This window comes from Equus asinus, chromosome 20, assembly GCF_041296235.1.
Source record: "Equus asinus isolate D_3611 breed Donkey chromosome 20, EquAss-T2T_v2, whole genome shotgun sequence".
Taxonomy (NCBI): domain Eukaryota; kingdom Metazoa; phylum Chordata; class Mammalia; order Perissodactyla; family Equidae; genus Equus; species Equus asinus.
Genome location: NC_091809.1, coordinates 41,388,386 through 41,460,474, shown reverse-complemented (window position 1 = coordinate 41,460,474; position 72,089 = coordinate 41,388,386). Strand labels below are relative to the sequence as shown.

The window sequence follows — 72,089 nt, the reverse complement described above, 5'->3', positions numbered from 1 at the left end:
TAGTGGGAAGAGTTTTGAGTGGTACTTTTGTTTGTCCCTTATGACTAGAGTAAGAGATGGACAGAAGTAAAAATCGACACTGATTTCTGAGCACTTGTTAATGAATTGGTGAAACGGTCAGGGACTAGAAGGGACAGGATTGCAAGATTTATGATAAGGAAGTCTGGGTAAGAAGTATGTGAATGGAATTCTGTGAATGAACACAGACTGTGAAGATATTTGTGTCCCATGTGTATGTCCACCAAAGGTGTCTTCTGAAGAGGAAGTTCCAAATAATCAGGTGGCTAAAAGAACATGCTATACGGATATCAGTTAGCCTCTTTCCTCAGTTACTCCAGTGCTTGTTTGATTGGCCCATGAGCAAAGTGACATGGTGACAGAGATGGCGTGTATGCATGCACTCAATATAGACCTCCCTTTCTAAGACTGACCTGACTATTGCTGTTGCTGAGTACTTAATTTGTGAACGAAAGAGACCAACACTGAGTCCTAATAGCAGAGACAGCCATCTCCTAGGGGCCAGCCAGTCACCTGGTGGAAGGTGGATTACACTTGACCTTTACTATTACAGAGATGAAAGAGATTTGTCTTCTCTGGAGTAGACACATATTTGGCATATGGATTTGCTTTTCCTGCCCATAATGCTTCTGCCAGTGCCACCATCATGGGCTTACAGAATATCTTATTTATCATCATCCCACAATATCATGTCTGATCAAGAAACTCATTTTACAGCATGGAAGTATAATGATAGACTCATGCTCATGTAATTAACTGGTCTTACCACATATCCCATCACCTAGAAAATGGTTGGTCTAATTGGAAAGTGTGTGGTTTATTGAAAGCTTACTTACAGCACTTCTTGGTAGACAACAACCTGAAATGTTGAGATTCTGTCTTAGAAAATGAAATATAATCTTTGAACTAACCATTGTGTGATATTGTCTCCCCCAAAGCCAGGATACATGGGGCTGGTAATCAAGGGGTCGGAGTGGTACTGGTCATCTCACTTTACATCTAATAATACATGCACAAAATTCTTGTTTCTCATCTTGGAAACTCTGAGCTCTGCTTGTTAGGAGTTCTTAGACCCCAAGGAGGGAATATTTCCAACAGGAACACAATACTGGTTCCACTGAATCGGAAGATGAAAATGCCACCTGGCCATTTTGGACTCATTATGCTCTTGAGCAAATGGGTAAAATAAAGGTGGACTACTGGCTGGAGTGATTGGTCCCAATTACCAAGGGCAAGTTGGGTTGCTAGTATGCAATGGAGGCAAAGGAATATGTCTGGAACCCAGAGGATTCTCAGGATGCCTTTAGCTTCTTTCATGTCCAATAGTAAACATTACTTGAAAACTATAGTAAAAATTCCTACCTTAAATCCGTATTTTTATAGTTACATCACTATATCCCCCAATTTATTGTCCTTTACCTTTTCATTATTACATTTATGTATGAGACTACTTTGTGAAGCAGTGTCCAACAATCCCAGTAAACTTTCTTCACCAGGCTATTTCACCTATTCCAATGCAAACTGGCTCCGGTCTTCTGCTATTATTTTGTGTGTGTGAGGAGGATTGGCCCTGAGCTAACATCTGTTGCCAGTTTTCCTCTTCTTTACCTAAGGAAGATTGTTGCTGAGCTAACATCTGTGCCAATCTTCCTCTATTTTGTATGTGGTATGCCACCACAGCATGGCTTGACGAGTGGTGTATAGGTCCAGGCCCAGGATCTGAATCCATGAACACTGGGCCACTGAAGCAGAGCATGCAAACTCAACCACTATGCCACTGGACCAAACCCTTCTGCTGTGTTTTTGTGCCAACAGACCCTGGGCTTCCTGGCTCTTAGATTCATAATCCTCTCCTTTGCCTCACACCATTTTAATCAGCATTGGTGATGAAGCAATTCTTCCTTTTAATAATTATCAGGTTTTAGAAACTCATCAAAGCTAATATACATTGAGTGAATCCACTGTGGTCCTTTTACAGTTTGAAGAGTTGCTGGAGCATCAGGATCACCTAATCTCTTACAGGGATACATTAAAATTTTAGTAGATATTTCATCTGTCTTTGCCCTTTTCAATATTTAATTAACTAGGCTCTAGGCAGTCCTCTCTTGATGGCTGTATAATTTCATTTCTAATATTATTTGTGAAGCTAATTTCTTCCCGAAGGGGGAACTCTTCCAGGCTGTTTATTGGAAATGCAGTCCTATATTACTTTTTGAATTTTTAAATATATATCAACACTAATAACTTTGGCCATATTTTCTGCAATACAAAGGAGGGAATGTGACCATTAAAAGAATACTCCATTCGGTTTTTCTTAGAACACCTCCCTCAGGTTCCATTTTCAAATTCATACTTTTAAGAATTAAAAAATTCCTTAGGGCATTTAATTACATTAATAATTAAAAACAACTGGGTTCTTAAGATGAAGGAATTTTCAAGGATTTGTATCTATCTTTATGGAGGGATCTCAATTCAAGAAAGTATTCTTTATGAATCTATTCTTAAAATAAACTCAGAAGTTTTTTCACTTGAATTGTAAAATAAAAGGAAAAGTTATTAAATATATCTCCTGCTTCAGGCAACATCTGAATTTTTCTATCCTTCTAATATATGTTTTATTTGTGTGAAAATTATTAATTTATTTGTTTATTGAAAATTAACACATGGTTCCAAAACTTTAAAAGCTCCAACATGTAGAAAAAAGAAAAATATCTGTATTAAGATTCTGCAGAGAAATAGAACCAATAGTATTTATTTATTGATTCATTATGAAGAATTGGCTCATATGATTATGGAGGCTGCAAAGTCCCTTGGTCTGTCATCTGCAGGCTGGAGATCCAGGAAAACGAGTGGTCTAGTCCAAGTCTGAAGCCCTGAGAATCTGGGCAGTGGATGGTCTAAATCCCAGTTCAAGGACAGAAGAAGACTGATGTTCCAGCTCAAATAAGCAGTCAGGAAGGTGACAAATTCTTCCTCACTCTGCTTTTTGCTCTATTAGACCCACAATGAATTGATGATACCCAACCACATTGGGGAGGGCAATATACTTTACTGAGTCCGCCGATTCAAATGCTAATCTTATCTGGTAACCCTCTCACAGACACACCCAGAAATAATGTTGAATGGGCACCCTGTGACCCAGTCAACTTCACACGTAAAATTAACTATGACAATACCCACAATCTCACTCTTCAACATACAATTGCTTAACTATGTTGTACAATGTATTTTCTTCCAGTGTTGTCTAGTGTATTTTCTTCTTAAAATGACTTTTTAAGTGTTCATGATCATGGTTAAGCTTTTTTTCTTGAAAGTACTGCTACTAGAGATAAAAATGTATATTTCAATATTAAAGGTCTTTTTCATCATTTTATCTCCACTACTTAATTCAATGCTATAGCTATAGCAGAATAAACATTCTTGAGTTTAATAAATGGGCAAAATAAATTTCCAGGATCATCCAGAGTATAGTCTTGCCTAATTCAGTTGTATCACTTGCTGCATAAACAAGATGAGACGTGTTTTCCCAAACAAGTAAAATGACATACTGCATTTTTTATATATTCTTCTAAAACCAGGTGATGACTCTGAATTCTATTTTACATCAGGAGGACATATAACATATATTTCTGCACATGAAGAAACTATATAATTACTAATAGAGAGAGAATAACATTTTATTTGTGGGTCATATATAGTATTCTCTTATTTAACGTATTGTTTCAAGCTCCTATCTTTTACATTGATTGTATGGTTATATGATGGCCATTTTTTATTTTTACAAGATCTATACTTGGAATGGCTAAAGAAACCTAAAACAGGTTAAGAGTAAAAAATTATTAATTACTTAAAATTTTATAACTGGAAAAAGCTTATATGTTGTCATTTTCAACATCACCATCTTAACAAAGGGAGAGGAGGCTTATTTGCTGCCAAATGCTGAAAAAGAGAAAGCATGATAATGAATGGATCCCTAGCTAACTTTAAACAACATCCTTAGTGTTGGCCAGTAATCCTAGAAAATAAGGATTTTTTTTTAATAAAGGATTTTTAAAGTTCACAGAAAAAACATGCACCTCTGAAATGTACACCACACGTACACACACACAAACACAGCTACTTTTTAGTACATTTCAAGAATGAAGCAAATAGTCAAATATGGTTGTACCGCCCTGTTATGAATTTGTCACGTTCACTTTATTAAGCGGAGTTCAGGGTGCCAGATGGTGAGCTGTGGTTCAACAACAGGCCACAAGAAGAACTGAAATAGAGAAATTTATTGCTCACAGATCCTGGAGGAAGTACCTGGCATGCCTTGAGGGGACACATGGGAGGTCAAGGCAGAGTACAGACAGAGAGAGGCAGGACCTGGGATACATGCCTTCATTAAGGTCCATTGGTGGAGTGTTTTGGGATTCCAGATTGGTCAATTCAAACAAAAAGACTGAGGGTTTTTTAAGTTACATGGAGGCCTTATATAAGGGGTGCATAAGAGGAAGGTGCTGTGAAGTGGGGGAAACATGAGTACTAAGGCTGTTGGGGAAGTCATATCAGGAATTCACATTTGATTCTGCAGGTTGCTATCTAGAGCACGTGTTTGAAGGACTAGTGTCAGTTTAAGGCCCCTGCAGACTGCTTGGCCAAATAAAATGGAAGTCATGGCAGGAATACTATGGAGTAGCTTACCTAAATTCTTGACACACTCAAAATGACGGAAAAAAAGACACACAGATCAATGGAATAGAATTGAAAGCCCAGAAATAAAACCACACATGTATGGCCAGCTAATCTTTGACAAATGAGCCAAGAATATACAATGGAGAAAGGAAAGTCTCTTTAAAAAATGGTGTTGGGAAAACTGGACAGCCATGTGTAAAAGAATGAAAGTGGACTGTTATCTTATACCATAAGCAAAAGTTAACTCAAAATGGGTTGAAGAATTGAATGTAAGACCTGAAACCATAAAACTCCTAGAAGAAAATATAGGCAGTGCCCTCTTTGACATCAATCTTTGCAGCATCTATTTGAATACCATGTCTAGTCATGGAAGGGAAACAAAGGAAAAAATAAACAAATAGGACTACATCAGACTAAAGAGCTTCTGCCAGGCAAAGGAAACCATGGACAAAACGAAAAGACAACCCACCAACTGGGAGAAAATATTGGCAAATCGTGTGTCTGACAAGCAGTTAATTTCCAAAATATATAAAGAACTCATACAATTCAACAACAAAAAAATGAACAACTTGATCAAAAAATGGGCAGAGGGTATGAACATTTTTCCAGAAAAGATACACAGATGGGCAGCAGGCACATGAAAAGAAGTTCAATGTCACTAGTTATTAGAGAAATGCAAATCAAAACTACAATGAGATATCACCTCACACTCATCAGAATGGCTGTAATTAACAAGCCAAGAAATAACAAATGTTGGAGAGGATATGGAGAAAAGGGAACCTTCATACAACCACTATGGAAAGCAGTATGAAGATTTCTCAGAAAATTAAAAATATAAATACCATGCAATCTAGTTATCTCACTACTGGGTATTTATCCGAACAACATGAAATCAACAATTCAAAGTCATAGCATTATTCACAATAGCCAAGATGTAGAAGCAACCCTAGTGCCCATCAGCAGAAGAACGAACAAAGAAGATGTGGTACATATACATACAGTGGAATAATAATTGGCCATAAAAAAGACAAAACTGTGCCATTTGTGACAACACGGATGGACTTTGAGGGTATTATGCTAAGAGAAATAAGTGAAATAAGCCAGACAGAGAAAGATGAACACCATATGATTTCACTTACATATGGAAGATAAACAAACACATGGACAAAGAGAACACATTAGTGGCTAGCAGAGTGGAATGGGGTGGGGAGACAGTGAAACAGATAAAGGAGCACCTTTGTATGATAATAGGTAGAAACCAGCATATTAATGGTGAACACAATGCAGTCTATACAAAAACTGAAATATGATAACATACATCTGAAATTTACACAATGTTATAAGCCAATATGATCTCAATAAAAATAAATAAATAAATAATTTGGTATATTTCGTTGCAGTCCTCGAGAGCTTGTGATGCAATTGGGATGTATGTTTATAGTTGTTTCTACTGAATAATTTATTACAACTGAAGGAGAAAGAAGGAATATGTGAGAATTAGCTGGTAAGTGGAAGGATCAATGAACTCATTACATAAAACAGTGGTTCCATGGTTGGGATAGCCTTCATCCATAGTTGGAAGGATATAACTTATCTAGCAAGTGTATATTGTTCAAAATTTCTACACGCTATTTTGAAATGCTCCCCCTTTCCATCCCCCATATTGAAAAACAGTAGTTTAAAACATCTAGTCATAGTTGAGTACAGGAAAAGTAAAAAGTAAAGGATTTTCCAGGTGTCCCATAATTTGTGACAAGTAGTTCCCATTTTCCAAGTAACTCAATTAATTAGAATCAATGTAGAAACAAACGTTATGATCTGCTATTATGACGATGTTGAACAGAATAATAATAACAATCAATTTCAAAGTAAAACCTTATATTTACATTATTTTTCAGAGTTTATGAAGTCTTTTTATATTTTCAGTTTCAAGACTGGTTCAGCCTGGGGCCACCCCTACTTGAGTACCCAAATCATGTTTAAGTTATTTATTTAGGAATTTTTTTTCTGTATTAATGATACCAGAATGGGGCTTTTGAGTAACATGAGAATTCATTAAAAAATTAAAACAGCAGAAAGTGACAGCTATATTCATCTTTACCTAATAAGGATTTAAATAAAAACAATAATAACTAATTAAAATATGTATTTCCCAAATATTTTGCTGCTTTTCATCAGTCCTTCATATTCCAGGACTTACAAATTCTTCTAATTGCAAATGATGAAAGATAGAGTTTAGGATTTAGTATTGGCTTTAAAAAAAACCTACTGTGTCCTGTTCTTTATTTTTACTTTCTTGGATCATTAACTCCACCAATGTAGCTTTGTTAAGCACAACAATGGGACTGAAAGATGTCCACATCCTAATTCCCAGAATCTGTGAATATGTTACTTTACTTGGCAAAAGGGACTTTGCAGATGTAATTCAGAATATTGACCCAAGTTGATGATATTATCCTAGATTATTTGGACAGGCCCAATCCAACCAAATGAGTGTTCCTTAAAAGGGAAGAACTTTTTCCAGTTGAGTCAGAGAGGAGATGAAAGGAGAAGGAGGAGAGATTTGAAACACAGAGAGACTTGCCCACTGTTGTTAGCTTTCAAGGCGGAGGAAGGGTGGCCAAGAGCCAAGGACAGCAGCACCTTCTAGAAACTGGAACCGGCCTTTGGCTGATAGCCAGCAATAAAATAGGACCTTGGTCATACAACTTCAAGGAAGTGAACTCTGTCAACAACCCTAATGAGCAGGAAGTGGATTTTCCCCTAGAGTCTCTAAAAAGGAAAGCAGCCTGATGATTTTAGCCTGCTAAGACCTGTGTTGGGTTTCTGACCTAAAGATCTATAAAATAATAAGTTTATATTGTTTTAAGATGCTAAATTTGCTATGGTAGAATAGGGAACTTGTAACTTTCCACCTTAATTAGTGTCTGATGATGAGTACAGAGCGGAAAATTACATGACCGATTCATCCCTGCTGATATTCTTCTATCTTATTTTGACCTTTAAACATTTGTCCACTGCATTATCTTATGATGGACTATGCCTTTATATAATATTCTGAATCTATTCTTAAGATAGCGCTTTGTCTACCTGCTCTCCCACAATAGATTCCATGCCTGTTCTTAAGGTCTCCATCTTTGTCCATGTAACTAGAAGGTCATTGACCACATTAACAATACATTTTTTTAATCTCAGAGATGCCTATTGTCTTCTCTCTGTTCCTACGCTCTCTTTTTAGAGTGCTTTTCTTTACAGCACCTGCTCAGTAGCTGTTTACCTTTTTTGTTTTATTTGCTTTATTGCTCAGAGGGCAATTTACCTCCTTGCCAAACTTTTCCTCTTACAAATAAGTGAATCAGAAGAGGAATCTCACTCCAGTCGGACAAATCAGAGCCTCCTTCCAGGAATTTGGATTTTGAACTCAGATAATTTTAAATATATATCTATATAAATTTCATATATATCAGTATATTTAAATATTGAATATATATCTATGATTGAATATATATATATGTATATATATATACATATATAGTGACTGATTGAAGCAGCCATTATCTTCCATGTGCACTGAGAAGTGGAGAGAAATAACCTGCAGAGAAAGAAACACGAATCAGGTATCTATTAGTTTGCTGTGGCTGTTATAACAAATTACCACAAACTTGATGGTTTAAAATGACACTAATGTATTCTATTACAGTTCTGGAGGCCAGAAATCCAAAATCAGTTCCACTGGGCCTAACCCTAGGTGTCAACCAGGCTGTGCCAGAGGCTCTAGGGGAGAAAGAATCCATTTTCTTGCCTTTTCAAGCTTTTAGAGGTGCATTCCTTGGCTTATGGCCCCTTCTTCTATTTTCAAAGCTAGCAGCACAGCATCTTCAATCCTTCTCTGCTTCCATCATCACATTATCTTCCTTTGTATGGTAAAATCTCCCTCTACCTCTCTCAAATAATGACACTTGGGTTTACAATTAGGACTCACTTGGATAATCCAAGATAATCTCCCTATCCCAAGATCTTTAACTTAATCACACCTGCAAAATCCCTTTCACATATTATGTTACTTACATTCATAGGTTTCAGGGATTAGGACCTGGATGTCTTTGGGGGTCATAATTCAGCCTAACACAAGATATATGGATAAAAAGAGTAATACAGAGACTGTATGACCCTAGAGAGAGCTGGAGAGAGATGAGATTCAGAAGGAAGACAGTGCATGCCTTGATTCCTTAAGAATTTCTCGTTCTTGATTCTAGTTCCTCTGAAGATCTTGTTGTTTCTTATTTTCTGGCATTCCATGTAGCACTCTTGATTATTATTATAATAAGTACTCATTTTACATAAGCTAGCTTGATTAGTTTTCTGCTTTTATTTTCCTCCAACCAAATAAATCCTAGGATACTTATTCTTCTGTATGTGATGGTCACATTGGCCAGTTGCCACAGATGATCAGTCTAGACTCATGGTCAGTTATGGCCTCTGAATAATTGGTTTCCCTTTCAAACCAATTGCCTCTCACAGTCTATTCTGAGTGCATCCCAGTCTGCCCTGATCTGCAGGTCTTCCAGAATGTTAGGGCAGGCATGGAACACTTCTGGTTTCAGAAAAAGTAGATAACTTCCAGGTTAACTTCTGTTTCCCCTCTTAAGTTTTTTCCCATTCTATACTTCATGATAAAGTGAGGTGCTAAAATAGACTAGAGTTCACCTATTCTAAATTTCTGCCACTCACCAGTGGTGTAGTTTGGGGTAAGATGCTTAACTTCTGTGAATCTCCATTTTCTCATCTGTAAAATGGAGATATCATCAGCTAATCAAGCTTGTCAAGAGGATTAAGTGAGATATATATGTAAATATTTAAGTACATTGTACAAACTCTGAGTATGTTACTCCTCTTCCCTGTTTTTCTTCTTCTTCTCCTCCTCTTCCTTCCTCTTCTTCTTTTTCTTCCTCTCCTCCTTTTACTTCTTCCTCTCCTCCTCCTCCTCCTTATTCTTCTTATCCACAATATTTAGCTGTCAGGAATGAAGCCAGTCATCTTGCAACAACTAAAAAGACCCAGTAAGATGTGTTCACTCTTAATTACATGTGGTTGCATTTCTTAGATTATCTTGGTTAAGCCTACAAAAACAAAAAGAAAAAAAGAAAGCACAAACTATATTCCCCATTTTACCAATGAGAAAACTAGCATTCAGATAGGCTAAGTGTAACCTGATAAGAAAGAAAGTGATAGAGCCAGGATTAAAATTCAAGTTTTCTGGCTTTAGTATTTTTCATTTATCTATGATATTTTTTTTGTGTGAGACAGTCTAGTAATAGAGTTCAGAACATGTCGTTTTCTCTATGGCTGAATTGTCTCCTCTGGACCTTGACTAGAAAGGTCTGAAGTGGCATGAAGCCTTTCATATCTTCCTACATATCTTTGATTTTTGATCTTCAAGCGTGCCTTTCTCCACATTGAATCCAAGAGTGGAAACTAATCATTCTTAGAAACAAACTTTCAAGTTCTCTTGTGCAATAAGGACACAATTTTGTTGACTGCCTCTCTCAAAACTTCCTTTACCTTTTCATTCCTGAGACTATAAATGAAGGGGTTCAGAAGAGGGGTCACCATTATGGTGAGTACAGCCGTTACTTTGTCAAAATCCAGGGAATGACTCTGACTGGGCCTCACGTACATGAAGATGTTGCTCCATAGGCAATGGAGACAACAGTGATGTGAGAAGCACAGGTGGAAAAGGCCTTCTGACGTCCTTGGGCTGAAGGGATGCTCAAGATGGTAGCAACGATGTAGGTGTAGGATACGGTAGTGAACGCCAGTGAGCTCAGGAGGATGAAGGAAGACAAGAAGAAGCTTATCATCTCAATGAAATGAGTGTCTATGCAGGCTACGTGAAGCAGAGGGGCGAGGTCACAGAAGAAGTGACTAATTTCCTTATAACAGAAAGGCAATCTGGACACCACAATAACTGGGCAGATCACTGAGAGGAAGGCCCCCACCCAGCAGCCCAGAACCAGCAGGAGACAGACCCTGCTGTTCATGATGATGGTGTAGTGGAGTGGGTTACAGATGGCCATGTAGCGGTCAAAGGACATCACTGCCAAGAGGATAAACTCTACTGTCCCCAGGAAAAAAAAGAAGGATATTTGGGTGATGCAGCCAGGCAAAGATATGGTCTTCTTCTCCTCTAGGAGACAGGCTAACAGTTTTGGGGTAACTGAGGTAGTGTATAAAATGTCCAAAAATGACAAATTGCTGAGGAAGAAGTACATGGGGGTTTGGAGGCGATTATCAGCCCATATTAGGGAAATGATGACAATATTTCCTGTTAGAGTAAGCATGTAAGTAAACAAGAGGACCACAAAGAGGGAAATCTGAAGCTTCTGGAGAACGGGGAAGGCAGTCAGGGTAAATTCAGTCACTGTGGTCTGATTTTGCATATTCATTGCATGCAATGTCTAGTGGGCAGCACGTGTCTGAAAAAATAGAGATGAAAATCAGCCTATAAGTTTTCAACTGTCAATATCAGTGATAAAAACAAGTAGGAAAAGCTTTGAATGAAGAGTCAAGAGTGATTTGTTTTCACCCTGTCTCTGACCCTAATAAATGTAGGACCTTGCATAAATTACATGACTTCATCTAATCTCAGTATTCTTAGACTGTATTTAAAATTTTTGGTTGACTGAAATTATCTTCATGGTTCCATGGAACTGTAATCTTTGTGATTTTATTCTCTTTTACCCCATGCTCCTTCCTTTCTCTCTTTCACTCTTCCTGATCTACTATTTTCCCAGCTAAGTTCTGTGCCTAAGAAGAGAGACACACTTAACTGAGAATCCAATCAATCAATTTGGAAAATAGAGAAACGGAATGATAATGAAAGTTGAGTTATTTTCTCAAAATTATTTCAAATATTCAAGTATCATCTAAATCATAGAGCAAAATTATGAAAAGTGGACACTAACACGAAAGGGGAACAGTATTTGTTTCTACTCACTTTTGTTATTGGTATTATGTGTCGAGTATCAATGTAACATTTAGTTGGACACATTATTTTAAGGTAACAATGATTGCTCTTTCCATAAGTTTGCATGATTTTTTGGGGTTTATTTTCTATAATGATATAATTTTTTTGTTATCTACACTGCTATAGAGAAGTGCGTTGGTGATATATGGTTCAAAATTTGCATAAACTATTTTATATACTTTGAAAAAAGCTTTTGGGAAAATGATTGACGTGTTTCCTTTTTGTTCCTTGCAATGTTATGTCTATGGCAGAATCTGGAAGAATAGCAAACCTTTCTTCTCCCATTACTCAACTGATTCCTATAGACTCTCAAATGGATCTCTTACACCTATATTCTTTCAGCCATTTGAAGGTCAAGTCATTAATAGTAATGAAAAAGTCAGAAGCAGATAGGTGGTGTTTGAAATCCTTAGCTTAATCTTGGAATACTACTCAAGTTAGTTGAAAATCTATTGCACGTCTATAAAATTCAGTGGAAGCACTGTCCTTCGGTGTATTTTTTTTGGTGGTTAATCCTTCATTTTTAAGTTAAAATGATGAAATTATGAACCCTGAGCTAGGCTTGGAGCCCACCCAGTTCCTCCTTAAAGGAGGTCATTTTCTTCAGGCTCTCCCTCTGGATAAGTAACTTCTAGCAGCTGTTTTTTGCCTTGAAGACTTTTTTTTCCCGATGAGATTTCCATCTGAAAAGTTGGCTGTGACTTTTTACGCCCCTGCAGTTGCCTTTTCATTTTCAGTCAACACTAATGTATCCCACAAATCAATTTATCCTTATTATTTTAATAACAAAGATTGTGTCTTCATCTTCTCTGTTCTAGATAAGGAAATATTTGTTTCTTAGAATTATTGACATTTCTAGGTTGTTGGTAAGTAAACTTATTTACAAATGCACAATGGTCCCCCATCTAAGAGTAATTTTCAAATGTAATTGGAGCTGAATAACCTGACTTGCTGCTGAGTTTAGTAGAGGAGCTCTCTTTACTTTTTCTTAAATCCCTGGCCCCAGTTTTTACAACTATAAAAGAAGAGTATTGATCATCTACATATTCCTTTCCAGTCTAAATATTTCTTTTGTTTTCCATGAAGGAAGTCACCTTATCTATTTAACTCACCATTCTGTGAGCACAAACAGTGCTCGTTTATTTACCATAAGTAAATCAGAATTGAGGGAACTCCTCCCTTAAACATGAGATTCCAGCTGCCCATGACTAAGCAATGGTAGTTTGCATATTCATATGTCAAATACAGACTTTTATCATAACCTGTACCTTCCTGAGGTGTGTCATCTTTTCTCTAGTTGTTAGTTTGGGATACACGTTGTTCTGGATAACTGATTGCTGCAATATTAATGCGGGGCATGAGGAAAGAATCCAAACACCAATGTGTCTAATAAATCAGATCTTTCAGGGTTTAGAGGTGGGAAGGGTCACAAGAAGGGGAAAGCCCAGGATTAAAAAACAGCAATTTACAATAGCAAGATGATTTATTACTTTTCTTCTAATAATCTTCCAAATTGTTACGTCAGTTTGTTTAATCTTCTTTCAAGTTATCAAAGGTCTCCAAAGGGTCTCATCTATTGAAATAAGGTGTTGGTACCAGTAGGAATTCTTTTCACCGTAAATAATTTAATACTCACTCCCCCTACCACTCATCCTGAACCCAGATAATAAACTTCCAAAATGATTACTACTGTACGAAAAAAGCATAGCCACATCTGGGTGGACACATATTAATGTTAACAAGGTCTAATATAAAAATAGAATAGAGCACACTCTGTAGAAAAATAGAAATGCTTTAAAATTCCCTTTCATTGCTCTCTCTCCACTTTCATCACTGACAATGCTGATAGGTATCTTAAGGCAGAATAATGTGGATTCTCACGCAGCTGCCTATCATCTATTCCATTGTTCTTTCCATTTATCTTGTTAATTGTTTCACAATCTGCATAACATCCTCCATTTTCCTTCTTGCCTACACAGTGTTTGATGGCCCTGATAGGAGCTTGATTCCCCTCTAGTATTGTAAAAGTTAGACAATTTGGGGTCTTCAAAAGCATTATGCCATTTTTTAACAACAAAAACCTGAGATGGTTAAAGACAAATAGATTGCTGTTTGCCATGGTTGTCACAGGGTTATGTAACTATGGAAAAAATGGCATTGCGAGCTTTCTATTCTGCTATGCTTGGGTCAAATATGCTTCTCTGAGAAGAACTAAAGAAGTAGCATTGCTTTCCTTTGGAGAGGCTCTTAACTTCATGATGATAAAAAACACCTGGATCTGTGTTAGCATCTTCCAGATGATCCCTGGGCCCTCAGGAGCCCATCATGTCTAGGAGGAAAGGTTCTGGACCATGACAATCTGTGTATAATAATTTAATTGTAATCTTTTCAAATTAAGGCTTTCGTTTTTTTGGTGGGTATTTTTCCTCATTACCATTTCTGTGGATCATTAAAAAGTTGCACATTTCAAGATTCCAGATTTAGTCAGAAAAATGTAGAATAGTAGAAAAAGTATAGTGAGTTTTGGAATCAGGGAACCTGTGTTGTATTTCTTGTTTGGCCACTTGTGGCTTCAAGATCTTTAATGATACTCTTAAGGATCCTGAGTCTTATCTTCTTCATCTGTAAAATGAGGATAGTCATAATGCCAGATTCAAGGTCTTACAATAGGGCCTACCACAGTGATGTATATCTACTTGGTGTTCTGTAAACGTTTGTTGAGAATGCAACCACGGGCCCATTTAGAGCCAGTTTGAACAGACTCCATCTCTATCAACAAAGTGATTAAGGATTATCTTTCAGAAAAACTGCAAAGTCACAAAGCTAGAGCATGTGTAAAAGAAGAAATCATGACCTGAAATGGACTTAGACCTAAAGATCCTTCTCTCCACAGAACCCAAGGACCAGCACACAACTAGAACTTGAAAGTTGGAACCTTATCAGAAGGGAGGGGTCCCTGATTCAGGAAGATCTGGTGTTAAAATTCCTTCCCCACCTCATCAAAAATGTTTAGAACCCCATCATAAATGTTTAGAACCCCATCATAAATGTTTAGAACCCCATCATAAATGTCTAGAACCCCATCATAAATGTTTAGAACCCTGTCATAAATGTATAAACCTTACCATAGATGCTTAAAGCCCACCAATCAAAGCCCGCCCCACCATTATTTTCACATGCCAATCTGTTCTTTACCTCTTAAATTTTGCCCCACATCCTGAATTGGGGAAACAGCTCTGAGGGCACATGCCCCCTGTCTCTTTGCAGATCAGTCTCACAGAATAAAAGCTAATTTCTCCCCCAAAAGGCTGATGCCATAATTAATTGGCTTGTTTATGCACATTGGGCAAGAGAACCCAAGTTTTATATGGTAACAACAACACAGGGTTGAGGAAGGATGAACAGAAAATACCTAAGATGTGGCAGAGAGTAGGGGTTAGCAATAATTAGAGATTTTTGCTGCTATCAGTAAAATGTGTAAAAGTTAAATTGTAATTAAAGAACATTAAAAACTTTCATTTACATACTTATAGGAAAGCTATTACACAACATCTGCCATCGCTAAAACTTTTGCAGAGCAGTAATCCCATATTAATCATAAAATATACAAGAAAACAAACTTAGCAAGACATACTGTTTAACATATAAATGTGGATAATTGCATAATAGGGTATACTTACATCATACTGGTTGTGGAACAGTTGACATTTTCTTCATTCAAATATGTCGAGAATCTTGACATTGGGTATGTTTTTCCTACTGCATTCCATCTATTCTTTAAATTCTTTTGTTGCTTCAATTTTGAATGCCCCATAAATCTCTGTCAGTCTTGGTTTGAGACTCTTCCCATGTGGTAGTTAACCCCTTTGTCAAAAACACACCAAAGGTTATTGAATTTTTGCTTAAGTACTCTCTCCTTCTTCCTTTGAATGGAAAATTGTCTTTTTATAACCTACGATAACATTTTTCAGTTCTTTTTCTTATGCCCACGGAAAAAGTCTAAGTCTTGACTTAAACTAAGAACAAGTTCAAGTATTACATTATTATTTAATCTTTTTACACACTAGTGTGTCTCAATCTCAGAATATTCCTCTGAGTTTTAAGTCATATGTATTCTGGATCACATATTTGCCAAGGGGGGGCAGAATGGTTAGGTTTGGTGATGAATCAGGAAGTCAAACGCAGGTGAATTAAGAGCAGGTCCTTTGCCTTCCAATCTCGATCTTGGCAAAAATGACTGAAAGCTTCCCAAAACTCAGATTTTTTTTTTCAGTTGTAGGAATGTACTTTCCTGTCTATTCAATGAATTTCTATTTCTTCTGTAGATCCACCTAGAAACCTCGAATGTCAGATTAGAAGGGAATTTAAAGGGCCTATGAGTCAGGCTTGTTCTAAAATATTCTGCAATGTCTCCACCAAATTGCTGTCCAGTAACGTTAAGCAAACAATTTCTTGAGGTATCTCATTCTTCTTTAATGGCCCTGATTGTTAGAGAAATTTATATTTGCATTCACTGAAATATCTCTCTACACTTGCATCTTATTGGTAAGTCACTCCTGTTCATTTGTCAGGCATATTATGACTTGATTTGAGATATATCCAACTTATTCACTTTCTACAGAAAATAATGTTATCTGTATTAAAGTGATTGCCATTGGACGAGCTGTGACATTTAGTGATTTTTTTGTTCACCTTTAGAGATTTGGTTTGGAATGGCTCTTGGGACCATGGCATGAAAAAAGGTTAATTATTATTATTGCAATCACAGAATGTCAGAATTGAAATAACTAGTCACAGTTATAAAGTTAAGGTCTCCTGGGAGATTCTTTTGGGTATTTATCTTATTTAGTTAAAGAAAAACTTAGAGAACTTTAAAGCCTCAGGGAACTAGAAAGTTGGAAAAAGTAAAAAATATTTTTTCTGAAATGTTCACAATGTATTGAAATAAGCTTTAGACTGCTTTTTCAGAGATTATTTACATAGAAATATGTCTATGTACTTTTTTTTTTTTGAGGAAGATTAGCCCTGAGCTAACTGCTGACAATCCTCCTCTTTTTGCTGAGGAAGACTGGCCCTGAGTTAACATCCACGTCCATCTTCCTCTACTTTATATGTGAGATGCCTACTACAGCATGGCTTGCCAAGTGGTGCCATGTCTGCACCCAGGACAGAACCGATGAACCCTGGGCCCCCAAAGCAGAATGTGCGCACTTAACAGCTGTGCCACTGGCCTGGCCCCTATGTACATATTTAAAAATCCATTTTATTGAGATACGATTTACACACAATAGACAATTTTAAGTGTATAATTTGTTGAATTTTGACAAGTATATACAGTCATGCAGCCACCAACATCATTACAACAATGGTTCAGAATATGTATGTTATCTTAAAAAGTTTCCTTGTGCCCTTTTGCAGTAAATGCTCTCCCTTCCCCACCTCAACCCCTGACAACCACTGATGTGGTTTTTTTCAGTGCCATTTTGAATTTTCTGGAATTTTATATAAATGCAATCTTATAGCATGTAGTCTTTTGTGTTTGTTTTCTTTCACTTAATCTGACACTTTGAGATTAATCCAAGTGTTTCAGGTATCAGTAGTTTCTTCCTGCGTATCACTGAGGATTATCTATCATACGGATTGCATAGATATATCACAGTATGTTTATCTGTTCACCAGATGTTGGACACCAGAGTTGTTTTCACTTTGGGGCTATTATGAATAAAGCTGTGAACACTTGAGTTCATGTTTTTATGTTAATATTTATTTTCATTTCTCTTGGATACATTCCTAGGAGTGAAATGACTATGTATTATTGTAAGTATATGTTTGTATAAGAAAGTGTCAAGGTGTTCTCCAAAGTCATTGTATCATTTTCATCCATTTGTGCTAGCAATGTATGAGAGTCCCATAGTTCCTCTTCCTTGCTAATACTTGGCAAGGTGATGGCAGTCTTTTAAAATTTGAGCCATTCTAGTGCATGGATAGTGGAATTGTCTAATTTATTTTCTTTAAATTTTTTTAGCTGTATTGGGGTATAAGTGACAAATAAAATGTATATAGTTGAAGTGCACAGTGTAGTGAATTGACACATACATTTTGTGAAAAGGTTATTAGACTAAGGTTAATTAACACATCCTTCCCTTCGCATAGTTATTTTGTGTGTGTGTGAGAATGTTTAAGTTCTAGTTTTTTAGCAAATTTCAAGCACACAGTACAATATTATTTACTATAGTCACCAGGCTATACATTAGATACCTAGAGCTTATTCATCTCATAACTGAGGGTTTGTATCCTTTGACAAACACCTCCCCATCTTCTCCATTCCCCAGTCCATGATGAACGCCATTCTACCCTCTATTTCCATAAGTTTGACCTTTTTTTTTGGATTTCACATATAAGTGAGATCACACAGTATTTTTCTTTTTCTTTCAGGCTAATTTCACTTAGCTAATGTCTTCTAGATTCATCCATGTTCTTTAAATGGTAGGATTTCCTTATTTTTTAAGGCAGAATAATATTCCTTGGTATATATACTACATCTTCTTTATTCATTCATCCATCAATGGACACAGGTTGTTTCCATATCTTGGCTACTATGAATAACAATGCAATGAACATGGGAATGCAGATATCTCTTTGAGAACCTGATTTTGTTTCTTTTGGATATATACCCAGAAGTGAAACTGCTGGATCTCATGCTAGTTCTATTTTTATGTTTTTGAGGAGTCTCCATAGTGTTTTTCATAGTGCCTGAACCAGTTTACATTCCGATTAATAATGGTGAAATTTTCTCTTTTTTTTATATCCTTGCCTGCACTTGTTATCTGTTGTCTTTTTGATAATAGCCATCCTAACAGGTGTGAGGTGATATCTCACTGTGGTTTTGATTTGCATTTCCCTGATGATTAGTGATGTTAAACATCTTTCACGTACTTATTGGCCATTTGTAGTCTTCTTTGTAGAAATGTCTATTCAAGTACTTTGTGCATTTTTCAGTCTGGTTATACTTCCTTTTTTTTGCTATTGAGTTGTATAAGTTCCTTATATATTTTGGATATAACCCCTTATCAAATATATGATTTGCAAATATTTTCTCTCATTCCGTAGGTTGCCTTTTTGTTTTGTTGTTTCCTTTGCTGTGCAGACACTTTTTAGTTTGATGTAGTCTCATTTGTTTAATTTTGCTTTTATTGCCTGTGCTTTTGGTGTCATATTCAAAAAATTAGTGCCAAGACCATAGTCAAGGAGCTTTTCCCCTGTTTTCTTCTAGGAATTTTATGGTTTCTAGTTCTACTTTTCACTCTTTAATCCATTTTCAGTTAATTTTTGTGAGTGGTGTAACATTGGAGTCCAGTTTCATTCTTTTGCATGTGGATATCCAGTTTTCCAATTATCATTCATTGAAGAGACAATCCTTTCCATATTGTGTGTTCTTGGCATCCTTGTAAAGGATTAGTTGACTTCTTTTGTGTAGGTTTATACCTGGGCTTGAATTCTGTTTCACTGGTCTATGTCTGTTCTTATGCTGGTACTATACTACTTTGATTACTATAGCTTCGTAAGATAGCTTGAAATCAGGAAATGTGATGCCTTCAGCTTTGTTCTTCTTTCTCAGGATTGCTTTGGCTATTTGGGGTTTTTCATGGTTCCATATGAATGTTAGGATTGTTTTTCTATTTTTGTGAAAAATGCCAATTGAATTTTGATAAGGATTGCATCAAATCTGTAGATTGCTTTGGTTAGTATGAACATGTTAACAATACAAATTCTTCTAAGTCATGAACATGAGGTATCTATTATTTGTGTGTTCCTCAATTTTTTAAACCAATATCTTATAGTTTTCAGTGTATGAGTCTTTCACCTCGTTGGTTAAATTTATTCCTAAGTATTTTATTCTTTTTGGCTTTATTGTAAATGAGATTGTTTTGTTTTTTAAATTTCTCTTTACAATAGTTTATTGGTAGTGTTTAGAAATGCAACTGATTTATGTATATTGATTTTTTATTATGCAACTTTACTGAGTTAGTTTATTACTTCTCACAGTTTTTTGGTGGAGTCTGTAGGAGTTTTTATATGTAAGATCATGTCATCTGCAAACAAAGACAATTTTACTTCTTCCTTTCTGATTTGGATGCCTTTTATTTCTTCTTCTTGTCTAATTGCTCTGGCTAAGACTTCCAGTATTACATTGAATAGAAATGGCAGAATTGGACACCCTTGTCTTATTCCTGATTGTAGAGGAAATGTCCTCAGTGTTTCGCCATTGAGCATGATGTTAGCTGTGAGCTTGTCATATATAGCCTGTATTATGCTGAGTTACATTCCTTCTATACTTAATTTATTGAGAGTTTTTATCATGAAAGGATATTCATGAAAGGATATTGAATGCTTTTAATTACTTTTTCTGCATCCACTGAGATGATCATATGATTTCTATTCTTCATCAGTTAATGTGGTATATCGCATTTATTGATTTGTGTGTGTTGAGCCATCCTTACATCCCAGGATAAATCCAATTTGTTCATGATGTATGATTCTTTTAATGTGCTGTTGAATTCTATTTGCTAGTATTTTGTTGAGGATTTTTGCATCATTAAGGATATTGGCCCATAATTTTCTTTTCTTGTAGTGTCTGGCATTGGTACCAGGGTAATGCTGGCCTTGTAAAATGATTTGGGAGGATTCTCTCCTCTTCAATTTTTTGGAAGAGTTTGAGAAGTATCAGTATTAATAATTCTTTATATGTTTGGTAGAATTCACCAGTAAAGCCATCAGGTCTTGGGCTTTGCTTTGTTGAGAGGTTTTTGATTACTAATTCAATATCCTCAGTTGTGTTTGGTCTGTTCAGATTTTCTATTTCTTCATGATTAAGTCTTGGCAGGTTGTATGTTTCTAGAAATTTATCCATCTTTTTTAGGTTGTTTTTTGTTTTTAGGTTAGTTTTGTTTTTTGGTGTATAATTGTTCACAGTAGTGTGTTATGATCCTTTGTATTTCTGTAGTATCTGTTGCAATGTCTCCTCTTTAATTTCTGATTTTATTTATTTGAATTTTCTCTATTTTTTTCCTAGTTAGTCTAGATAAAGTTTGTCAATTTTATCTTTTCAAAAAACCAACTCTAGCTTTGTTGATATTTTCTATTGTTTTTCTAGTCTCTATATCATATTTTTATTCTCTGAGTTTTGTTGTCTACTTCCTTTGGCTTCCTTTGGCCTTATTTTGCTCCTCTTTTTCTAGCTCCTTGAGGCGTATAGTCAGGTTATTTATTTAAGATCCTTCTTTTTTTGAAGTGGAGGTATTTATCACTTTCACTTCCCTCGTAGAATTGCTTTTGCTGCCTCCTGCAAATTTTGGTATGCTGTGTTTCCAATTTCATTTGTTATGAAGATATTTTTTGATTTTCTTTTTGATTTCATCTTTCCTCCATTGTTGTTCAAGAATGTGTTGTTTAATTTCCACATATTTGAGAATTTTCAAGTTTTTCTCTTGTTACTGATTTCCAGTTTCATCACTTTGTGGTTGGCCTAATATATGCTCTACCCTGGAGACTGTTCTATGTGTGCAAGTCCCATATTCTCTTACTGATTTTCTGTCTAAATGATCTATCCGTTGTTGAAAGTGTGGTATTGAAACCCCCTACTATTATTGTATTGTTGTCTACTTCTCCCTTCAGATCTGTTGGTATTTTCTTAATATATTTAGGTGCTCTGATATTGGACGTGCATATGTTTACAATTGTTATATCCTCTTGATGAATTGGCCCCTTTATCATAATATGATGATCTTCCTTGTCACTTGTTATAGTTTAAAGTTTATTTTGCCTGATATAAGTGTAACTACCCCTGCTCTCTTTTGTTTTGCATTTGCATGGAATATCTTTTTCCCATCCCTTCACTTTGAGTTATGTGTGTCATTAAACCTGAACTGACTCTGTTACAGTCAGCATACAGTTGAGTAAGTTTTTATTTTTCTATTTATTCAGCCACTCTGTACCTTTTGATTGGAGACTTTAATCCATGTACATTTAAGGCAACTATTGACCAGTAAGGATTTACTAATGCCATCTTATTAATTGTTTTGGCTGTTTTATAGTTCCCTTGTTCCTTTCTTCCTTTTTTGTTGTCTTTGTGAATCAATGATTTTACATAGTAATGTTTTGATTCCCTTCTCTTTACCGTTTGAACATCTACTGTAGGTTATTGCTTTGTGGTTACCACAAGGCTTGCATAAAACATCTTTCAGTTAGAACAACCTATTTTAAGCTGATAACAGTTCAACTTTGCTCACATACAAAAACTCTATTCTTTTACTCTCCCTGTCACATTTTATGCCTCTGATGTCATAGTGTATATTCATTTTTATTGTGTATCTATTAAAAAGTTATTGTAGCTATTATTAGTTGTAATATTTTTTAACCTTTATACTCAAGTTAAGTGATTAACAAACCACCATATTTTAGTATTAAAATATTCTGATTTGACCATATTCTTAACTTTACTAATACATTTTCTACTCTCATATGCTTTCGTGTAACTAATTAGCATCCTTTCATTTCAGCTTGAAGAGCTCCTTTCAATATTTCTTACAAGGCAGATCTAGTGCTGAGAACTCCCCCAGCCTTTATTTGTCTGGGAAAGTCTTTATCTCTTCTTCATTTCTGAAGGACTGTTTTGCTGATTAAAGTGATCTTGGTTGGCAGTTTTTTCATTCAGTACTTTGAATATATCCTCCCACTTTTTATTGGCCTGTAAGGTTTCTACTGAGAAACCTCCTGGTAGCCTTCTGGTATTCCTTGGACATGAGAACTTTTTTTCCTTGCTGCTTTTAAAATTCTCTCTTTGTCTTTGATTTTAGACAGTTTTATTATAATGTGTCTTGGAGAAAATATTTTGGGGTTGAATCTTTTTGGGGAACTATGAGCGTCATGAAGTTGGATGTCCAAATCTTTTCTCTGATTTGGGCAGTTCTCAGCCATATGTCTTGAAATAAGGTCTCTTCACCTTTCTCCTACTCTCCTCTTCTGGGATTCTAATAATGTGTAGGTTATTTCTTTTAAGGGTATCCTATAATTCACATAGGACTTCTTCACTCTTTTTCATCGTTTTTTATTTGTTCTCTTCTGACTGGATAATTTCAAATGACTTGTCTTTGACTTCACACATTCTTTCTTTTGCTTGATCAATTCTTCTGTTGATGCTCTCCATTGCATTTTCCATTTCATTCATTGTGTTCTTCAGCTCCAGAATTTCTGTTTAGTTCTTTTTTATAATTTCTATTTCTCCATTAAACTTCTCATTTCGTTTGTGGTGTTTTCCTGTTTTCCTTGAATTGTCTTTTTGTGTTTTCTTGTAGCTAACTGAGATTCCTTAAAACAACTATTTTGAATTTTTTATCTGGCAAATCACAGATCTCCCTTCTTTGTGGACAGTTACTGGAAAATTATTGTGTTCATTTGGTGGTATCAGGTTTTCCTGATTTTTCATGTTCTTTGAAGTCTTGCACTGCAGTTTCAGTATTTGAGGAAGTAGTCAACTCCTCTAGTCTGTACTAATAGCATCAAGAGAGAAATTCCAACTGCCAGCTCTGCTAAGGATTCTGAGGCTTTCTCAGACCTTTTCTATGGACATGTCTACTCCACACTTCTTGTTACCTATTGTTGGGGGTGGGGGTGATAGATTCTTAAGATTGATGCTTTTTCTCGATCCTGAAAAGTCAGGCTTGGTGCTGGCAGTCTCCTGTTTGCTTTCCCTAAGGAGGTACTGAATGTTCAAGATTGTGTTTTTTCCAAGTCCTAGCGAGTAGCTTTCTGAGTACGCTTACAAGCCATTTGTAAAGGCTCACACTCACTGCCCTTGGGAGTACACTTAGGGAGCCAGCCATGAGATGTGGGGGTGTATGGGTACACAGATCATTGACGGTGCTGATGGTCCAGTTGGGGAGATCCATAGGTGAAGCATCCCCAGCAGTTCCTGGCCAGGCTTCCTGGTGGAGTCCACAAATCAGTTAGTAGAATCCACGTCCCTCCAAGAGCCCTGGCTGCTGTTCTCTCATCCTTTCTGTGCTCCTATCCTGCAGCATACCTCAGTGTTCTGGATGGGGCAAGAAAGAAGTGGGCCTCTTTGGCAGCATCCTGCATAGGTGAAGAAAAGCTTACTTACATAGTCTCAGTTTCTTCCATGGGAGAAATTGCCAGCCGAGAAGGTTCTTCATAACACTAAACTGTCCTGCCTTAGGGGAAGGGTTATGGGATAAAGTGAAACTGTTCCTCTTATCGTCTTCAATGCATCTGACCTTGGATTTTTCTCTCCAACACTGTGCTGGAACTTCTCTACTGGACTCCCAGACTTCTACAAAGGCACTCTCATCCATGGACCATTATCAAAATTGGTGTTCTTTGGGGGAATATGGTGGAAAACTCCCATGTGCTATTTTATTGGCATATTGCCTGGAATCTCATAATTTTGTTTTAGTTTGCAGTTATTTAATCATTAATAGTGCTGAGGATCTTTTCATGTATTTATTTTCTTTTTGTACATTATCATTTTTAAACTGTCTGTTCAAATCTTTTGGCCAATTCAAAAAAATCAGATTGTTTTTATTCTTATTAAGCAGTAAAAGTTTAAAAATATATTTCAGATACAGGTAATTTATCAGATATATATTTTGAAAACATTTTCTCCCAATATGTGGCTTGTCTTATCATTTTCTGGCATTCTTTTATGTGATTCAATCAAAATGTATTATTATTTCATTATATTGATAACATAATCATGATATCTCAATCTGAAGATTAAATAAATCACAAATTCTTGTTAAATATATGACTAAGGGGTGGCTGATTAACATGACTGAAGTACAGAGCCTAGCAAAAATCATAGAGGTCTTCATAATTGCTTGGGCTGGAGCCACTAGAGATATTCTTCAAAAAACTGTTAAATAAGTAATCATTTTTGCTAGCTCCAGAATCAAAACAGGAGGCAAAAAGATTTTTGGGTTGCTTGGTTTTTCGAGAAATCATGCTTTATCCAAGAATATTTTTAGTTTATATTAACAAAATTAGCAGGAAAAAAGCTGAATTTAAGTGGGGCTGTAAATAGTAGCCATTTATATAGTAGCTTAATTTAAAGAGCCGTTTGCTGCCTTTGGCACTGTACAACTCTGGCGATTTGGAGTTACTCCCCACTTTACCATTGAGAAAACTAAAATTTAGAAGGCTAAGTGTAACCTGATAGAAAAGTGATAGAGCCAGGCTTAAAATTCAGATTTTGTGACTTCAGTTCAGTACTTTTCATTAATCTGTGATATTCCATGTGTGAGACAGTCAAATAATAGAGTTCAGCACATGTTATTTTCTCCATGACTGAATTTCCTCCTCTGGACCTTGACTACAATACTTTTCACCTGATGTGGCATGAAGTCTTGTCCTATGTTCCCACATATCTTTGATTTTTGGTCTTCAAGCATGCCTTTCTCCACATTGAGTCCAAATTTTTGAAAATAGCCATTTTTAGCAAACAAAGTTTCAATTTCTTCTGTGCAATAAGTTTTCAAGTTTTCCTTTGCAATAAGGACATACTTTTGCAGACTGCTTCTCTCAAAACTTCCTTTACCTTTTCATTCCTGAGACTATAAATGAAGGGGTTCAGAAGAGGGGTCACCATTGTGGTGAGGACAGCTGTGACTTTGTCAAAATCCAGGGAATGACTCTGACTGGGCCTCACATACATGAAGATGTTGCTCCCATAGGCAATGGAGACAACAGTGATGTGAGAAGCACAGGTGGAAAAGGCCTTCTGACGTCCTTGGGCTGAAGAGATGCTCAAGATGGTAGAAATGATGTAAGTGTAGGACACAGTGGTGAGCACCAGTGAGCTCAGGAGGACGAGGGAAGATAAGAGGAAGTTTATCATCTCAATAAAATAAGTGTCTATGCAGGCTACATGAAGCAGAGGGGCAATGTCACAGAAGAAGTGACTAATTTCCTTATAACAGAAAGGCAATCTGGATACTACAATAGTCGGGCAGAGAACTGACAGGAAGGCCCCCACCCAGCAGCCCAGAACCAGCAGGAGACAGACCCTGCTGTTCATGATGATGGTGTAGTGGAGGGGGTTACAGATGGCCACGTAGCGGTCAAAGGACATCACTGCCAAGAGGATAAACTCTACTGTCCCCAGGAAAAAAAAGAAGTATGTTTGGGTGATGCAGCCAGGCAAAGATATGGTCTTCTTCTCCTCTAGGAGACAGGCTAACAGTTTTGGGGTAACTGAGGTAGTGTATAAAATGTCCAAAAATGACAAATTGCTGAGGAAGAAGTACATGGGGGTTTGGAGGCGATTATCAGCCCATATTAGGGAAATGATGACAATATTTCCTGTTAGAGTAAGCATGTAAGTAAACAAGAGGACCACAAAGAGGGAAATCTGAAGCTTCTGGAGAACGGGGAAGGCAGTCAGGGTAAATTCAGTCACTGTGGTCTGATTTTGCATATCTGTTGCATGCAGTGTCTGGTGGGCAGCACGTGTCTGAAAAAATAGAGACGAAAATCAGCCTATACGTTTTTAACTGTCAATATCAGTGATAAGAAGAAGTAGAAAAGCTTTGAATGAAGAGTCAAGAGTGATTTGTTTTCATCCTGTCTCTGACCCTAATAAATGTAGGACCTTGCATAAATTACATGACTTCATCTAATCTCAGTATTCTCAGACTGTATTTAAAATTTTCGGTTGACTGAAATTATCTTCATGGCTCCATGGAACTGTAATCTTTGTGATTTTATTCTCTTTTACCCCATGCTCCTTTCTTTCTCTCTTTCACTCTTCCTGACGTATTATTTTCTCAGCTAAGTTTTGTGCCTAAGAAGAGAGACACACTTAACTGAGAATCCAATCAATCAGTTTGGAACATGGAGAAACGGAATGGTAGTGAAAGTTGAGTTATTTTCTCAAAATTATTTCAATATTCGAGTATCGTCTAAATGACGGAGCAAAAACTATGAAAACTGGACACTCACATGACAGGGAACCTGTATTTGTCTCTACTCACTTTTGTTGTTGGTATTATGTATTGAGTATCAATGAATATCTAGTTGGACCCAAGTCATTTTGAGGTAATTATAATTGATCTCTGTATAATTAGCACGATTTTTTTGGGTTTATTTTCTATAATGACATAATTTTTTTGTTATCTACACTGTTATATAACAAGTAGGTAGATGATGTATGGTTGATAATTTGCATAAACTATTATATATTTTGAAAAAAGTTTTTGAGAAAATGATTGGTGTGTTTCTTTTTTGTTCCTTGCAATGTGTGCATATGGCAGCATCTAGAAGAATAACAATTTCCCCTCCCATTCTCCAACTGATTCTTATAGGTTCTCTCAACTAGATCTCTTACACTTTATATTCTTTTCAGCCATTTGAAGATCCGGTTATTAATAGTAGTGCAAAAAAGTGGATGCAGATAAATGGTTTTTGAAATATTGAGCTTAATCTTTGAAAACTGCTCAACTTTGCTGGACCTCTTATTGCATGTCTATAAAATTCAGTTGAAGCCTAGGGGCGACCCCCAGCTGCCATTGCCCGCCCCGTGGGTCTAGGGATTGCCGGAGATCTCGGAGAGGACTGGGGCTGGAGAGAGTTCCAGAGACCCAGCTTAGTAGCCTAGGGGGAAACCCTACAGGCTCACAGCAGCCTTAGGGAAAGCCTCTGCACAGCACCAGTAGAAGGCACCCAGCCGCCAGCCACAAGGCTGGAAGACCCCAGGGCAAAAGCAGCATAACTAGGTGTACTAACCACAGACTGTAGAAGATGCCAATAGCTCTCCTGCGACCTATAGAGGACAAGTGAGATTTGGTGGGTGCCGTCAGCAACGGAGCGACAAATATAAGTGATCCCACCCCTGGCTGCTGGAAAAGCCCATAACACCGTTGCAGACCCCAAGGAGAGAGCACATCTAGGTGGGCTGCAACAGTAGGCACCTGCAGCCTGAAGCCCCCCTGTGACGGCCCCCACAGCAGAGGAGGGAATCCAAAGGGCCACTGTGGCTACGAAGAGGGGCCCAGGCCCAGTTAGCAACTACGGACAGGGTTCCTGGTCGGTGAAATATAAACAGCTGCTCCTCCCACCGCAGCAGCTGAAACAAGTGAAAGGAGCAACTAAACTCTATCTCCATGCGGAGGCACAAATCAACAACATCAAGCAATATGAAAAAATACATCAAATCTCCAGAACAGAAAGAAAGCAACAAATACACAGAAAACAATCCCAAAGAAAATGAGATGTATAACCTAAATGACGATGACTTCAAAACAGCCATCATTAAGATTCTCAATGAGTTAAGAGAGAATTCTGACCGACAACTCAACGAGTTCAGGAGCTATGTCACAAAAGAGTTTGATACGATAAAGAAGAACCAAACAGAAATATTGGAAATGAAGAACACAATAGAGGAGATTAAGAAAAATCTAGATGCTCTGAACAGTAGGGCCGATAATATGGAGGAAAGAATTAGCAATTTGGAAGATGGCAATATAGAATTGTTGCAGGCAGAGGAGGAGAGAGAAGCAAGACTTAAAAGAAATGAAGAAACTCTCCGAGAATTATCAGACACAATTAGGAGATGCAACGTAAGGATTATAGGTATACCAGAGGGAGAAGAGAAGGAGAAAGGGGCAGAAAACCTATTCAAAGAAATAATGGCTGAGAACTTCCCAAATCTGGTGAGGGAGATGGATCTTCAGGTGACAGAAGCCAATAGATCTCCAAACTTTATCAATGCAAGAAGACCAACTCCACGGCATATAGTAGTGAAGCTAGCAAGAGTCAACGACAAGGAGAAAATATTAAGGACAGCCAGGCAAAAGAAACTAACCTACAAAGGAACCCACATCAGGCTATCAGCAGATTTCTCAGCAGAAACTTTACAGGCTAGAAGAGAGTGGAATGATATATTCAAAAATCTGAAGGACAAAAATCTACAGCCGAGAATTCTCTACCCAGCGAAAATATCCTTCAAATACGATGGAGAAATAAAAACTTTCCCAGACAAACAAAAATTAAGGGAGTTCATTGCCACAAAACCTCCTCTTCAGGAAATCCTCAGGAAAACCCTCTTTCCTGAAAAATCCAAAAAAGGAAAGGGGCTACAAAACCAAGAGCAGAGGAGATAAGTAGAAGGACAACAACAGAGAGTAGTAGCTCTACATCAGAACAGATTAAACCATGGGACGAGAAACAAAGGAAACTGAAGAAAACCGGAAAACAAGACACAAAATGGGAGTGGTAGGCCCCCACGTCTCAATAATCACTCTAAATGTAAATGGATTGAACTCCCCAATCAAAAGACACAGAGTGGCAGGATGGATCAAAGAACAAGATCCAACAATATGCTGCCTCCAGGAAACACACCTCAGCCCCAAAGACAAACACAGACTCAGAGTGAAGGGATGGAGAACAATACTCCAAGCTAATAATGAACAAAAGAAAGCAGGTGTCGCTATACTAATATCAGACAAGGTAGATTTCAAAGCAAAACAGATAAAGAAGGATAAAGAGGGACAGTATATAATGATAAAAGGGACTCTCCACCAAGAAGACATAACACTTATAAATATATATGCACCCAACACAGGAGCACCAAAATTTGTAAAGCAACTCTTAATAGAACTAAAAGAAGACATCAACAACAATACAATAATAGTAGGGGACCTCAACACACCATTAACACCAATGGACAGAACATCCAGACAGAAAATCAACAAGGAAATAATAGAATTAAATGAAAAATTAGACCAGATGGACTTAATAGATATATATAGAACACTTCATCCAAAAACAGCAGGTTACACATTCTTCTCAAGTGCACATGGAACATTCTCAAGGATTGACCATATTTTGGGAACCAAAGCAAACATCAATAAATACAAGAGAGTTGAAATAATATCAAGCATCTTTTCTGATCATAACGCTATTAAACTAGAAATCAACTACAAGAAAAAAGCAGAGAAAGGTGCAAAAATGTGGAGACTAAACAACACGCTTCTCAACAAACAATGGATCATTGAAGAAATTAAAGAAGAAATCAAATATTATCTGGAGACAAACGAAAATGAGAACACGACATACCAAATCATTTGGGATGCAGCAAAAGCAGTCCTAAGAGGGAAATTCATCGCAATACAGGCTCACCTCACTAAACAAGAAAAAGCTCACGTAAGCAACCTCAAACGACACCTAACAGAACTAGAAAAAGAAGAACAAACAAAGCCCAGAGTCAGTAGAAGGAGGGAAATAATAAAAATAAGAGCAGAAATAAACGATATTGAAACAAAAAAGACAATAGAAAGGATCAATGAAACAAAGAGTTGGTTCTTCGAAAGAATTAACAAAATTGACAAACCCCTAGCCAGACTCACCAAGAAAAGAAGAGAGAAAGCGCAAATTAATAAAATCAGGAATGAGAGAGGAGAAATCACAACAGATACCAATGAAATACAAGAGATCATAAGAGAATACTATGAAAAACTATATGCCAACAAATTGAACAACCTGGAAGAAATGGACAAATTCCTAGACTCCTACAATCTCCCCAAACTGAATCAGGAAGAAATGGAGAATCTGAATAGACCAATCACAAGAAAGGAAATAGAAACGGTAATCAAAAACCTTCCCAAAAACAAGAGTCCAGGACCAGACGGCTTCTCTGGAGAATTCTACCAAACATTCAAAGAAGACTTAATACCTATTCTCCTCAAACTGTTCCAGAAAATTGAGAAAGATGGAGAACTCCCTAACACATTCTATGAAGCCAACATCACTCTGATCCCCAAACCTGACAAGGACAACACAAAGAAGGAGAACTACAGGCCGATATCACTGATGAACATAGATGCAAAAATCCTCAACAAAATTTTGGCAAACCGATTACAGCAATACATCAAAAAGATTATACACCATGATCAAGTGGGATTTATACCAGGGACACAGGGATGGTTCAACATCCGCAAGTCAATCAACGTGATACACTACATCAACAAAATGAAAAACAAAAACCACATGATCATCTCAATAGACGCAGAGAAAGCATTCGACAAGATCCAACACCCATTTATGATAAAAACCCTCAGTAAAATGGGTATAGAAGGAAAGTACCTCAACATAATAAAGGCCATATATGATAGACCCACAGCCAACATCATACTCAATGGACAAAAGCTGAAAGCCATCCCTCTGAGGACAGGAACAAGACAAGGGTGCCCACTTTCACCACTCCTATTCAACATAGTACTGGAGGTGCTGGCCAGAGCAATTCGGCAGGAAAAAAAAATAAAAGGAATCCAAATAGGTAACGAAGAAGTAAAACTCGCGTTGTTTGCAGACGACATGATCTTATACATAGAAAACCCCAAAGAATCCACAGAAAAACTATTAGAAATAATCAACAACTACAGCAAAGTAGCAGGGTATAAAATTAACGTGCATAAATCAGTAGCATTTCTATACACTAACAATAAACTAACAGAAAAAGAACTCAAGAACTCTATCCCATTCACAATCGCAACGAAAAGAATAAAATACCTTGGGATAAACTTAACCAAGGAAGTGAAGGATCTATACAATGAAAACTACAAGACTTTCTTGAAAGAAATTGACGATGACATAAAGAGATGGAAAGACATTTCTTGCACATGGATTGGAAGAATAAACATAGTTAAAATGTCCATACTACCCAAAGCAATATACAGATTCAATGCTATCCCAATCAGAATCCCAAGAACATTCTTCACAGAAATTCAACAAACAATCCTAAAATTCATATGGGGGAACAAAAGACCACGAATTGCTAAAGCAATCTTGAGCAAGAAAAACAAAGCCGGCGGAATCACAATCCCTGATTTCAAAACATACTACAAAGCTACAGTGATCAAAACAGCATGGTACTGGTACAAAAACAGGTGCACAGATCAATGGAACAGAATTGAAAGCCCAGAGATAAAACCACACATCTATGGACAGCTAATCTTCGACAAAGGAGCAGAGGGCCTACAATGGAGAAAAGAAAGTCTCTTCAACAAATGGTGCTGGGAAAACTGGACAGCCACATGCAAAAGATTGAAAATCGACCATTCTTTTTCACCACACACCAAAATAAACTCAAAATGGATCAAAGACCTAAAGATTAGGCCTGAGACAATAAGTCTTTTGGAAGAGAATATAGGTAGTACACTCTTTGACATCAGTTTCAAAAGAATCTTTTCGGACACTGTAACTCCTCAGTTGAGGGAAACAATAGAAAGAATAAACAAATGGGACTTCATCAGACTAAAGAGCTTCTTCAAGGCAAGGGAAAACAGAATTGAAACAAAAAAACAGCTCACTAATTGGGAAAAAATATTTACAAGCCACTTATCCGACAAAGGGTTAATCTCCATAATATACAAAGAACTCACACTGCTTAACAACAAAAAAACAAACAACCCGATCAAAAAATGGGCAGAGGACATGAACAGACATTTCTCAAAAGAAGATATGAATATGGCCAATAGACACATGAAAAGATGTTCATCATCGCTAATCATCAGGGAAATGCAAATCAAAACTACACTAAGATATCACCTTACCCCCGTTAGATTGGCAAAAACATCCAAAACCAAGAACGACAAATGTTGGAGAGGTTGTGGAGAAAGAGGAACCCTCATACACTGTTGGTGGGAATGCAAACTGGTACAGCCACTATGGAAAACAGTATGGAGATTTCTCAAAAAGTTAAAAATAGAAATACCCTATGACCCAGCCATCCCATTACTGGGTATCTATCCTAAGAACCTGATATCAGATATCTCAAGAGTCCGTTGCACCCCTATGTTCATCGCAGCATTATTTACAATAGCCAAGACGTGGAACCAGCCTACATGCCCAGAAACTGATGATTGGATAAAGAAGATGTGGTATATATACACAATGGAATACTACTCAGCCATAAAAAAAGACGAAATTGGCCCATTCACAACAATGTGGATGGACCTCGAGGGCATTATGTTAAGCGAAATAAGTCAGTCAGAGAAAGACGAACTCTATATGACTCCACTCATAGGTGGAAATTAGTATATTGAGAAGGAGATCTGATCGGTGGTTACCAGGGAAAAGGGGGGGTGGGGGGAGGGCACGGAGGGGGTAGTGGTGTACCCACAACATGACTAACAAAAATGTACAACTGAAATTTCACAAGCCTGTAATCCATCATAACATTAATAAAAAAAAAAAAAAAAAAAAAAAAAAAAAAATTCAGTTGAAGCCTAGTCTTTTGGTCTATTATTTGTGGCTAATCCTTTAGTTTCAAATTTAAACAACCAATCTATGAACCTGAGCTACATTGTTTCTAGGCCAGGAGCCCATCCAATTTCTTTTTAAGAAAATCATTTTCTCCAGGCTCTCTATCTGGAATAAGTAACTTCTAGCAGCTATTTTTTGCCTTAACTACTTTTTTTTTTCTGAGCGGATTTACATCTGAAAAGTTGACTGTGACTTTTTCCTGCAGTTCCCTCTTTATTTTCATTCAACACTCATTTATCCCACAAATCAACTTATCCTTATTGTTTTAATATTAAGGGTTTGTCCTCAGCTTCTCTGTTCTATTTAGGGAAATATTGGTTTCTTAGAATTATTTGATGTTTCTAGGTTGTTGTCAGTAAGCTCCTTTACAAATGCATAGTGGTTTTTGCCCATCTAAGAGTAATTTTCAAAGATAATTGGAGCTGAATAACTTGACTTGCTTTTGAATTTAGTAGATGAGTTCTTTTTACTTTCTCTTAGATTCCTGCCCCAAGTTTCTACATCTATAAAAGAATATTGATCATCTACATATTCCTCTCCAATCTAAGTATTTCTTTTGTTTCCCATGAGGGCAGGTACCATATCTATTTAATCTCTCATTCTTTGGGTACAAAAGTTGCTATTTTAATTATTAAATAAATAAATCAAAATATATGGAGCTCCTCCCTTAAGCATGGGATTCCAGCTGCCCAAGATTAAGTAATGGTAAGCTCTGTAGTTTGCATTTTAATATGATTTTTATCATTTTATGCATTTAATGCATTTTACGGATTTTTATCATAACCTGTACCTTCCTCATGTGTGTTACCTTTTTTCTAGTTGTTAGTTTGGGATATATGTTGTTCTGGATAACTGATTGCTGCAATATTAATGCTGGGCATGAGGAAAGAACCCAAACACCAACGTGTCTAATAAATCAGATCTTTCAGGGTTTAGAGGTGGGGAGGGTCACAAGAAGGGGGAAAGTTTAGGATAAAGACCCGCAGTTTACAATAGCAAGGTGCATCATTCCTTTTCTTCTAGGATTCTTTTGAACTGTTACATGTCAGTATGTTTAATCTTCTTTTAAGTTATCAAAGGACCCCAAAGGGTCTCATCTATTGAAATAGAGTCTTGATACCAGTAGGAATTCTTTCCACCATAAATATTCTAATATTCACTCCTCCTTCCACTGCTCCTGCAGCCAGATAATAAACTTCCAAAATGATTACTACTGCACAAAAAGGCATAACCACATCTGGGTAGATAAATATTAATATTACTAAAGTATAATATAAAAGTAGAATAGATCACACTCTGCAGAAAAGTAGAAGTGCTTTAAAATTCCCTTTCATTTCTCCCTTTCCACCATCATCACTGACAACACTGGAGATTGATAGGTATCTTAAGGCAGAATAATGTGGATTCTCACGCAGCTGCCTATCATCTATTCCATTGTTCCTTCCATTTATGTAGTTAATTGTTTCACAATCTGCATAACATCCTCCATTTTCTTTCTTGCCTACACAGTGCTTAATGGCCCTGATAGAAGCTTGATTCCCCTCTAGTGTTGTAAAATTAGACAATTTGGGATCTTCAAAAGCATTATGCCATTTTTAAACAACAGAAATCCGGGAGAGTTAAAGACAAATAGATTGCTGTTTGCCATGGTTGTCATAGGGTTACACAACTATAGAAAAAACGGCATTGAAAACTTTCTATTCTGCTGTGTTTGGGTCAAATACGCTTTTCTGGAAAGAACAAAAGATGTAGCATTTCTCCCCTCTGGGCAGTCTCTTAACTTCATGATAGTGAAAAAAACCCTGGCGTTGTGTTAGCCTTTTCTAGATGATCCCTGGGCCCTCAAGACTGGTCATGTCTAGGAGTAAATGCTCTGGACCGTGACAATCTGTATATAATTATTTAATTGTACCCTTGCCAAATTAAGGCTTTTATTTTTTGGGTGTATTTTTATTCCTTACAATTTCAGTGTATCATCAAAAAATTGTATAAAATTGCACGTTTGCACATTTCAAGATTCCAGATTTAGTCAGGAAAGTGTGGAATAATGGAAAAAGTGTAGCAGGTTTTGGAATCAGAGAACCTGTGTTCTATTTCTTGTTTGGCCACTTGTACCTTCAAGATCTTTAATAGGACTCTTAAGTATCTGAATCTTATCTTTTTCATCTCTAAAATGAGGATAGTTATAATGCCAGACTCAAGGTTCCATGATAGGCACTATGACAGTGATGTATACTTACCTGTTGTGCAAAAAATGTTTGTTAAGAACATAAAGTTGGGGAAGGATGAACAGAAAAGGACTAATATGAGTGGGAGGGTGAGGGTTAGTGATAATTTGAGATCTTTGCTGCTATCAGTAAAATGTGAAAAAGTTAAATTGTAATTGAAGAACATTAAAAACGTTCACATACATACTTATGGTAAAGCTATTACACGACATCTTCAGTCAATAAAACTTGTGCAGAACAGTAATTACATTCTAACTTATAAAATATACATGTAAACAAATCTAGCAAGGCATACTGTTAACACATATATATGGATAATCACATAATAAAGTATACTTACATCATACAGATTGTGGAGCAGTTGGTATTTTCTTCATTCAATGATGAGAACCTCTAACACTGGTTTTTTTTTTTCCCTACTGCATTTCATCCATTATTCTTTAAATTTCTTTATTGCTTCAATTTTGAATTCTGCATAAGTCTCTCTCAGTCTTAGTCGGAGACTCTTCCCATAGGATAGCTAACTCTTTTGTCAAACTCACACCGAATGATTATTCAATTTTTGCTTAAGTACTCTTTCCTCCTTTGAATGCACAACTGTCTTTTTGTAACCTCTGATTACTTTTCCCAGTTCCTTTTCTTATTCCCACAGCAAAAGTCTAAGTCTTGACTTAAACTAAACAAGTCCAAGTGTTATATTATTGTTTAATCTTTTTACACACCAGTGCATCTCAATCTCAGAATATTCCTCTGAGTTTTAAGTCATATGTATTCTGGATCACATATTTGCCAAGGAGGGCAGAATGGTTAGGTTTGGTGAAGAATCAGGAAGTCAAACACAGCTGAATTGAGAGCAGGTCCTCTGACTTCTGTTCTCCATCTTGGCAAAAATGACTGAAAGCTTCCCAAAACTCAGATTTTTTTCAGTTGTAGGGATGAAATTTCCTATCTATTCAGTGAATTTCTATTTCTTCTTGGGATCTATCTAGAAACCTGGAATTATTCAAAACTATATAATGTCAGATTAGAAGAGAACTTGAAGGGCATATGAGCTAGGCTGGTCCTAAAATATTCTGCAATGTCTCTACCAAGTTACTGTCCACTGATGTTAAACTCACAATTTCTTGAGGCATCTCATTCTTCTTGAATAGCCCTGATTGTTAGAGAAATTTATATTTGCATTCTCTGAAATCTCTCTCGACACTTGCATCTTATTGGTAAGTCACTCCTGTTCATTCGTCAGGCATATTATGACTTGATTTGAGATATATCCAACTTATTCACTTTCTACAGAAAATAATGTTATCTGTATTAAAGTCATTACCATTGGACGAGCTGTGACATTTGATTTTTTTGTTCACCTTTAGAGATTTGGTTTGGAATGGCTCTTGGGACCATGGCATGAAAAAATGTTAATTATTATTATTGCAATCACAGAATGTCAGAATTGAAATAACTAGTCACAGTTACAAAGTTAAGGTCTCCTGGGAGATTCTTTTGGGTATTTATCTTATTTAGTTAAAGAAAAACTTAGAGAACTTTAAAGCCTCAGGGAACTAGAAAGTTGGAAAAAGTAAAAAATATTTTTTCTGAAATGTTCACAATGTATTGAAATAAGCTTTAGACTGCTTTTTCAGAGATTATTTACATAGAAATATGTCTATGTACATATTTTAAAATCTATTTTATTGAGATATGATTTATACACAATAGACAATTTTAAGTGCATAATTTGTTGAGTTTTGACAAGTGTATGCAGTCATGCAGCCATCACCATCATTACAACAATGGCTCAGAATATGTACGTTATCTTAAAAAGTTTCCCTGTGCCCTTTTACAGTTAATGCTCTCTCCTCCCCACCTCAGCCACTGACAGCCACTGATGTGTTTTCTTTCAGTGCCATTTTGAATTTTCTGGGATTTTATATAAATGCAATCTTATAGCATGTAGTCTTTTGTGTTTGTTTTCTTTCACTTAATCTGACACTTTGAGATTAATCCAAGTGTTTCAGGTATCAGTAGTTTCTTCCTGCGTATCACTGAGGATTATCTATCCTACGGATTGCATAGATATATCACAGTATGTTTATCTATTCATCAGATGTTGGACACCAGAGTTGTTTTCAATTTGGGGCTATTATGAATAAAGATTCTATGAACATTTGAGTTCTTGTGTGACTATTTGTTTTCATTTCTCTTGGTTACATTCCTAAGAGTGGAATGACTGTTTTAAGTACATGTTTAACTATATAAGAAATTGTCAAGGTGTTCTCCAAAGTCATTGTATCACTGTCATTTGTACTAGCAAGTTACAAGAATCCTATAGTTCCACATCCTTGCCAACACTTGGTGATGGTAGCCTTTTTAAGATTTAGCCATTCTACTGCATGTATAGTGGAATCATCTAATTTATTTTTTTCAATTTTTGTTTGCTTTAGTGAGGTATAATTGGCAAATTCACTTGTAAATGGTTAACATATACAGTGATGATTTGACACATAAGAAGCCCCCTGTTATTATTGTACTGTTGTCTCTTTCTCCCTTCAGATCTGCAAGTATTTGCTTACATTTCTAACTTCAGATCTGCAAGTATTTGCTTAATATGTTTTGGTGTTCTGATAGTGGGTGTGTATATATTTATAATATTATGTCCTCTTGATGAATTGACCCCTTCATCATTATGAAGTGACCTTCTTTGTTGCTTGTTATAGTTTAGTTTATAAGTCTATTTTTCCTGATATAAATGTAGCTACGCTTGCTCTCTTTTGGTTTCCATTCGCATGTGTATCTTTTTCCATCCTTTCCCTTTGAGCTACCTGTGTCATTAAACCTGAAGTGAGTATCTTATAGTCAACGTGTAGTTGAGTCTTGTGTTTTAACCCATTTAGTCACTCTATACCTTTTTATTTGAGAGTTTAATTCTTTTACTTTTAAGTTAATTATTGATTACTTTAAATAAGGTAAGAACTTACTTATGCTATCTTATTGTTTTTGGCTGTTTTGTAGTTCCTGTGTTTCTTTCTTTCTCTCTTGCTGTCTTAATTTGTGAACTGATGATTTTACATAGTGTTACGCTTTGATTCCCTGCTCTTCACCTTTTGGATATCTGCTGTAAGTTTTTGCTTTGTGGTTATCATGAAGCTTACATAAAACATCTTTTAGGCAAAACAGTCTATTTTAAGGTGATAGCTTAACTTTGATCACATACAAAAACTCTCCTCTTTTTCTCCCCTCCTCATATTTTATGTTTTTGATGTCACAATGTATACCTTTTTTGTCATATGTTAATGTATATCCATTAACAAATTATTATAGCTGCAGCTATTTTAATGCATGTTTCCTTTAACCTTTATACTATAGTTAAGTGATTATCGAAATACCATATTTTAGTAATTGAGTATTCTGAATCTGACTGTAGTCTTACCTTTACCAATATGTTTTGCATTTTCATGTTCTTAATGGCATCCTTTTATTTCAGCTTTCAGAACTCCTTTCAGCATTTTTTCTGAGACAGGCCTAGTGGTGGAGACCCTCCCAGTTTTTGTTTGTCTAGGAAAGTCTTTATCTCTCCCTTATTTCTGAAGAACAGCTTTGCAGGATAAAGTAATTTTGGTTGGCAGTTTTTTTCTTTTAGTACTTTGAATATATCACCCCACTCTCTCCTGGCCTGCAAGATTTTTGTTGAGAAATCTGATAGCATTATGGTTCCCCTATTGCGTGAGAATCTTTTTTCCCCTGCTGCTTCTAAAATTCTTTCTTTGTCTTTCATTTTAGACAGTCATATAGTCATGCTCTGCATAACGATATTTTGGTCAATAACAGAACACATATACGATGGTGGTTGCCTAAACTTAGTATCATATAGCCTACCTGTGTGGTAGACTATACCACGTAGGTTTGTAAGTACACTCTATGATGTTGGCACAATGGTGAAATTGCCTAATGACACGTTTCTCAGAACACGTCTTCTTCATTTAGTGACACATGACTGTATTATAATGTGTCTTGGAGAAGATCTTTTGGAGTCGAATCTTTTTGGGAAACTATGACCTTTGTGAACTTGGATGTCCAAATCTCTCCTTTGATTTGGGGAGTTCTCAGCCATATTTCTTAAAATAATCTGTCTGTATCTTTCTCCCACTCCTCTTCTCTGGGACTTCAATAATGTGTAGATTATTTCTTTTAATGGAATTCCATAATTCACATAGGCTTTCTTTACTCTTTTTCATTGTTTTTTCTTTGTTCCCCTATGACTGGACAATTCAGGTGACCTCTTCGACTTCACAGATTATTTTGTCTCGTTGATCAACTTTGCTGTTGATGCTCTCCATTGCATTTTTTCATTCCATTCATTGTGTTCTTCAGCTCCAGAATTTCTGTTTAGTTCTTTTTTTGTAATTTCTATTTCTCTGTTAAACTTCTCATTTTGTTTGTGTGGTTTTCCTGAATTGTCTTTTTGTGTTTTCTTGTAGCTCACTGAGGTTCCTTAAAACAGCTATTTTGAATTCTTGCCTGGCAAACCACAGATCTCCCTTTCTTTGGAGAGAGTTACTGGAAAATTATTGTGTTCATTTGGTGGTATCATGTTTTCCTGATTTCTCATGTTTCTTGAAGTCTTGCACTGCTGTTTTAGCTTTTAAGGAAGTAGTCACCTCCTCCCATCAGTACTTACTGGCTTCAGAAGAGAAGTACCTTCTGTCAGCTCTACTAAGGAATCTGAGGCTTTCTCAGACCTTTTCTCTTTTTAATATGTTTTACTAGATGTTTTAGATTGTCATTTGGTTTTGTTGATCCTATTTGTTATTTCTGCTCTACCATTAATTCCTTTACCCTACAAAATTTTTATTTTAATAATGTTTTGTTTTGGATGCTTAGCTTAATTTTATCTTTCTTTTCTTGTTAATAAATGTACCTGAATTTAATTCTACATAAAACTTTAGCTGAAATCCTCAAGTTCTCTTCTGTTTGTCTTTTAGTTCTAAATATTTATAATGTCCTTTATGAATTCCTCTTTAACTCATGAGTTTTGGGAAATCCTACACACATTTTCAAACAAATGGGTTTCAAAAGCTACTTGTTTAATTGGTGGTCTCTAACCTAGTTGCTTTTTTCTAAGAAGAAGGTTTAATTATTTTTTTTGAATTTATTTATTTCTTTGTGATATATCATATGCTAATTTTTGTAAATGTTCCAAACGAACTTGAATTGGATATATTTTCTAGATTTCTAGATTGTTGGATAATGAGTTCTATATAAATCTATATTATGTATATAAAGCTGCATTGTATTGCTCTTGTTAATTTTACTGTTCCAAATTTCTTGTCTGCTAGATCTATCGGCCCAGATAGAACTGTGGTAAAACCTAATATTATAGTTATCTTCTGTGGAAGTTTAGTCCAAAGTACCTAGTATACTATCTATGGAAGTGAAAATCCTGCCTTGGTTTTTCATACTAAAAGTAGAGCTCTTTTCTCTTGGCTACCAACCACTAGTTAATGTAATACGATGAGCTTATTTCCAGGCTTTTTATGTCTTTCTCAGATTGTAGTGTAGCCAACTACCACTTTGAGTCTGAGAGAGCTTCAGATGTAGTCAGGTGTATATTTTATACTATTCTATCATCAAAATATATTCCAAATTCTACCATCTCCCTCCTCCTTCATTGCAACAAGTCTAGTCCAACTCATGGCCATCCCTAGTTTGGACTTCTGTTTTGCCTCTTATTAGCTCTCTCAGCTTTTCTATTCTCTTCTTCCTATGCCCTATTCTCCACATGCAGCCATTAGAATGTTCTTCTACATATATAAATGAGATTAAAATCCTCCCATGATTTCACATGACATTTAGAATGAAATCTAAACTCCTTACTCAATTTTATAAATCACTACATGCTGACCTCTCTGGTCTTATTTTGTGTCACTGTCAAGCTCTCTTATCTATTATTCTCAGTCACATTGCTTACTTTTTCCTCCTTGAACATACCAAACTCATGTCATTATAAGGACTTCAGCTATAGCTATTGCCTCATTTGGAATGTCTTGGATGGCTGTTTCTCTTGAGCTTCCCGTGGCTGACCTCTTATCATTAAATCTCAACATAAATGTTACCATCTCAGAGATGCTTTCTCTAACCATCCACTCTAAAGCAACCATCGCTCACTTTCAATCACTTCACTCTAGTTCAAGTCTCTGTGTAGCACTAATTACTACTTGATGTTTTCTAATGTGTTTATTTAAGTCATCCCTCTCATCACTAGAACATAAGCCCGTTGAGAACAGAGACTCTTTCTTGTATTCGTTGCTGAACCCCAATGCCTGGAGAGTGCCTGGAATGTTTAATTATTAAATAAACATTTATTAAGAGATAATTAAATACATATTTATTAAATGTAGCTAATTGATGCTCAGAACTAATGATACAGCAATAACTTAGCAGAAATATTTGCCTTCGTGGAGTTCATGGGTGGAAGATGAGAAAAATCAAGGCCCACTGTGGGACTGATAGACTGAGGCCAGCAATACTGTGGAAACAGCAAGGAAAGCTTTACTCTTCCTTGTGTGTATGTGTTTGGGTGGGGGAAGTGTTAGACAAGAATGCCATCACAGAGAACACAATGACTCTTAAACGATAAGGAATATGTTTTTAATGAGTTTAGTGGCAATAGTGTTGGGGGAAGCATTTATGTCAAAATAAGTAGAATTTTATAAGATAAAAGACTTTGAAGGGCATGGAGCATCCTGGGATCTTGAAGTTATTTGGTGAGGTAGGCACTTCGGAAGAAGAACAGTTGGTGAGGTTGACACAAGTGAAGGACAGATATGATGGTCTTATATGACATATTGTGAAAGGTCATTAGGAACTATTGAGAGATGCTATTTGATCATATTTGTATTTTAGAAAGTTACTCTTGCTAACATATGGATGTTTAACAAGGTGGAGATAAGGCTAGACTTAGGCCATTCCAATAATCCTATAAAGCGTAATAAAAACCCTAACTTCTGAAATGGTAAGGATGAAGAGGAGAAAACAGACTCAAAGAATAGGAAGCAGAATAAAGGATCCGACCAATCATTTTGGGCCTGAGGAAGGTGTCTGATTTACACCAGTTTCTATCTGGATGACCAGATAGCTTTTGGTGGCTTTTAAAATTATTTAGAAGTTCTTGGTTAAAGACACAGAGTATCATATAGCTACTTTGCACATGACACTAAAGTATATCAGGTTGTGCTTCATAAATAATCGCAGATAATACATTTTTTCAAAAGTTTACAGAATTGTCACTTGAGCTGGGACCTTATATATCATGATGATTATCCTTTGGTGGTGGGTTAGTTTATGGCTTTTATATTACTTTCAATTCTACCCTGAAGTTATGATTTATTTATATCAGATATGGGATCTAGAGTCCCAGATTAATTACTGTATTCTTTAGTTACTATGACCACTTAAGAACTTCACAGCTAACTTGCTACAGGTGGAGATATTCTGAAAATAATAAACGTTGCAATCAGTTCACTCTGGCTCAATACATTTCCCTCAAGATTAATTTTCAAACTTGAACTCAAGGAAAAAGGAATTCCTTAGTGCATTTAACTATAAGAATAAAGTAAAAATTAATTAAGTTTTTAAAAAAAACGTAAGTTTTAGATATCTATTCTTACTCCTAAAATGGACATCAAATTTAAGGGGTTGAACTATGAGAGTTTAAAACAGATTGAATAAAATAATTTCCTATTTATATACCAAATAAGAGATTCACTTCTTAGATAGATACCTGTGTATCAGCATAGAAATGAATTTAACCTCTTAAAAAATTCCCATTCCATTTTTTAAAATTAAAATTTATGCATTTGCGCACAGAACATGTGGGAAATATAGAAAAGCAGAGTGTTAAAGAAAATGTTACATAAAGTATCATCCAAATTAACCAGTGTTTATTATTTGGAGTATTTCCTTTCAGCCTTTAAAAAGCTTTCAAGTGTAAGATAACTATGAATGAATTAAGAAGTTTTAAAAATCCTTTTTCTAAATACTTAGTTTCATGTTTATCCTTGTAGGCTTTCAAAGGTTTGTACACAAGTGAAAGCACCGTCCAGTTCTCATTTGAACATTTTTCCCTTCTTCCAGGCCTCCACTGTACAAGCTGAATAGGACGGAGGTCTTCTCAAAGCAAATAAGCCCATCTTGGACATTTAAAAATGCTTAAGTGAATCAGGTACTGCTGCTTGAGTCCAGTCTTTACCAGGATGTCAAAACCATGTGCACGAATAGAAAAAAACCTATTAACATAAACAATTTCAACTCAGCCTTTTAGTGTATAGAATAGAAATTTGTGTTTAAAGAACTGTCCCCTGAGAGATTTGGGTGATCATCCATGGATCAGCTCTCTCTTAGGCCTATGGTGAGAGCGGTGAAAAGTGGGGGGAAATCATAGAAGGAAAAGATGTTCAAGAAGTCGGTCATTGATTTGATAACTGTCAAGGACTTAGATAACTTAACATTTTCCAACTATCACAAAATTGAATGAGAAAAATCTAGTAAATGAGAACAATTTAATAAGTTGGATTCATAAATGAATTCAAACAGATCTCTTTTGGTGTGAGGTCTGGATCTGTGAGCAAAAGACAATAGAACTTAAAAGGTGGGTAATACCAAAGGAAAAATAAAAATCAAAATAAGATTTGAGGAAGAAGTAATAAAAATAAGGCTTTTCTGATTACAAAATATTACATGGACAGATTTATCTGCAATTCCTGATCGGGGCCATTCTCTTTTCCTACCAGCTGGGTTACAAGCGTTTCCATAACTGGTGCCCTCACAGGCCTTTGGCACCAAAGTCATAAACAAATATTGGCCATGCCCACTTATGTTTAGATGTTTTGCATGAACAACACCTGAATGGAGTTCTTTAACACAGGGAATTTATAACATAGATATTATAGATAACTGAGATAAGAAAACCAATTTTATGGGTAAACAAAACACAGCTTTATATAACCTTTATTTAGGCATGCAAAGACATAATTAATATAATCTGTATTTTATGGTGTAGTCTTATTTAATCATCAATTCCTCCTCATTAGGGATCATTAGACTCATCAGGTGATGAAGAGCCCAAGAAGATTCTTGGTCCTTTTTACATCATTCTGTGTTTTTGTCTACTTTTTCTTATTTTTGGGTTTCTCAGATATCCTGTGAACTGGATTCAGGGGCTCTAAGGCTTGTTCTGCCTTTTATCAGGGCCTTATGTCCTGCCATGGGTCATTGCCTTTATGCCAAAGGCTACTAGGAACAAATCTATAGTGGGAAAACCTGGGTTTATTATTCGTTGCAGTGAGGGAGAATCCATATATAGAGAACATGGAATGTCTTAGGAAGACAGTGTAGCTATTACAGGATTTAGGCTTTGGTTGGGTATTTTTGGGGAGGATCCAAAGAAGTGGGGGCTTGCTCTGGCTTGGGTGCTCACGGAAAGATGTGGTAATTCTATGATTGAGTATCTCAGTACATCTTATTTACAGCAAGTGTAGACAGAGTGAGATAAAGCTGTAATTGGTAAAGACGTAGCAGCCATCCAATTCTGCAAGAAAGGAGGATGTGTGGTATTTTGTATTGCACAGTGACCTTGTCTGAAACGGATGTTCTGCAAAACACTCTGTCGCCAACAGGAGAAAAGTACGACTTATCTAGGAGCATCATATCAGTTTGTAATAACACTGAAACCTATCCGTGAACATCAGATCAGTTCTGGATGTCAGGAGTTGTTTTTTCTTATATGTTATTACAATTCCCCTTATGGTGGTGTAGGGGAGGTGGACATTTCCTCTCCCCAAATGGGGGTTCGTCTGGCTGGAGAACGAATTAAATTCACATGAGACAGAATAGCAAGAGAAAATTAAACAAAGCTTTATGAGGAACCATGGCCCGGGGACTTTCTTCCCGAAGGAAGAAAGGGCACCGAAGAAGTGGGGTGCACAGAGTGGTTATATAGCCCCAAACAGGGTGTTTCACATGTGATTGAAATGTCCCTCCCACAATAGTCACAAGATTGCCCTGTCGGCACAGTGCTTGATGGACACAGCAGGTAATGGTCTGCTATCTCGGTGGGCATAGCAGGAGGCAAGTCTATGTCTGGAGCTAGGCGGTCACAGGTGAGCGAAGCAGCAATCGGTTCCTAGCCTAAGGAAAGATGCTTAATCCTTAAGGAATGTCAACGTTGGGAGGGGGAGGGAAGTCAGTTACAGGAGGTTACCAGACTAGCACAATAAAATGCAGATTTTAAGTCCTTGCCTTTGGTATTGATTAAGAGTTTTTAGAGAGTAGGTCATTGCCTTTCTTCTTCCTGGTACAGAGAGGGAGGCACATTTTACAGATAGAGATTTACCTTACAAATGTAAACGTGTCCTAACAAGGGGCAAGTTCCATTCCTCAGAGCCTCCTTCCCTGTCCCAGTTTATCAAAAGCAATCAGCCTCAAATAATCCTGATGCCAAAGAGACATATCTTGGGGTGGCCAACCTCAGGTCCCCACAGTGGCAATGTGATGCTACCCTTATTTGGGCTGAATCCCCCATCAGTGCTTAAGATTACATTTAGCTGTTGAACACCTCAGGCTTTCTTATCCTCTAAGGTACTCAGCAACAGGGTCAGAACTGGTTCCATGGTTACGTTTCTCTTTTTAATCTTGCTTCCTAATAGTCTCTCCTTCCTGTCCCTTCCTCGCTACACTAGGTACACTGTCCAGTTGTCCTTTCTGACCAATAAAGACTCAGCAGAATACAAAAGTTTTGAGAAAAGAGCTATGCATATAGTTATGGGAAATGAAAATAACATTAAAAGACAATCCTGCTTTCTAGATATTCTTTAGAGGGTTGTATTATGTTGATAAATTCATCACATTTCCATTTGCATCACACTGACTCAGAGATCAGATTCAAATTAATCAAAATATAATTGTAATTAGTTTACAACAACAAAGACAGTACTAGATGGCTAGATAACCTTTGCTTTGGCCAGAATATTTTCTCCCAATCAGCAAGCTGTATAGGAAGGCGAAAGTAGGTATAAAAGTGCCTGGTGAACCTAGAGTCAGAGCAAGGAAAGTTGGTAACTCAAATGAAATATTTAATGGAACCGGGTAAAGATAAAGATAACCTAAGGCTCTGAGTGCCACAGCAGGCATGTACCTGATTTGAGTACAGATAGGTCTTTTTCCTAGGAGCAGAATTTGAGAGTCTTTTCATTTGTCAGTCTCTTAAACTTGTTTCTTTTCCATATTGCTTAGCAGAATTAAAAATATTGCCTCTTAATATAGTCAAGATCATCAAAAGGGAAGCATCTCAGGGCTGATGAAAGGTTCTTACTTTCCACTCTAACAATCACCAAATATGATGACAATGTTACTTTTGTACAAAGGATTTCATTTTATGGCAACAAGTGCCCTGTCTGACAAACAGAGTGGAAATTCCTACCACCGTTTTATAGATGATCAAGTAGAAGCTTTGAGAAGTAACATAATGAATCTAAGTCCATTGAAGTTAGTGCCTGAACAAACATTAGACATTAGCTCTTATGACTCAAGGTCTGGAGTGTTTCCGTCATCCTATATTACTATATGCAAATATTTCAAGGACTGAAGGGCCATAGAATCCTTATTATTTTCTGGTTTTCCATACGAAGGTTATAACACTTGACTATTGATGAGGTGTGATGCTTATTCATCCTACCTACAGATTGTTAGACTTCAGTCACACTTCTGTGTTACTCCCCACACAGAGCAAGGTGTCATATAGAGGCAGTATAGCTTAGATGTGCTGAAATTACTTAGTATCATGTTCCTTTGGAATGTGGTGGAACTATTCTATTAATTGAATCTCTCAAGACTTTCTTTACCTTTTCATTCCTCAAGCTGTAAATGAAGGGGTTAAGAAGAGGGGTCACTACTGTAGTGAGGACAGCTGTCACTTTGTCAAAGTCCAGTGAATAGCTCTGGTTGGGCCTCACGTACATGAAGATGGAGCTGCCGTAGGCAATGGATATGACAGTGATGTGAGAAGCACAGGTGGAAAAGGCTTTCTGACGTCCTTGGGCTGAGGGGATGCGGAGGATGGTAGAAATGATGTAGGTGTAGGACACGATGGTGAGCGCCAGTGAGGTCAGGACCACAAGGGAAGATAAGAGGAAATTTATCATCTCAATGAAATGAGTATCAATACAGGCCACCTGCAGTAAAGGAGCAATGTCACAGAAGAAATGACTAATTTCTTCAGTGCAGTATGGCAATCTGGACACGACAATAGTCGGGCAGAGCACTGACAGGAAGGCCCCCACCCAGCAGCCCAGAACCAGCAGGAGACAGACCCTGCTGTTCATGATGATGGTGTAGCGGAGGGGGTTACAGATGGCCACGTAGCGGTCAAAGGACATCACTGCCAAGAGGATAAACTCCACTGTCCCCAGAAAGAAGTAGAAATAAATTTGGATGATGCAGCCGGCAAAAGATATGGTTTTCTTCTCTTCTAACAGGCAAGCTAGTAACTTTGGGGCAATAGTAGTTGTGAATAAAATGTCCAAAAATGACAAATTACTGAGGAAGAAGTACATTGGTGTTTGGAGATGGTTATCGGTCCATATTAAGGAAATGATGACAATGTTTCCTGTTATGGTGAGCATATAAACTAGCAGAAGAATGACAAATAGCAGGATCTGAAGCTCCTGGACAACAGGAAAGGAGACCAAGATGAATTCAGCCACTGTGCTCTGGTTTCTTATGGCCATTTTTACTTGAGGAGCAAAGAAATAAGCAAAGGAAATTGGAACAATTTAAGATATTTTTCAAATTTCCTATGATCTTGCTAAATATAGAATAGAGAGAACGTTCAAGAGGGAGGGTTTCTAGTCCTGTCTGTGACTCTATTATGTGGCCTTAAGTGATCTCATGTGGCCTCAGTTCTCATCTATATAATTGATAGACTGGAAAAGAAATCTCTATGATCCTTTAAACTTTAACTTTTTGATTTCTATTAAATTTATATATTTCTCCTCTTTTTATTTCTTTCCTGAAATGCAAATAAATTCAAATTAACTGAAGTACATAAGTAACTGAAAATTATTCAAGTTAGTTTATCACATATTTCAAGCCTTAATAATATGGACATCCTAGCTGGTAATCTCACATCATACTTTATTGAGGGAAGAGAAGCCATCAGACAAAAGTTCTATTTTCATTCCTGTATCAAGATTGACTAGCATATCATAATCTGAAGGATCTTTTCAACCTACAACAAGAACTGGATATGACACACTCTGAGACATTGCTGGTTGCATCAAAAGTTGGGAGAGGTGCCTGGATCCACTTCCTAAATAGCAAATAAACAAATACTAGTTGAGCTCAGAGTGCTAGGGACCGAGGCCAAGGCAATCAGGTGTCAGAGCTTCAGTGACTGGTATTGAAGCATGGAGATCTGGTAGCCAAGGGCAGGATGACTGGGACTGAATCAGCTGAGACATAGAATCTGTGAGGGAATCACACAGAATTGAAGGAGAAGGGAACCAAAGCAGAAGATCTGACTTATGCTAACAGGCATCTGTGAGGAACAGGCTTGCCCTGTGATCATATTGCTACAGAGACAATTCTATGGGACATCCACACTGGAACATCAGCAAACTAGGAAGCAAATCCTGAGGGTTTCTCTCTGAACTGAAATCTTTGGGAGGGTGAAGTGTCCCTGGGTGAGGCACGCCTCTTGGCAAGCAGCAGAAGGAGAAGCAAATCCCTTCCAGAGGAAAAGTTCGCCAAGTTAGGCCCCAAGAACCACCAGATATTAAGAAGGAGCAAAAGACTTTCAGACAAAGATTTCCAAACACACTAGCAAGTACACAACTATAAATGAGAGTTAACAGAAAAAAGAAAGAACAAGAGATTTAACACAAGGACAACAGACTTTGGAATTGTCAGATATAGGATATAGTGTAATCAGGTATGAAATATTTAAATAAATAAAGGATGCAATTTTAAAAGTGAGAATGCCACAAAAAAAATCTGAACTTTTTAAAACTACCAAATTGACTTTTAAAAAGACCCAATGGAACTTATAGAATGATAAAAAAAAGATTATTGTTGAAGTAACAACTCAGTTATCTTGAATGAGTTGAGATGGGATAAACAATGGATTAGATATAATTTAAAACAGAATTGGTAAATAGGAAGACAGATCAAATGAATTTATCTTTAATGAAGCAGAGAGAGATAGACATTGCAAATATGAAAGAGTGTTCAAACAAATGGAAAACAGAATGGGAATATTTATGTATATACCTTGTGTCCTGAAGGAGAGAACAGAGGGAGTGAGGGTGGCACAGTATTTAAAGACAAACAGAGTCAGAACATCAAAGGTTCTGAAAAACCGCTCGAGAGAAAGGGTAGATCACTCATACAGTCAGGGTAGTTGAAATGACTATCGCTTCTCAACAGCAGCAAAGGAAGCCAAAAATTAGTTAAGCAATATCTTTAAAGTGTGGCAGGAAAATAACTGCCAGCTCAGAATTGTACATCCAATAAGATTATCTTCCATGATAAAACAAATATACTACAGATAAAAACTTCAGGAATTTACTACCAAGAGACAAATTGCAAAGTGATTTGTAAATAATGTAATTCAAGAATAAAGAAAATAATCTTGAGATAATTTAAAATGTAAAAGGAATAATAAAATAGTAAATATGTACATAAATCTAAATAAAAATCCTTTGTAAAAAGTAGTAACAGTGTTGAATTTGTAAAGTTAAGTTGGAATTAGCATATGGATAATAGGATGTAAGTGTGGAGACGAAAAACTAGAGCTAAAGTCTTCTTGTATCATTTGTGAGGGGATGAAATATTGTTTCACTTTAGATTTCAAGTTAAATAAGCCTGATAAAATTTTCTAGGGTACTCACTGAAGGGATAGAAATAGGGTATAATTTCCAAACTTGTGGAAAGGAGAAAGTGATATAAGAAAATCAAAACTCAACCATAACAGAAGTATAAATAAGCAACGACAATCAAAACAATCAGTTAGTTACCAAAAAAAAGAAAAAAATATGAAAAAAGAAACAGAAAATTGGGACAAATGAAAATAAAAAGTAAGATGTAGAAGCCAGTTAGAATATATCAATTTTTATAAAGAAAAATGGACTAAATTCCTAATTAGAAGACAGATGTTGTAATATATTAAAAAAATAATTCCAGGTGTATTATATTTACAAGAGATACATATAAAAGGTGAGAACATGAAAAACTTGAAAATAAAGAGAGAAAAAAGATAATTCAAACACATACTAACTCTAAAGAAAGTTAATCTGGCTATCTTAATAACTGGCAAAATAGATATTAAAACAAAAAGCACCATTAGGGATTGACAGGGCCACAGTATGATAAAAAAATTTTCAATTTCTCATGAACTTATTACAATTCTAAACATGTATATGGTTATGTGGCACATAGTGACGTTTCAGTCACTGATGACACAAACAGCACATACAACATGGCCCCATAAGGTTAGTACCATATAGCCTAGGTGTGTTGTAGTTATGCCACCTAAGTTTGTGTAAGTGCACTCTATGATGTCTCCCAATGACGAAATTGCCCAATGATGCATTTCTCAGAACGTATCCCCACTGTTAAGCGAGGCATGACTGTATACCTAATAAGCAGCTTCAACACATATAAAGAAAAATTTATAGAACTATAAGATGAATATCATCAAAGTGGAAGATTTCAATAAAACTCTCAAGAAGTCAGGAAACATGCAGATAATATGAAGAGCACAGTAAAGAAGCAATATAATGGGCTTTCATGAAATTCTGTATTCAAATAGTAGAGAATATACATCCTTGTCAAACACCCATGAAAGGGTTAAAAACATTAACACATATTTTGTCATAAAGCATGCCTCAAAGATTCTCAAGAACTAGGTATCAGAGAACATGTTCTCAGAACCCAACACAATTAACTAATTAATAATAAAATTATATATTAAAATATCCATATGTTTGGAAATTAAAGAATTCCCTCCCAGATAATTCGTGGATCAAAAAGGAAATCACAGGGGGCTAGCCCGGTGGTGCAGTGGTTAAGTTCCCACATTCCACTTCAGCAGCCTGGGGTTTGCAAGTTCGCATCCTGGGTATGGACCTACACACTGCTTATCAAGCCATGCTGTCGCAGGCGTCCCACATATAAAATAGAGGAAGATGGGCACAGATATTAGCTCAGGGCCAGTCTTCCTCAGCAAAAAGAGGAGGATTGAAGGCAGATGTTAGCTCAAGGCTAATCTTCCTCAAAAAAAAAAGAGTAAATCACAATGGAAATGAAAAACAGAACTGAGCAGTACATATCAAAGCTTGTGGGTTATGACAAAGTGATTCTATGAGTGACTTTTATAGACTTATAAGTTCATTTCTAAAAGAAGAAATGTTAGAAAAGTTTAGAAAAAAATTTAAAAATATAAAGAAAAAATGTAGACCAAAGCAGACATAGATTAAATTAGAAATCAGTAACAGGGGAAACAGAGATAAAACACAGACAATTAATAAAGCCAAAATTCTTTTTTTGAAAAGACTAATTTCTAGAGGGATTCATCAAGGGATGAAAAAAGAAGAGATAGAAGGCAAAATTATAATATTTTAAAAATGAATAAAAGAATAAAGCGAACATTAAACAGTTAATGAGCCTATATCACCAACTGTATGCCGTCTCATTTGAAAGCTGAGAAAAAATGGACAAATTACGTTTTTATCACAGCAGACTGAAGGCAATAAAAAGATGTGAACAGTCTTAAAACTATTAAAGAAGTTGAAGAAGTAGTTAAAATCTTCTCATAAAGGCAACACAAGGGCCACATGATGTCACAGGTGAGTTCTACTGAACTTTTATGGAACAAATCACACAAACTCTGAGAAAGTTGAAAAAAAGAGGAGAAACTCTCTAACTCATTCAATGAAGTCAGTAATAACATTAACACTAACATCAGATAAATATGAAAAAAAGGGAAATTACAGACCCACTTTATTCACGAAAATGTGAAACATCCTCCATGAAAAATTAGTGAACCCAAATCAACAGTGTGTATGCTTTTATCCCAGGGATGCAGGGATGGTTTAAAATTAAAATTTCTATAAATACTTTGTCACATTGACAGATTCAAGGACAAACCACAATACCATCTCAGTTGACATATAAAGTACTGGTAAATTTTAACATATATTCATGATAAAAATAGGTAGAAAGAAATAGAAATTAACTTATTTAGCCTGCTATAAAGTATCTACCAAAAAATTCTTTTCTAAATGAGGAAACACTTGAAGTATTGAAAATCAGGGAAGTGTTAACCACGAGAGCTAATATTAATAAATTCAGATATTTTAAAATTAAGAAATCTTACTATTCAAAGGCACCTGATAGAAAACAAAAAGACAAGCCTCTAATTGGGTAAGATAGTCACAATACCTTGTGTAAAACAGGGACTAAACTCCAGACATCTAAAGCGTCTTTTAGATCAGTAACAGAAATACAAACAACCCAATGGAAAAATCAGCAAAAATTATTAATAGAAACTCACAGAAACACATATAACAGTAAACGTATGAAGAGATGTTCAATCCTATTAGTTAACAGGGAAACACATATCAAGATCACTATGAGATGCCAATTCAAATCCACTCAATTGTGTAAAAACAGGAATTTTGAAAACACCAAGTGTCATAGAATATGTGTATCAACAGAATCTTAGATATTGCTGGTGAGTGTGTAAAATGAAACAACCACTTTGGAAAACAATTCACCATTATTTTGTAAACTTGAACACCGGCCTACTCTACAACCCACCACTACATTCAAGAGAAATTGTACATCTGCACTAGGAAACACATGCAGAATTACTCAGAATGTTAGTGAGTGTGAGAGCAAAAAATTGAAAGCAATTTAAATGTCCTTTGACAGAGAAAGGATGAAGAGGAATATAGCCACAATGAGATATAATCATGGTGAAAAATGAATGTGCTACAGCCATGAGTGAAAGAATGGATGACTTCCAGTAACCTAAGGTCAAATAAGAAAACCAAGTCCCTGTCCTCCACACCCTTGCTAATACTTGTTATCTTATGACTTTTTGAAGGGAACGCTGTTGGTTGGAGTGTAAATTGGGAGAGCCATTATGGAAAATAGTGTGGAGGCTCCTCAGAAAATTAAAACTGTCCTATGATCCAGCAATCCCACTTCTGGATATTTATTCAAAGGAAATGAAATCATTATCTAGAAGAGATACCTGCACTCCCATGTTCATTATAGCATTATTCAAAGTAGCCAAGATATAGAAAGAAGTTGTGTCCATAAACGGATGAATAGATAAAAAAATGGATACATAATTATGTATATATATATATATATATCACACACACATATATACATACCATGAAATATTACACAGCCTTAAAAAAGAGAAGGAAATCCTGCCATTTGCAACAATATGAATGAACCTGGAGGACATTATGCCAAGTGAAATAAGCCACACAGAAGGACAAATACTGCACAATCTCCTTTAGATGTGGAATCTAAAAAAAAGTCAAACTCATAGTAACAGAGGGTAAAAAGACAATTACCAGAGGCTGGGGGTTGGAGGAAAGGAGAGATAATGATCAGTTATAAGATGAATAAGTTCTGGAGATCTAATGTACAGCGTGATGACTACAGTTAATAATAATGTATTATATTCTTGAAATTTCCTAAGAGAGTAGATCTCAAGTGTTCTCATCACACACACGTACACACATCCAAAGGTAACTATGTGAGGTGATAGATATGTTAATTAACTTGATTGTGGTAATCATTTCATAGCGTATATATATATCAAAACATCACATTGTACACCTTAAATTAAACAAATTTTTATTTATTAATCATACCTCAATAAAGCTTGGGAGAAAAAAAGCAAGTTCTGGAAGACCATACATAGCAGCATTACAACTAAACCTAAACCATATATTGTTTAGAATATGTGTATTTATGATAAAACTATATATAAACAGGATGATAAACTTTTTTGCGGTTATGTGGAGGGGCAGAGGGATGAGATGGAGGAAGAGCACATAGGTAGCTGTAATTTATTGATACAGTTCTAGTTCTTGGGTTGGGTGTGGAATAATAGATGTTTATTTCATTATTAAAAACAAACAAACAAACAGTAAAATAAAAGAGAGTCATAAATGGACCAAAGGCCAAAGTGCATTATGAATGAAAGATTATAACTGTTCCAATCCTGTGGGTAAGAGGTTATAAAAATGAAACATAGTAACAGCAGCAGCAAAGTCAATAGTGATAATTTAGTGAAGATTTAAAGATTGTATTGGAATATTGGACTAAATGGCCTTTAAGTTTCTGAAAGTTTGTGATTCTACAAAAACTGTTCAGGGCATTCTTCAAAATTTTCACATTATACCACATATAGAAATAGAAGAGTTCCCCTCGTTAGACTCTCTGCTTGGGACTTCAGACCATCAGCCCACCGCCCCAAGTAAATCATTTACAGCAAAAAGCTGGCTTACTCTTTTAGGAGAAAATCTTGGAGCACAAACTATGTAAGAATGGGTAATTAGAAATGCAAAACTTATTAATTGCATTCAACATTACCTAATTAAATGTAGAAACCTGCAAAAGCAGGCCATTCAGTTTATTTGTTACCCAACATTCAAAATGATTGTTCCTTTCCATATGACCAACTATTTCGTTTTAGTTCGGAACTAGCATTTTCTGCATCCTGACTTAGGTTCAAGTGTTTCCTGGAATCCACCAAACATCTTACCTATTTATTATGTAGCTTTTCTTGTGCCTATTTATTATGTAGCTTTTCTTGAGAATACCTCCACTGCTTTCTTCTTGTTTTTTTCCCCAGTGCATGCCTGTATCCTCAAATGAGATTAAATTTTCATTTTTTCTTTTTTCTGAACAGAGTTTATTTTTTTTTACTTTGTTTTAACCATCTCTAACCTCCAGCTAGAAATGATTTAAAAGCAAAAAAATAACTCATTTATAATATTTTAAATTCTAAAACATTTTGTGTGAGTATGTGTAAAGAGCTGAACAAGACATTGTTTATATGAACAATTCGTTAGACATAATTAGCTTAATTTCATGTGATTTTTCTTGGTAGTTACTAAGGTATACCTCTTTCAAAGCACTTCCATGGTTCCTGTTCATATTATCAGTATGTATTGTAGACAAATAAACTTGTTCCCTGCTGATTGGACTGTAGATGGAACATGTGAGTGAACTTATAGTGAGTAAAATCAGAAAATAATAAATATTTTCTTTGTTAATAATCTCTTTTACATTCCAGGTCTCAGTATCCTTACTGAATTGTAGCACATGATGTTTACATTTCCCTCCATTTCCAAGGGTCAATTCATGTAAATACAAATTACTCTGAACTCCTCTCACATGCTATTACCTCAAATATCTGAAATTGTGGATGCATCTTTAAAAAGCCAAATAATTTCTCACTTCAAGTTTTATGAATAAACTGAGCAATGCAGTAAAGTGGTAAGAGTATCTGAATTTGGAAGGCTGAGTTCTATTTCTGTGATTTCTAGACGTGACTAATTTTCTCACTTGCAAAGGGAAATGCCATAAATATCTTATGCTTAGGATGGTAGGGAGGGTTGAAATGAGATAAGATTTGTACAAGTGAGCAACTAACGCAGCACCTGGCACAAGGTAGCTGTTTAATAAATGTTTTGCTAAATAAATAAGTAAATAAGACTGGGAGCAGGGCAGATGGAAGTAAAGGATGTACCTATAAGGATAAAACATGGAAAAAAAACCCATACTGTCAACTCCATCTCTACGAGTAATAAAAATGTGAAAATATTAATACGCGGTGGAGACGTAATAACACAGATCTCTACTGAAACTGCTCGACTTCTGTCCACAATAAAACCTTTGGTAATGTAAATATCCTAAAACTATTTGACCATGTAAGCCACACCGCCTTCTGCATATGTGTACGTTTTCAGCGTATACTTCTCTATACAATAAAATGGAAGATATTCTTATATCCCAGAGACAATTCAAAGCTGACCACTCAATTCTCAGCATGTATTTTTTATATTTAAACATAATAAGAACATTAATTTTTCAGAATTGTATTTGATTTCTTCTAAATGTTGTATGATGAATTATTTTCTTGTTCTGACTTGAATTTCTTGGAAAACTTCACAGTACTGGGAGTCCAGTGTCATCTGTTCAAACATGCCATATCTTCCTCACTAAAAAGTCAAACTGTCTGTGCTTAGAATCTTTCAGTTGTGGCAAACTCATTGCTTATTCATGTATTTTATTTCATATTTGATCACCTCTGACCCTTAGAAAATCCTTTTTTAACGAGATAAAACATTTTTTCCTAGTAATTTCCACCAATTGATCCCCATAATGGCCTAAAGCTTGTACAGATGAAGTCACTATTCTCATCTTCTCAATAGGCCTTGATTTCTATTTTTAGATTTCAGGTAATGGCTGTGGTACTAGCTGACGCGTGTTGGATTCTTGGTTATTATGTGCCAGACACTTTGTCACATGCTTTAAAAATTTGAATGGGTTTAGAAAAGAATGTGTATCGTCTCTTTCTTAGATGCAAAATTTTCTTGCTAATTTTCAGATTTGCAGCTTTTGTTTCCATACTGCCTTTTAGTTTTGAGCTATTGGTTTCGGACAGATGTATATTAAATCATCCCTGTGATTGATTTTTGAATTTGTCATATTCTACTTGCAGTTTTGTCAGTAGTTTATTAACCTATTTCAAGGCTCTGCTATTTCATACATGTAAGTTCAACAAACTTTTGAAGTAGGAAGTAGGATTGTGATCTACACTTTGCACATGAAAAAACTGAAATTTGCGCATGCTAACCAACTTACCTAAAGTCACATAGCTAAGGTGTGGCAAAGACAGATTCTGGCTAATTCCAAACACTTGCTTTCTTTAGGGATGGGCGAGATACGGACTCTTATCCCCACTTTTGTGGACAGGAAAACAGGGCCAGAGAGGCTCTGGTTTTGGTATAAATGAGTGTTAAGTCATGTAAGGATCAATCAGAACTCAGCTCTCTAGTCAACTGTCACCTTCATGGCCCACATTTGGAAATGCTAGTCTTACTACTTTCAGTAACTGAGTAACAAGAACACTTTAGATTCAGAAAAATCTCAGGATTGGAAGGAGAATTTAGAATCACATAGTTCCATTGAGGACTAAATATCAATATCCTTCCCAAATATTTTTATAGCCTGAGAGACTTACTGTGGATGGCCTGTTATATCTTTTACAGCTCTGTCACAAAGTCCATCATTACATTGAATTGGAATCTGCTTACCAGTTGTTTTCATGTATTTATTCTGAAAATTCCAAATTCTTTATAAGATAAACGGAACTTTGAATTTCTGCCACTTTTTTCTGTATCTACGAGGTGATGTGTTCTTTCCTCTATGAAAATACGCCATGAATAAACAGTGATATTTGAGGCTTTTGCTTGTTCTTAAGGATTTAATTGAGAATGGCTCTTGGGAATATGACCTAAAAGAGGTTAATTATTATTGTAATCAAAGAATTTTAATCTTGAAAAACCAATCACAATTACAAAGTTTAGTTAGAGTTACCAAATAGACATGTTCAGGACTCTAAGGGAATGATCCCAGGTGTTTTGTTTTATTCAATTACTGAAAGCTTGTTGGCCTGCTTTAGACTTTTAGGTAAACTGAAACAGAAAACTTTTGATATGACCAAATAATTGACAAAAGTATGTCAGATTTTCCTTTCCCAGTGATACTGGCAAAAATGATCTTTCTAGTGCTCTGAAAATGCTACTTTTTTTCTTTTTCTGTTAAAATGGAGAAAAATTCTTCCATTCTTGCCAAAAGCTGTAAATGATGACTTTTTCTCCATTTACTGTATTAATGTATACTTAATCCTTATATTAGCCTAAAACTCCTTAGGAATTGGAGTGATGGTTAGGTGCCAATAAGTGAGCACAGACATTTTCTAGATTGATCAAATGTAGTCTCCAAAAGATATGGGGTATAGATTTTCCAAACTAGCCAGATGTGGAACGGAGGTGTCCAATTGGCATTACTCTCTGACAGTGTACTCCTGTACGTGTGCTTTGCATTGTGGCTCTTGTCTATTCCATTTAGTTCAACATCACAACTAGTTTCTGAGACTCATCAGCTTACTCTTAGCAAAGCCTTGAAACTTTGACATTTCTATCTATTAAAAGTCAGAAATTGTTGGATTAGGTTAAAAACCTAATTATATTTGGTTACTGGAGACACATCCAAAACTGAAGCAGAAAAAATGATGGAAAAATAAAGGAATAGAAAAGGGATATATGAGACAAAAAGTAACCAACTTTGGTGGATTGCATTATTGCTCCCAATCATTATGTACTCCTTTTCTTTATAAGACGATTGTATATCTCTACCTACACATCCCATTGTCACACTGGCCATGTGACATGCTTTAGGTAATGACCTGTGAGTGGACCTGAAGAGCTCAATGTCTGAGGTAAAGTTTGAGCCATTGCTCTATTTCTTCTGTCACAAGAATGGCATGTCTCTGGTAGAGGCTGCGGCTTTAGCAGAATGAGAATTTGTGCAGATGTGGGACAGGGCAGATAGTGAGCCACCAACACGCAGTGTGGGCTCCACTCTGGGAGCATGGGCTACCATCTTCAAGTCCACCACTGAGCCAAGAAGGGAGATGGAGCAAAGGCAAGTAAAAATGTCACAAAAGTTTATTATTATTTCTAAATTGTCTCTTTCTTGATTCAGCATTCACTTGGTTGTTGCAAACCTTTGACTGTTTAGCAGAGTTCTGACAAAATTAATTCTGATGGTTTTGCTGATTTTTCAATGTTTCTGTGGAGAGATGAGTTCTTGGAGCTAACTACTATTTTCGTTGATGTCATTCCCATTTTGGGTCCTTTTAGCATCCTTTATTTTTCTCTTAACATCTATTTTTTCCTTTACATATTTTTATGAGTTGTTTTAAAGATCTTTTCTGCTAATTCTAACATCTCTGTTATTTCTGTCTGTTTCTATTAACTCCTTTTTCTCTTGCTTTCGACACACAATGTGCTGCTCCTTGTGAGTCTAGTAATTTTCTATTTTATGCAAATATTGCTAATACTACATTATTGCATATTTCGGTTATATTATCTTAATTTAATAAGTGTTTATATTTATTTTGTGAGACAATTTAGTTGTTTGTTGATCAAGTCTAGCCTTTTTAGGCTTTATTTTACATCCTTTTAAAAAAGGCAGGTCCAGGATAGCTTTTACTCCAGGGAAAATTTAGCGTTATTATTAAATCATGACACTTTTGATTCTTCTAATTGTTCAAAAAGATCCCCCTTTGGCTGGATGTGTTTGGAACATCTACCAGACCTCTGTGAGCTCAGAGATGTGTTCACCTTATAGCGTATAGCAATTATTATTTCTTGGCCTTGTCAAGTTTCTCCCTGCACCCTGGCCGTCAGTCAAACACTCAAGGTAATTCCTGTGAAGATTTACGGAGCCCTTTCGGTCTGCGTAATATCCCTCCTCTCTGGTGCTGTGTATCAAATATTCTAAGGGCCTTTATCTCCTCAAACTCTGCTATCTCCTCAACACAGTAAGACTACTGAGCTCTGCTCAGGATTCTCCTTTGTGAATTATGGTCTGAAAAGTGCCCACAGACAGAAAGTCAAGGTGATTATAAGGCTCACCTCATTTGTTTCTCTTCTATCAGGGATTATACTCCTGGGATATCTATTGTTCAAAGTCTCAAAACAGTCTTTAAAAATATTTTCTGTTTTTCTAGTTGTTTATGGCAGGAACTTAACTCTGATCCCAGTTATTCTATCATAGGCACTGTGAAAGTTTCTCATTTATTAGAGTTATGTATTCTTTTGACTCAGTAACTATTTAGAGGAATTTGGTATTTAAAATGTCTAAAATGTAAGGTTTGTCGTACTTGAACTGCACTTAATAATTTCAGTTTTATTGTTTTGTATTTAATAATACTTCTGCTGTTTTGGATTTACAGACTTTTTCCTCTAGAAAATTATATAATCAGTTTTTATATATCATGGATAGAAACAAAGAGGTATTCTTAGGAGAGTAGAAATTTTAAAATATATATATTAATTACATTTAAATTTATTAATTGTACTTTTGCAAAAAAGATAGAGATGATCATAATTCTGAAACTCTGATTTGCTCAGCAGATGTCTCTCAATGTCTTCCAAGTTTAAACTGAGATGTATGCAAAGAAAACATCCAAGATACAAATGTTCTTGAGCCCTAGCTGGGATGTTGTCCCCAAATCACTATGTAGGCTCTCAACCTGAGGAACTGTTCCATTCTACCTATCAGTTACAAATAAAATTAGTAAAAATTAGTAAAAACTGCAAGGAAATTGTGTTTGTTTCTATTTGCCGTTACTGCTCAAATAATAGTGGCAGCCTGAAGCACTGGGTTTAAAAGATTTTGAGGCTACATCTGAATATATTGGAGTACCATGATACAAAAGTGATTTCTTCCATAGGTATGCATAAGAAAGGAAACGTATGAATGCCACCTATGTATCATCCCTGACTCAGCCTGTTTCTTGCCTCCTCTCTCTTAGTTTTCTGAATTGATCTTCTAAACAAGGGTAAAGAATATCTTTCTTTCTTTCTTTTTGAGGAAGATTAGCCCTGAGCTAACATCTGCTGCCAAACCTCCTCTTTTTGCTGAAGAAGACTGCCCCTGAGCCAACATCCGTGCCCATCTTCCTCTACTTTATTTGTGGGTTGCCTGCCACAACATGGCTTTATAAGCAGTGCATAGGTCCACGTCCAGGATCCGGCCTGGCAAACCCTGGGCCACCAAAGTGGAGCATGTGAACTTAACTGTTATGCTACTGGACTGGCCCCAAGAATATCTTTTTTTTTTTTTAAGTAGGAAAAGATTCCAAACCTAACTTAACTCATCAGTAACATAGGAGAGGCATTCCATGAGGGAGACATAACCCAAAGAGGTATAAATATATAAAAACACAACTTTCTTCTTTCTTTCAATAGTGCTACCCTGCAGGATCTTCTAGTAACATCTATAAAAATTCTATGTAAATTGTTGTTGCTTCTTTGGTGGAGGAGAAAGGAATTAGAGGTGATTTTTTTACAACTTAAGAAAATTTTTCTTACCGTGAATACTTGGAATGATTCTTTTTTTCTAATAATGAAATTATATAACTATGTGTACTACCATATTTATCTTTGTTTTGGCTACTTGGAAACACAGATGTGAAGCTCAAACATTGCAACTATTCAGGCTTTTATGGTTCATTTCTGTTTTTTCTTTTGAATGGTCACTTTTATTATTTATAATTTCCTAATCTAAACTTTTTATTTTAATCTTATCAAAATTTGTCATCTTCAGGCATCACACTTTGAATTCAGCAGCAAATCTTGTTGACTCAATGTGAGAAATGTGTCTTTACTCTATCCGCTTTTTTCCATCTATATTGCTTTACTCTAATTAAAATTACGTCTTTTCTTGCCAAGATAATTTCAATAGACTCAAAGCGTTCTCTGAGTGTCCACTCTGGCCAATCAGCCTCCCTTTCCCTATCAAACCCTCCCCCAAATACACACTCACACACACACACCTGTATCTTTTCTTATCAATAACTAGAAGACATTTTTCACATGTATAACAGATTACATCATTGCTTTTAAAGCATACCAGTGGCTTCTCTTTGTACTGAGAATAAGATTCCAAGTCCTTACATGACCTGGCATTTGCCTACTTATCTATCCTCTTTTGGTACCTCTTTCCCATCCTTCACTATTCTTCTGACATACTGTCTTCTCTGTTTTTTGAATATGGCCAAGTTTGTTTCAGCCTTGGTACTTTGTGTTTGCTTCTGCCCTTCTGCTTTTGCATAACTGTACTCTTTTCATTTAGGTTTCATTCAAATGTCTCTTCTTCAAGGAGTTCTACTGAGAGTTGCCTTTATCCCATTGACAATTGTATGCCTCACTTTTTTCAAACCATTTATCTCCATCTATAATTATCCTGTTTGTTCATTTAATTACTTCTATACTATCTGCCACTCCGCCACCCATCAAAAGTAAGTAGAGACCTTGTCTATTATATTTACCAGATAATATTCCAGCACTTAGAACATTGCCTGGAACATAGTGTCCATGATAAACATATGCTAAGTAAATGAATTAATTAATATATTGCATTCACTGCACAATGCGTTATCTTGGTGGATTGTGTAAGAATTTATTTTTGAAAATCACAAACGTTTTCATTATGTTTAATTCAAAACATTTTATAAGGAGGAAAATAAAGACACTTTAAGGCCTAGAGAGAAAACACCAACTCAAAAGAATTAAGTAGAAAGTTGTAAAATACTGCACATATACTGGTCACACAGAAAAAAACAAGATATCTAGATTAGTCTGTATAAATATCATCTCCTTATTAGATATTCTAAGTCTTACCCTTAGATCACCAAAGGCCAAATACTGGGACCATATTTGCTTAACCCTTTGCTGGATCTTCTTCATTGAATTCCACTTTGTTATAACATTGGCCTTTAAATACACCCTTTAAAAGAAACAATGGAAAAATTCTTTCACATTTATTGCAAATTTGTCATGATTTCCAGATCACTGCTCAATATTTTCTATGGAAATTTTCATAAGAGAAATCTCTTTTTGATTAAGATAAATAAGAGGAAAAACTTTGTCTTACCGAATAATTTGGTGTTTTTTTTTTCTGACTATAGAATGCATCATGATTTTGTTTTCTTTTTGCTCAGATTCAGGAAACTAAAGGTAAAAATCGATGTTCAATTCCAACAATGGCATTAAACTTTAAATTTAAAATATTTGCTATTTCTCACTTTCATAGTTGACGTTTTACATTCTATTAATCTTATTACATGTAAATATATTTGGCAATCTGAATATTTATATTTGTATATATGTTTAGAATTATATATGTATAATTTCACTTCACTTCATGTTACTTTTAAAGAGTTAAGATATAAACACATATATTAACATATGATTGCGAACATACAAATAAATCTTATAAAGAGTGTATTCATTATGAAGATATTTTTCTTCTTATGAGTTTCATCAGTGCATTTTTCACTTCCTTGTTCCTCAGGCTGTATATCAGGGGATTCAACATGGGAATCACGGTGGTGTAAAATACTGAGGACACTTTCTCCTGGGTGAGGGAACTGCTGGAAGCAGGTTTTAGATACATGGACATGAGAGACCCATAAAATATAAGAACAGCTGTCAAGTGGGAGCTGCAGGTGCTGAAGGCTTTGGACCTGCCTTCCTTAGAATGGATGTGGAGGATGCTGGACAGGATAAAAGCATATGAAATGATGATTGTCAAGCTGGTGGCTACCATGTTAAATCCACCAATGACAAAAATCAAGATCTCATCAATATAAGTGCTGGAACAAGAGAGTTTAATCAGAGGGACAATGTCACAGAAGTAATGTTTAATAACGTTTGTTCCACAGAAAGTCAACCTTAATATACAACCTCCGTGAATCACAGCATCAGTAACACCTACTGAGAAGACAGCAGCCACCAGCAGGGAACAGACTCTAGGGGACATGATGACATTGTAGAAGAGAGGGCTGCAGATGGCCACATAGCGATCATAGGCCATTGCTGCCAACATGTAGCACTCAGAAATGACAAAAATACAGAAAAAAACCAGCTGAGTCATGCATCCAGAATAGGAGATAGTTTTATCTCTGCATAAAAACCCTGCCAGCATTTTGGGGGTAATGACAGAAGAATAGCAGAAATCTACAAAGGACAAACTGCTGAGGAAATAGTACATTGGGGTGTGAAGTTGAGAACTCAACCCAATTATGGAGATCATGCCAAGATTTCCCACCATGGTAACTATATAAATGCCTAAGAAGAGGCAGAAAAGGGGCAGCTGGAGCTCTGGTTGGTCAGTTAATCCTGAAAGAAGAAACTCGGTCACTCTGGAGTGATTTCTTATACCCATTCTCCTCTGAGAAATCTGTGGAGATGAGAGGACAGAGTCAGACCAGACTGGCAGAATCCCAGCTTGTCTCCAATTCCCCATAGCCCAGGTATTTCTACCTGTGAAAACACTGAATCTAGGTTATCTTATCCCCTTGTCACTAAGCCTGTGCCTCCATTGATGTGCAGGGACTTTGACCCACCAAAAGTCAGCACTCAGATAAAACAGTGAGTAAACATCCATCTACCTATAGATTCCAGGAACCATAAATAATCTTTCACATTCCCTCCAGTGTGTCACATTTTTTTAACAAAATATAAAACCTTTAACTCCAGAGTTAGAGATAAATTCACTGCTAAAGACCTTGGGTAAAATTTTCTAAAGCAAATCAGTTGAAGAGGTGCATAAAGAAGAGGCTGTCCTGAGAAAATACTTTTGTTAATGACACATATTCCTAGGGCTGAGCCTCCATCCAGATTTCCTACAGAGAAGTTGTCTATTGTTAAAGACAATTGCGGTTTCCATGTCAAGGTTTCCAAGGGTATTCGGCAGAATACTAATTTCAGAGATGTGTTAATAGATGTACATGAAATAAGTACCCCAGGATCATATGATTTGAGACATGCAGAGTTACATAAAGTTAAATAGATTTCTTAACTGAAAGATATTTCAGAATCTCCTAGACAGTTATATATCACATAATATTTTCCAAAATTATTTGATGATAGATTCCCCCTCCCGTTTTTAGAAAAACATGTTGTAGCACTATGTGGCTCAGAACATAGTTTTTTAGAAAACTGTTTTGATTTGTGTGTTTGTTCTAATTTAATCTAATCATAAGCTAATTTCCAGGTGGGAATTTTATTCTTCTTACACTTCAGTAAAGCTGGAGGATGGAAGAACTGCTGACCTCCCAAAACTTTCTGCCGTCTGAATCTCTGGCTGTCCTCTGGGCTAAGCCTCCCTCTCTCATGAAGGCCATTCAGCAGGACTTAATGCACTGATGCTAGTGCTGCCTCTTTTGGCAATGCAAGCCACCGAATACCTGTTTCCCCAGGAGGATCCCATGCAGTCCTTCTGTCTTCCACCTACACTTCTCCCAGGAGGGGGCAAAGATGGCATATGTTTTGGACTTGCCTGTTTTGGGGTCAACCAAGGTCTTATCTCTGAAAATCCAACTATTTTCCCTTTGTGTTGGGCTGCTCATAGAGACCTCTCTATACTTTCATATTTACCCAGAGATTATACAGAGCACCTATCAGACATCTGGTTTGGCATTTTCTCAATCTGCCCAGCTCAGGATCTACCTTTCTCCCTGGCTCATCAAGAAACTGTCCATGTATTCTTACTTCCAGTCTATTACTGCCATATTAAGACAAGGCCCACTTCCTTTGGCCACTTACATTCTCAACTGTGCAGGTGCCTCCTCCTGATTTCCCAAATCAGTTTAAAACAAAGGAGCTTTGTAACACTGAACAGCTATTCTCTCAGCAAGTTTCCAAACTCTACAGAACACATGACTTTTGTATCTGCTCTTCTCTCATCCTGGGGGATGGAGATAGGGAGATGATGTGCAAAAGAGAGATGGTCCAATTGCCCTTACCCTGTTGCTGAAATACCTTGGAGTCTTCCTTTCCCTTCATTCCTTAACAATTAGTACGCACAAGTACAATCTGGTCACAGAGACTGCACAGAGGCAAATAGCAAAGGAATGTTCAAGAAGACTCATATTCTCAGTTTTTTGCTTTTAATCTCTTTTTATGCATGCCTTCAAACTGTCCTGAGTGTTACAAAAAGAATAATCAGTCTCATCACATGTTGAATTCTCCCACATTTCTCCTAATTCCTACTGGTCTTTCTATCCAAATAAAATGTCTTCTATCCTGCCCAGGTTCCTTGTTCTGTTTCAGTGCCCTCCACCCTTCTGCCCTCTATTCGAGCCGATTAGGTTTCTCTCTCCTATTTTTCCCATTTCCCAAATATTTCTGTGTTTTAAGTCTTTGTCACTCAACATGTAGTTCAAGACCCAGCACCAGCATCATTTGGGAATTTGTTAAAATGCACAATCTCAGAACCTAACCCACACCAATTAAATCAGGATCTACAATTTAGCAAGATCCCCACATGATGTGTGTGCACATTAAAGTTTGAGAAGCACTATTTTAGATTGTTCTCTCCCAGAGCTGAAATCATCTTTCTTTGTTCTTTTTTTCTCCTCTTAACCAGTCTTTCTGCTTCTTCTCTGTGCCAGAAAGCATTACCTGATCATATAAAAGCTCATCTTTGAAAACATCTTCTCAAGAACAGCCTTTGTGAGTGAAGGATAGAACTGTACAATTTCACATTTCCGTACTTTGCCACCTATATGTAGACTCAGAGTTTCCATGACAGCGTAATGTGCATGCCCAATAGCTTATTACAACACACTGTATTATGCTCTGCATTGTAGGAAGAAACATTATACAAATTACAATTTAATCCACATAAAATTGGTCGATGCTAACCAGTAACTACTTTAACTATCTACTAAACAGTAAATTCCACTAGGTTAGGGCTAAATTTTTTATGTTGCATGTTTGACCATTCTTGAAATAATCTACTACACTGGTTCAGACCTGATTCAGGCCTCATGTAATTTTAGCAATTTTGCAATTTTAAAGGTGTTTTTAAACATTTCAATGCACCACACACTACTGTTAAAACTATGACTATTGAAAGTATTTTATAAATGTGGAGTCTAGATCAGCATTGCCCAATAGAAATATAACGCAGTCACATGGGTGATTTAAAATGTTCTTGAAGCTCATTTTTTAAAAGGTAAAAACAAACAGTTGAAGTCAATTTTAATAGTATAGTTTATTTAACTAGGTATATCTAAAATATTATCATTTAAGGTGTAAAGATACAAAAATTCTAACGAAGTATTTTATGCTCTTTTTTTGTACAAATCTTTGAAATTCATAATGTATTTTATATTTACAGCACTTCTCATATCAAACTAGCTACATGTCAAGTGCTCAGTACTCACATGTGGCAAGTGACTACGGTATTGGACAGCACAGGTCTAGAATTAAATTTTTTTTCTAAATCTGACTGAATTGTCAAATCTCAATTGTACCTTTTTAAAGAAGGAAACCATTAACACAGAAGTGGCAGAAAAAGCAATGAACTGTGAGTCATAAGATTTAGTTTCAACCCCAGCTCTAACCCTTGAAATATAACATTTAACTCAGCATAGAGTCTGAGATTTATGCTTCAGTCTGTGAAAAATAATAAATACTTCAAAGGATTCTTGTGCAAATTCAATAAGACAATAAATGTGAACACATTTTGTGCATTGTAAGGTCTCTATAAATATATTTGTAGTACTATAATTCCTATTTTAGAAGCTGGTGACTTCACAGATTAATTCAGAGATTAGACTCTAAGGTACTTAGATAAGGTGAGTGGGCAATGCACAATGGAGTCTCAGATGGATGCCCGTGGCCTCTTCTCTCTACTCCTGTAGCTTAGGGACCTGCAAACATCAAAAACTCTAGAGCTCGTGTGGACAATCAGGAGTTGGTTTTAGAATGTGTTTTTATACTTATATGATACGAACATCATAACTCTGAAACTTACTTTCTCCTCTGAAATGCTAGCTGGGTGTCTCTTCTCCTATCCTTGTCACTTTAGGAGTAGAGGTGGGTTAATTGTACCTTTTCATCCTTAAGCTAACGAGAGCCAGGTCTAAATGAATCTGTGACTTCTAGTCTCAGTTCAAGTATTTTACGTCTGGAAATATAAAGATGAGTAGTCCCCAAGGGTTTCTTGTCTCTGAGGTTTAGCAGCCTGTATATTTGTAAGAACTCTCCCTGAGCTGGCCTATCAAACTTTTCTTACATAAGGAAGTCTAACCATGTAATGTGGTCATATTTCCAGAGTAATGCAATTAGTATAGCCCAACATTAGGAATATATGTAGAAGACAATGATAAGGAAGTAGAGTGGATGAGAAAAAGAATATAATTTTGTCACAGAAAGTATTTTAAACTGTAGAGGTAGATTTGCAGTTGTATATTTTTAAATGACAAATGATGGACTCTTATTTATTTACATATTAAGTACATCTGGCCATCTACCACAGATTGGGCACACTGAAAGAAGACTCACCATTAGTTCCTTCAGAACCTTGCAATCTAGTGAGAGTATTACCCAACCCACGCCTTGCTCTGACAAACTGTTGAATGAATGAAACACCATATACATTGCTCTATGTAACAAGCAGTAGGTATCGTTTGAGCTCAGAGATGGAAGAGATCACTGCTGTCTATAGTGATAAAGATCGTCTTTATGGAAGGGTAGATTTTAAACTGTGCCTTCAAAAGTGGGGAGAATTTACTTAAGCTGAGGGTATACAAAAGGATATTCAATATATAGATGAACTCATCCCCACCAGGCATGTAGTTCAATCAGAATACTTTGTTCTCTCCTAGACAGAAAATCATGACCTGAAAACCAGGTGAAAATATGCTAACTTATAGAGGAGGATGTTCATTTACTAGAAAAATTGCAAAATAAGATCAGCTTTTTTCCCGGCTATAGAAGTATAATTGAAAAATATTGTACATATTTAAAGTGTACAATGTAATGATTTGATATACATATACATTGTAAAAGGATTATCACAATCAAGCTAATTAATATATCCATCACCTCATAGTTACCATGTTCTTAAACTTTCAGTTATAAGATAAACAAATTCTAGGGATCTAATGTATGGCATTGTTAATCTATTTCATAAAACTGTAGTGTATACTTGAAATTTGCTAAGAGGTCAACTCTTAACCAAATCAGTCATAACCGATGAAGTTTATGTTATTAAAAGAGTAGATATTTATGGTGGAATATTCTTGCTATTCTTAAAGTCAACTATTATAGAGAATCATCTATTCTACTTCTATGTGTCCTAACAAGGTTGTTGCATAGAGGTCTGCTGGAGTTAAGTATTTTAAAACAAAACTTCAAGTTTAGTCAAGATACTTATTACCAGCCCATGAATCATATATATTCTGAATAGTGTTTGGTAAAATAAATCTCACTTCAGCCTGTTATGATCGCTGTGTGTGGGTGTGCTGTGTCACTGCTTCATCACCACAGCAATAGTTTGTTTTGGAACGAAACATATTTATAATTTGTTATACAAATATCATGTGTGTGGGGGGTCTGATTAGAAAATACAAATGAATTTACATAACCCAAAGGTTATGTAACATTTCTCTTTAGAAATGTTCAGACTGTCTGGTATTCTTCTGTGTAATGTGGATGAGTCAAAGTTGACTAAAGTAAAACAATGGCTTCCTGGCTATGACAGGAGTTCCTCCCGATCTGGAAGGTGATGATCCAGGTGATTCACTCTGTTCTAACTTTATCATTGCTGAATGGTGAGCTGAGACCCTATACACAAGTGTTAACATGTCATCTGACTTAGAATAATCCTTCCCAATATATCAAACCCTTTCTCTAGGGGCCCAGCAAGTCATTGATGCTCATTTCCACGCATATACATTATTTATTTTGCACCATTGACATGGAATAATCATCTGAAAAAGTGCTATCAGGTACACGTATGCGTAGGAGGGAGTTCTCTTTAATTCTTAGGCAAAAAAGGATATAGAATTTGGGGTATTGGGGTCAAGTAAAACCACCAAAGTGAGAATAACCCCAGATACTGCTTTTGGGATAAAACTACAGAAGATTTTTCTGACTCTATGGCCATCACTCTCCCTTGCTTCCTCTGGGAAAGTTTCTACAATGAAACAAGACATAGAGACTAAGGAGTCACACAGAGATGTAAGCGTTCAGAGTAAAGACAGAGAATGATTTGAGTGCAATTTTCTCCTTCCTCTTCTCACTTTCCTACTTTCGAATGTCAAGATTCAGGATGCTGTCACAAGGTAGAGGAAATAAGAAAATTATAAATACAGCTGGGACAGTTACAGAGATGTTTTTGTGATTTTGGGATTTTGTTTGTTTTTGTTTTTTTTTTGCTTTTTAATCCTTTTCAAGCTAGAGTTTTCTGAGGCTTTAGTTGGGGCATTTAGGTTTGGGAAGGAACTCAGGATCCATACACTGCCTCCTCCCAATCCTGCTCTCACTACCATAAATAATGGAAAATAACGCACTAGGAAGAGTCACTGCTCCACCACCATCCAGCTGTGGGAGGCAACCTTCACCAGAGAGCTCTGGTATCTGTTCCTGCTCCACCAGACTGCTACTTTAGGCCCTAATGGAGCCCAAGGCCAGTGGGGTGTGGAGTAAAGACACATTGCTTAGATTTGGCCTTTGAGTTGTAGTTTGCTAGATGTTTATCCTAGAAATGCTAATGGTGCAGCAACATGTTACAGAGATTTCTACTGGAGTTACATTTTTGATTTTAGTTTCCTTGAATATCGTGAAAATGCAGAGGGAGGTAGCACAGAGTCAAATATCAGAGAGAGCTTCATACTGTTCTCAGATTTCACAGCTCTCTGAATGTCGACATAACTTACTTTACTGGGTCAAACTCATCAAATCAAGTTCCCACTTTCTCTCCATTTGAATTCTTCAAGAATTCCTGGTCTTGATAAAAACAGAAACTTGAAGATGGCTGCATTATGCCACCTGATGTGTCCAGATGTGTCTGCTCTGCCTACCTGCCCACAGACACACCCATGCAAACACACACACATGCACACACAAAAGGAAGAAAAAGTAAAATGAATTGATCTTTGTTGAGCATTTCTCCAGACATTTTATGAACATCATCCCAATTGCTAACAGTTACTACTCAATGAGGTACACATTTAGCTCCATTTTATCCTTCAGACTACCAGAGTTCAGAGTGGTTGTGAAATTTGCTCAAGGCCACAAAGCTGGTAAGTAACAGAGACAAGAAGCAAATCCAGGATTGCCTCACACCAGAGCTGATGCCATGCTGCCCCAAGAGGAGAGCAAGCAGGAAGACAGCTGCTTATATTTGGAGAGAGAGAAAGAGAACGTTTAGTGTCCTCCTTGGTGATTTAGCACACATCGCTAACTTTGAAGAGCAAACATAGATTTGGGGCCAAGATTTACCCAGTAATAAAGCAGGTTCACATGGCTAGGAAAATATCCACTAATCTTTTGCTCGCTGACCTCTCTACAAAATAATGCACCAGACTCAAAATTTGGTGTGGATATAAGGGAGATTTGTGAAAAGAAGCTCCAGAAGTAAAGAATCCCTAGATGCAGAATCCTGGGCAAGTAGGGTCCTTGTACTTCATCTTGAAGGGCCTTCACATGGTGGAAAGGGGATGAGAGAACAGGAACACGTCCAAAGACTGAGTACACAACACTCCTAGGTGTCAGTGCTGTGTCTCAGTAAGATATTCTCAAATGTCAGTGTGCTGAAAAATCCCTCAAGGCACCTGCTGAAAGTGGGCCACCCACCAAAGTTCTGATTCTGTAAATCTGAAGTTGGAAAAAGGAATCCTCATTGTCAATAAGCATTCCAGAGAAGTAAATAATCAAGAAGTCCTGGGCTGACTGTAGCAAAATGCCATCACCCTTCTGTACATCAGGGGAGCCTGTCCTGAAGGCCCAGGTCCACACCTCAGGAGATATGCTCATGAAGAAGGTCACAGGGAAACAAAGTGACAAGAAATAGCATCTGAAAGGAGGTGTAGACTGTAAACATACACTGGGTAGATACCATCTGCCCAT

At 36.3% G+C, this 72,089-nt stretch overlaps 3 protein-coding genes and 1 pseudogene across 3 annotated transcripts; all 4 read right to left on the bottom strand.

Annotated features, from left to right (window-relative positions):
• Positions 1–10,194: 10,194 nt before the first annotated feature.
• Positions 10,195–11,135, bottom strand: LOC106832795 (olfactory receptor 6M1-like; annotated as a pseudogene).
• Positions 11,136–25,271: 14,136 nt separating this feature from the next.
• LOC106832796 (olfactory receptor 6M1-like) lies at positions 25,272–26,213 on the bottom strand. The gene has a single exon (XM_014843688.1). It carries the CDS (start codon positions 26,211–26,213, stop codon positions 25,272–25,274), a length of 942 nt encoding a protein of 313 aa, XP_014699174.1.
• A 14,331-nt stretch (positions 26,214–40,544) lies between these two features.
• LOC106832734 (olfactory receptor 6M1-like) lies at positions 40,545–48,062 on the bottom strand. Its single transcript, XM_014843607.2, has 2 exons — positions 47,142–48,062; positions 40,545–40,664 (listed from the first exon to the last, which is right to left on the bottom strand). Exons 1-2 carry the CDS (start codon positions 48,060–48,062, stop codon positions 40,545–40,547), a joined length of 1,041 nt encoding a protein of 346 aa, XP_014699093.2.
• Positions 48,063–63,453: 15,391 nt separating this feature from the next.
• On the bottom strand, positions 63,454–64,395 carry LOC106832797 (olfactory receptor 8D4-like). Its single transcript, XM_014843689.3, has one exon. The coding sequence runs from the start codon at positions 64,387–64,389 to the stop codon at positions 63,454–63,456; it is 936 nt and encodes a 311-aa protein (XP_014699175.3). The 5' UTR covers positions 64,390–64,395.
• Positions 64,396–72,089: the final 7,694 nt, after the last annotated feature.

Bases quoted from the DNA above. Each gene is read 5' to 3' on its own strand.
- LOC106832796 (XM_014843688.1), bottom strand. From the start codon at position 26,213: ATGCAAAATCAGACCACAGTGACTGAATTTACCCTGACTGCCTTCCCC.
- LOC106832734 (XM_014843607.2), bottom strand. From the start codon at position 48,062: ATGGCCATAAGAAACCAGAGCACAGTGGCTGAATTCATCTTGGTCTCC. The intron at 40,665-47,141 runs GTTCCACCACAT...CTTCCACAGAAG, and splicing joins GAGATTCAATTAATAGAATA to ATAACTATAATATTAGGTTT.
- LOC106832797 (XM_014843689.3), bottom strand. From the start codon at position 64,389: ATGGGTATAAGAAATCACTCCAGAGTGACCGAGTTTCTTCTTTCAGGA.